We start from the raw sequence: 72,089 nt of genomic DNA on the forward strand, positions 1-72,089 counted from the left end.
TAACACCACATCCTCTCCCCTAAGTGCAACATTTAATCAAGTGGTCAACTGGATAAAAAAACATAAAGATAACAAATAATTTAAAAGTGCTTTGTCGCTATTTGAAAACTCAGAAAATATGTCCTTATTTTAGTCTTTTAGAGCACTAACCATAATTTTGATGCCAATAAGACCCTCTCATATATGTAATTTCTAAAGGAAATGCTCTAGGTATTACAGTTTTGATTACATCAAGATGACGTCAGGCGTTCCACACTTTTGTAATAAATATAGAATGTTAGCAATCTAGTTGTTCATTAGGATTCTGTTGAGAGGCAGAGGCCAGGGGCACGGACTTTGAAAATTGAAGGCAGGTAGGAGGGTGCAAAGGCAACAATTTAAACACACTGAGCAGGCAGGAAGGGCCGTGGCAGCACAACAGACTATGGAGGGCAGTGGAAAGGGGGGCAGGGGCAACAAACCAACAATACAGGACTTGCAAGAGAGGCTGTGGCAATGTAATAGACCATTGTGGGCAGAAGGAAGAGGCAATGGTAGTACAACCATACATGCCAACAGACCCGATTCAGCCAGGAAACGTCCAATGTTTTTAAGCTCAAATGGGCTTTATTTGATCTGTCTCCTGTCTACAATCTCCTCTTTTTCAATGTAACTCAAAGGGGAAAATCAATACCCCAGTTTTTTTTCAAAATCTCCCTCTTACCAAGTTCAAAATGTTCGCAAGTATGGTACATTGGATCATGGAAGGAAATGGGGTAGGGACATGGACTTGGATAACAGAGGACAGGAGGGACATGGAGAGGTGCACCAAACTGACCCTGCAGGGCAGGCATCAGGGTTTGCAGCAGCACAATACACCACACAGGGCATGCGGGACGGGAGTGCAGCACAACAATCCATAGAAAGCAAGAGGGAGGGGACAGGACCATGCACACTGACAACAGAGAACAGAGGAGCAAGAGGCAATGGTAGCTAGCTGACCATAATGGACAGACAGGAGAGAAAGCTGCAGCATAACAGACCATAAAGGGCAGGAGGGATGGATCAGGGGCATTACAATGGAACAGACAAGCCAGGAGGGAGGGAGTAGGGGTCTGCACATGTAAACAGAGGGCTGGGGGCAAGGGGGCAGGGCAGGAGCAGCAAGATAGCCATGGAGGTCAGGCAGGATGGGCACTAGAAGCAAGACACACCATGAAGAGCAACAGTGAGACTGTGATGGCATACACACAGACCATGAAGGGAAGATGGGAGGGGGTCAGGGGCAGCTAACTGACCACTCAGGGAAGGTGGGAGGGGCCATGGCAGCACAGAAGACCATGCATGGCAAGTGGGAGGGTTAGTGGCAGCACAATGGCTATGATGGGCAAGAAGGAGGGTGCAGGGGCATGCACAAAGGACGATGGAGGATAGAAGGGAGGGTCAGGACCTGTGCACAGACAAGAAAGTTCAGGGGAAGGGGCCTTACAACAGACTGCACGGGGCAGGCAGGAGGAGCAGTTGCAGCACAACAGACCAGGGAGGGCAGAAGGGTGTGGCAGTACAATGGACCATGTAGGACAGGAGGAAGAGGATAGGGGCATGGCATGTGGACATGCAGGGTGGAGGTGGCAGGGACAGGTTACAGTCATCTGACAATGCTAGGCAGGTGGGAGGGGAGTGGCAGCTCAACAGAACACTCAGAGTAGATAGGAGTGGCAGGTCCATGGAACATGGTGGGCAAAAAGGATGGAGCAGGGGCATGCATAAAGACATCTGAGGGCAGGGGGAAGGAGAATAGGGGAAGCAAGCTAAGCACAGAGTTTAAGCAGGAGGTCAATGATGGAGCATAGAATTGGGCAATGGAGGGCAGGAGGAGGGGACTGGTACATCATACTAAATTGAGGGCAGTGGCAGCACATCAGACCATGCATGGCAGGAGGGAGGAGGCTAGTCCATGGATTCACACAACAGAGGATAGGGAGGAGGGGGATGGGGCAGCAGGCTAACTGTTCAGAGAAGGCGGGTATTAGGAACTTTATTGTTTTTAAAACGTGTGTCTGTGCGAACTACTTAAAATATGAACAAGTATGCTGCATCATCTCACTTTTATTCAGGAAGAAGAGGACGTTTGTGACTGTGACTCCGGGCTCACTTGGCAGAAACACCCCCTGACCCTCCACCCCCTATCGCAAAATGTAATGCCCGTGAAAAGGGTAGGTGAACACAGTGTTATATAGAAAATAGTCCTGAGAGCACGATTGAAAATGAAAACTAGATATAGTGTATGGTATAAACTATGCACAAAAAAGTGTGATATAAGATGAACCGGGCGTGAAATATAATATGCAATACATTGTGCGAAATGACAGATTCATTGGAGAGCGCGAGATAGCACAGGCACTAGCGCGTGCTATGCAATGTGCGCCTTGGAGTGTAATATGCACAGGGCAGTGTTGTGTAATCTAACTAGTCTCTAAAGTTGTAATATAAAATATGTGCTGGGGAGTGTAACTTTGCCTATGCACTGTGACAAAGATATGGATCCCAGATTGTAATATGTATGGCATAGCACTGTGCGTTATAACATAGGCATCGAGGAAGGCACGTTAGATGGGGCAATATAACCCGTGCGAAGACAAGTGTGGCATGACATATTCACGGGGTGGTGTTACAGTGCACATGGGCTAGAGAGTGTCATAGCATATGCACTAGCTGGTGGAATACAACACAGAGGTGTGTGGCACTTGGCAGGCAATGGTGGGTGTAACACAGAATTGGGCTCTGCCAGGAGCGCGCTGTGACTCTCAAGTGATGTTCGTCCCCTTTCCAGAGAGTAAAATAGAAAGTATTACACATCCGGCAGTGGATGTGTGTTTTACTAACCGTGAGGGGGGTTTCTTACATAGTTTTGGTCGAATTTTTGTCGAATCCCCTTTGAATGGCTTGGTGTGCATGTGTATTAAATGTGCCCGTCAATAGCTACCAATGTTTGTATAAATAAACGACAAGGGTGTCTACCGGGATTAGGCACGGTAGGGCATCAGACATGTCAGAGCTTCACTAGTGGTGTAAATACATTCCACGTGGATTCATTGTATGCATAGTCACCTTTTAATGAATATCACTCAAATCGTCATGGTGATAGGTACGTATGGTTTGTCCAGCATGTCCTAGGTGTGTCTATAAATATATATTTTTTAAAAATAATAAAAAACAGTGGCCGGCTCTGGGGATTGGGGTCAAAAAAATATAATTAGGAGACAGGCCCTGGGGGATGGGGTCATGAGGGCCAATAAATTAGAATAAGAAGGGGAACCACACAGCCCCCCTTCTTAAAAAATTAAAACAAATAAAAGACTGGCATCGTGCTGGAGGCCACGCCCCCTCCTTGCAGCACTCTGCAAACGCGCCCCCTGGCGAGTTGTAAGTTGGGGAATTAATTCCTCTTCAATACTGAGGGTCCCTGAGGGCCAACTAGCCCAACAGGCATCTCCAGTATGCGCCAGGGAGCTGCGCTGCAGACAGGTGTTCTGAGGCCAAGCCCCTTTTTACACCTCTCTGCAACGCAGCTCTGTGGCGCTTACTGGAGGTACCTAGTGGACTAGTTTGACCCTAGGGACCCTTAGGATTCAAGGGGACTTAATCTCTCAACTTAGAACAGCCACAGGGCGCGTTTACAAAGTGGTGAAGGGAGGGGACGGGGCCTGAGGTGACGTGTGCAAACACGCACTATGGCACGTTTTAAATTGGGGATATAATTTCCCTTCAATACTGAGGGCCCCTGGGGGCTAACTAGCCCACCAAGTGCTTCCAGTAAGCGCCACTGAGCTGCATTGCGGAGAGGTGGTCCAGGCTGTGCCACTTTTTACACCTCTCTGCAACGCAGCTCTGTGGCACTTACTGGAGGTACCTAGTGGGCTAGTTGGACCTTAGGGACCCTCATGATTCAAATGAACTTAATCTCCCAACTAAAAACAGACACAGGGCGTGTTTACACAGTGGTGAAGGGAGGGGACGGGGCCTGAGTTAACGTGTGCAAAAACGCTGTGTGGCCTGTTTTAAGAGGTAGTTTTAATCCCCCTGCCCTATTATATACTAGGGGCTTACAGAGGAGGTCATGCTAATCACAGGGGGACCCCAACGCATAATGTTCCCTAGTGTATGTAGGTGTTTTCACTGTATTCTAAGTGTCTTTTAACATAGCACTGGCTCTAGGACTGGTTAGTCAGACTCAGTTACCACCAGTATCCGTCTGAAAAAGTTGAGGGTACAGGATGATTTTGCAACAAGGATTCTTTCTGCTCTTCTTTTTGTTCTTTCTGCACGTTATCCTTCTTCCTGCACTTTTCTTCGTCTTTGTGGACTTCTGTTGCTTCTTTCTGCACTTCTTTTTTTTATTTCTGTGCATTTATTCTTCTTTCTTCACATGTCCTATCTCTGTAGGCATAGTTAGAAATTAGCATTTAAAAAACCTCAGAAATTCACTGAAAAAAACAAAGGTTTCAGGGGTGTTATAGTTAGCTGGACTTTTCACTTGTACAAAACCATTGAAATTCCCACGTTATAGTTAGTTCAGCTAACTATAACTCGCGCGCCCGCAATGCACTGCTGATGACGTCACATACTACATCACTCATGACATGGTCAGTGACATCACTCATGACATCACTGATGACATCTCAAATGACATCACTGATGACATCACTGATGACATCATCCTTGTGATAGAGTGGCAGACCTCCTCTCACCCTAATATAACCTTTGATACACACATTCAAAAATAGAGACTAAAATTTTAAAAACAATGGACCAATGCCAGTTACAACAACCTCTTCAGTAATTCTAAGCTCCACATACACATCCACTCATTCACCAACAGTCCTATACAGTCACTCATACATGTACTCCCTCATCATATGTACTCATACACCTATACATCCTGTTACACAATGCCACTTATCCATAGAGTTACTCACACACATAGTCACTCATGCTAATAAAGAATCAAACATACATTTACTTGCATATACAGTTATACACACACCACCACACTTACTTCTACGGAAACTTACACATACTTAGTCTTTTAAACAATCACTTATAGAAACACATACTTATTCATACAGGAACTTTTTCAATCTCTCACTCTCACATATACTCACTTATATACACCAATAGTTACATATACTAGTTTAAAACATATGTAGTTACTCATAAAGACACTATTGAGACAGTCATTCACTCACTAACACACCCATACACACACTCATCCACCCATACAGTCCTGCACACATGCTGTCTTCAACACATACAAACAGTGAGTCACTCATTCATGCACCTATGCACTACATAATACCCCCCACCGAACCATGCAGACACTCAGACTGATACTCAAAAAACCAACTAATAACCTATATAGACACCCATGTAGCTACTCACCAACCCATGCAGCCACTTATACACAAAGTGAGAGACTGATACAGATATTTACATATTTAAACATTACTCACTAAACCATGTATTCACTATGATACACTTAGTCAGTTACACAATCAATTTTTCAAAAACAAATCATCCATTTAGACACTTATATACCCATTTAGTCTTCCATCGACCTTGAGATATACATATATAAAACATATTTAATTTTCAGAAAAACAGACATTCACTGGATGATGTCATCAGTGATGTCATCAGTGATGTCATTTGAGATGTCATCAGTGATGTCATGAGTGATGTCACTGACCATGTCATGAGTGACGTAATATGTGACGTCATCAGCAGTGCATTGCGGGCGCGCGAGTTATAGTTAGCTGAACTAACTATAACGGGGGAATTTCAATGGTTTTGTACAAGTGAAAAGTCCAGCTAACTATAACACCCCTAAAACCTATGGTTTTTTCAGTGAATATATATATATATATATATATATATTCACTTAAAAAACCATAGGTTTCACACATGTTATAGTTAGGTGGACATTTCACTCGTAAAAAACCAATGAAATTCCACCGTTATAGTTAGTTCAGATAACTATAACTTGCGCGCCCGCAGTAAATGTTGCAAAAGAAGGAAAATGAACTATCAAACCCAACCTGTTTCAACGAACTGTTACATTTAGGACCACGAACATTCATTCCCATACATTCGCTTTGAGACTTTTACTTCATGGGAAGATCTACAAATGTTTCCTGATGTGCCGAGATGTAATTTGAATTCAGCCAATCATAGTACTGTGAAATGAGAAAATGTAACTTTAATATGTAAATTTTAGTATAAATATTGGTAGACTAGAGAGGTTAAGAATCTCACTTCTTGCGCCACTACTTGAACGTCATTTCCAGTATCCTGAGGTTATGCTGACGGAGAGGACGGTGACTCTACTTGATAGACCAAGAACTCTGATGAATTTACTGAGGACCGGTTCTGACTTAGAAAACGACAATTAGCCAGAATAGGTAAATATGACAAAAGATGATATTGCATTATTAGGATTTAACCTGCATCTAAATTAGATAAAGAAAATCATTATTTGAATTACTGTGTCGGGTGATTATTTCCATTAAAATGTTCATTGACTAAAATGAGAGTAAAGGGTCATTAAACTACAAAACAACTAAATGATTCAGTCGACCTCTCGATGGAGGATTTGTTGGGGTAATTCAGGAGAAGTGGTTTTTCCTCTATCAAAAGAATAGTTATGGTTCGGAATTGATGTCCGTTTGTAGGCACGGATAGTTTGGAGAATGAATGTTGGTGTTATGGGCCCCACCAGCATGTGATGTGTGTATGTGCGTGTGACTGAGAAATCATTCTGTCCGTGGAAGCAGGGGGAAATTGAATAACCCGAACTGCACCAGTATTTCTGGTAGAAGATGGTGGTTTTTATTGTTTTGGTTTGATGACTTTGCCTGTATATAGCTTATCGATTATTGATTGGTTGATATGTATACTAACACCATATGTCGAAGTCGTATTGAGTTTTATGTAGTCTGTACAGCTTCTGGGATGTAAGAAGTCGGTGACAGTTCCGTAGTAGGGCAGAGGTAAGCACTGCTCTCGGGAAAGACCAGATTGTGGTTGCCCGTACGTACACGGGGAAAAACGTGTGACAATTGAAGTTGCGCGTCGCATTGTCTGGGTTCGATTCGGTGACATCGCTGTGTGTTGCCATTAGAGACAATTTCTGTGTGAGAGAAGTGTGTATGATAGCGAAGGGTACCTGTGAAATTTTGGTCTTTAAGTACCAGGAAACCAATTGGCATACCGATAACGCTTATCACTGAAAAGGTAGCAGGTGTTCTCTGAGCTTGTGTGAAGGACAAAGTAGAGGTAAGCGCTGCTTTGTTAACGTATGTCATAATTCTGTAGTAGGACAGACTGTTCGCTGTTCTCGGAAAAGACAGGATTCTGTGTGAATGTACTACATTTTCTTGTGTGAAAGTGCGTGAATAAAATAGCATTCAGGTTAATTGCGGAACTCTGGTTTTATTTCTCAGGAGCATTGCGTTTCCAACTATGTGTCTTAATTCCGGAGAAAACAGTTAATTGATGCTTGATAGAAGAGTGAAGTAGAGGGATGTGCTACTTTATCAACGAAAGTAATGATGCTGCAGTAGGGCGGAGGTAAGCACTGCTCTCGGGAAAGGCAGAATTCTCGTGAGAAAGGCATATTTGCTATTCTGTGGTTAGCGAAGCAGACAATGGAGATGTTTGTATGTTGTGACTAACAGTATCGTAAAATTGAAACTAAGTCTGCCGAGTAGTTTTGTAAAGGAGGGGTGGACTGGAGACAGTAGACAGGAGCAGAAGCTGCTGCAGCGACTGCTGACGTCAGAAAGACCGCGCTGGGATTGGACAGTGGGTCTGAACAGCAGAAACGCCCTGATTGGTGCGTTAGTGTGTGCCGTGCAAAGATTGGAAGGAGTACAGGGTGACGTAGATGCTCCAGGATTGGTGCGTTAGTGTGAGTCGCGCTGGGATTTGTGGATTGTGACAGTGACGTAGACGCCCAGGATTGGTGCGTAAGTGAGAGTCGCGCTGTTATTGGACTAAAGACCATATAGTTGACGAAAACCCTAGGGGTTCACGAAAGAGAGGAAGATGTATTATCATTCAGCCAAAAAGAAGAAGAAATCCCTATTTAGTCAAATAAAGGGGTGGTTCGTGAAAGACAAAGAGATTGTGACGAGGGAAGGACAGTTAAATCCCCCGACAAAGACACCCGCATCCTTTATGGTTGCGAAATATGGGTACCATACTTGCATTTGGTTAGACAATTGGGCAAAATATACAAGGGATGACGGAGTTTTAGCATTTCCGGAACATGGTTCATTTAATCTGTCAATTTTGAGGAACCTACGTGAAAGGATGATGAGATTAGACCCTCGTCCTAGACCTACACAATTTGAGGCATTGACTGAGTGGGAAGATGAAATGCATGAGCGTGAAAAACAGAGACATGGCAGTAGGTATCGATACATGTTTGGACGGCCAAATGATCGCGAAACTCATTGTGATCGAATGAGAAGGTGGCGAGACGCAAGTATGACTGAAGGACGGTTTCCCGTTAGAACTGCAGGAGAAAATGAAGGCAGGAAATGCGTAGGAAAGAAAAACAATGTAGAAACTAGAAGGTATGGAGCAAACGAATCGGAGGACGATGTCCTAGATGATATGTTTTACAAGAATCCACCTCCGTATAGAAAAGAATTAGAAATATCAACCCCAGATACTCCAGTAAGGGAAACCCTACGAATTATTAAGACAGAGGTTACGACACCAGAGCTGAAGAGGAGAAACTCATTTAGGGAAAGAGAGATGGAAAACAAGGCAGAAAGTGAAAATTCAAAACAATTAGCAAAAACCACGTTAGAATTGACAGAGAAAATAAGAGAACTGACAAAGAATCTAGAAGCAGTTACAGTCCCTGTAACCATAGGTCCAGTAATGCCCATTTTTGAGAAGCAGAAAGACAGTGAGCATGGTCTAACAGTTCCGTATGTAAGCAGTAGACAAGCGGAACAGCCCCAAATAAAAGCAAGGGAGAATCCTTGGAGACACACCATGAGTGAAGGTGGATTAAATATGTCAAATAACCCGTTTTATAGTCCTGATTTTGTAGAAAGAGACAGAATAGTAGGAGGATCAATATTAGAACCACAAAGAGTGACAGAACCAGGCAATGTAGAAAAATCAGTAGGTATAACTACAGATGAATTGAGCGAATGGTTGAAGATTCTGCAGGGAAAAGAGAAAGAATCCCATACCAAACTATTGATGTGGCAAAATTACGCATGGTGTTAGAAGAATTAATATTAGGGACAATCCCCACAGAAAAGCTGAAAAATTACCAGGATGAGGAACTGCTGTTTTTGTGCAAGAGTGTCACTTGGAGAGCGAGGAATTTACATGACAGGCTAGAAGAAATAGCGAGTGAAATGGGAATTGACATGGATAAGGTAAAAGCTTTACAGAAGCCTTACCGAGTGGATTTCACGGAAAAGGATATTGAAAATCTGAACCCTGCAGGACGAATAGTCCAGATTAAGGATATAATCACAGTGTTAAGGAAATGGGGAGATGTGGACAAATGGAAAAGCAGGTGGTATAGAAAGCGGGATGATACATCAGACAGAACTTTCCCAGCATTTCCTGTGAGAGAAAAGGAAAAGGTAGTGACAGAGTTCCCCATGAGAGAGATTCCAGGAGGGGGATATGTGCATGTTCCATGGACCAGACAGGACATTTTGTCATTTACAAATGACTTCCCTCGATTGCAGGAAAAGCCTGTCGAGTGGTACAGGTGGACAGATTTGTCAAGCTGTCAAAAGTACTGTGGATTGATCTAAATAGCCTATTTGATATAATAGTGCCAGCAGATTTATGGGCAGAAAGCAAGATAGTCATAGATTGGCCAACTAAAGAATACCCGAGAGACCCAAAAACAGGAGCACCAGACCCCGAGGTAATGAAGAAATATGAACAGGTTATGGTATTTTTGAAAAACAAAGTGCCTCCCAAAGAAACAGACTGGGTTAAAATAGATCGAACGCATCAGGAAGTGAAAGAATCAGTTCACGCTTATTATGAAAGGCTGATATTGGCTTTCAAACAGTTTAGTGGAGATGAAAATCTAGGAGAAAAGGATCTGAGTCATTTCGTATACAGATTTGTGTATGGCTTACGTCCTGAAATTAGTGAAATGATCAAGCAGCATACGGTGGACTGGCAGAGTAAGAAAATAGACGAAATCTTGAGACATGCCAAATACTTTAGTGATGAGATCGAGGCAAAGCAGCGAAAACTGAAGGAAAAGGCAATGTGGGCACAAGTGAAAGTCGCAGAAAGACAGGAAGCTCAGTTGGTCGAACAAGCCAATAACCCAGGAAACAAACCGAGATTTGGCCCAGGCAAGGGGAAGGGTAATATAGAAGAAGCCAAAAAGAAGTTCCCATGTCATAATTGCGGTAGGTTAGGGCATTGGAAATCCGAGTGTAAATATCCACCAAGTACTAATAATGAAAATCCATCATTGTATTCACAGGTGCAGTGTGAGGTGGGTGGCCAGCCGCAGCAACAGCAGAAGGCTGTTAATCCACAGAATCAGGTGCCCAAGCCGCCACTACCGCAAAGCAGGAATACCCAAATATACAATGAAGAAGTGGGATTCTACAATGAAGAACAGGTAAACAAGCCGCAACGCGCGAGCGCTGTTTCACAATATTGGCTGCGAAATGAAGAGAGTGATTCAGAGGAGAATTATTGACGGTGCCGAAGGGAGGAAGAAGAGTGCGTACTTGGCGCAACTCTAGAAATAGATCAGACAGGACCGTTTGTAGATGGGAAAATTAATGATGAAAACATTACTTTCCTAGTCGACACTGGAGCTACACGATCAACTGTCAGGTCAGCAGATGTAAAGAATCTTCCTCTCTCGGAGGAAACAATCCAAGTAGTTGGTGTGTCAAACACCCAGATTAGGACCTACCTTACTGAACCGGTAAAGGTTAAAATAGGGAAATTCACAGACATGCACTGGTGTGATACCAGTCCCGTAAATTTGTTAGGGAGAGATTTGTTGTGCAAGATGAATTGCACTATATTCTGTACCCCAGATGGAAAAGCCTTTGAGACACCATGTACTGTATAAAATGACAATAGCTAATCAAGAGCATGAAGTTATAGGAACTTATGCAGTATTCAACCCTGATGAGTTACCCAAAGAATTGAGGCAGTCTGTGAAAGCAGGAGTTTGGGATTTTACTGGAGAAGATGTAGGCCTTATGAGAAATGTTTTCTACAAAACGCCCTTGCGCTCGAGTGGGCACTCGACGCTGTCCTGACCTTACGGTTGTCTTTGCCTCATGCAGCTCGCTCTTGTTCAGTCCAGAATTACTGCCATGCTCTGCTCGACGCGTTTCGAGGCACCACGCCTGTTAGTCATGAGCTTGAATGCAGAGACAGAGAAAACATCACCTGTTTATTCCTTAATTTATTAATAGAACCGCCTTTAGTGGGCGTGGCTAACATTTGCTGTCCATTAGCATGCTGGTATTTGTAGTCCACCAGGTGAGTACTAGTAAATACCTATAGTAGGTTCCATGTCTCTGTATTGATTTGAAAGCTTTATTGTCCTTTAGTAGGAAGGGACATCTTCAATGCAAGCCTTATGAGAAATGTAGATCCAGTAAAAATTACATTGAAAGAAGGAATAGTTTATCCAAATATTCCACAATACAGACTGACACCTGAAATAATTGAAGGAGTGACACCTTTAATTGAGAAAATGATTTAACAAGGAGTGTTGAGGGAAATCATGAGCAGTCCATGTAACTCACCTATAATGGGACTGAAAAAGCCTAATGGAAAGTTCAGAATAGTGCAAGATTTGAGAAAAATTAACAAAATTGTTGTGTCATGCTGTCCTATTGTTCCAAATCCATCAGTGATTTTGTATCAGATTCCCCATGATGCAGAATGGTATACAGTAATTGATTTGTGTCATGCTTTCTTTTCCATTCCGTTGCATCATGACAGCCAGCCGATATTTGCATTTCGGTTTGGAGAGCGTATTTAGGCATGGTGCCGAATCCCACAGGGGTATACAGAGAGCCCCTCAATATTTATCAGTTGCTGAAGAAATCTCTGGAGAGTCTTACGATGCCTGAAAATTCAGTTTTAGTCCAGTACATCGATGATTTACTGATGGCATCGAAAACGCGTGAAGCTTGTGAAACAGATACCATAGCTTTGCTGAATCATTTGGCAGACGGAGGACTAAAAGTTTCTCCGACAAAATTGCAATTCTGCAAGAAGGAAGTACAATACCTAGGACACAACATTGAAAAAGGGCTGAGAAAAGTGACAATAGACAAAATTAGAATTATCAGAGGAATGAGAGCCCCAATGACTCAAAGAGAAGTGAGAATGTTCCTGGGGATGGTGGGCTACTGTCGTCAGTGGATACGTAATTTTTCCCTGATTGCCAAACCATTGGTAAAGTTGACAAAAAGTGAGGTTAAAGACCCCCTTGAATTGAACAAAGAAGATTTGGCAGCATTTAAACAATTAAAGGACAGCCTTTGTGAAGCCCCAGCTCTGGGTATGCCAGACTATGAGAAAGAGTTTGAGTAGTACTGCAGTGAGAGAAACGGATGTGCACTCTCAGTGTTAATACAAAAACATGGAAGACTGAGGAGACCAGTTGCATATTTCTCATCAATGCTAGATCCAGTAGCAGTGGGTCTGCCAGGATGTCTGAAAGCAGTAGCTGCAACATGTCGAAGTCTAGAGCAAAGTGAGGGGATTGTGATGGGATATCCAGTAAGAGTGTTTGTACCTCATGATGTGGCGATCCTTTTAACAAGGAGCCGGACACAGTTCATGTCCCATAGTCGGCTGACTAAGTATGAGAAGGTCATTCTAGGTGCAACCAGTGTGAGTCTGGAGAGATGTGTGAATGTGAATCCAGCTACACTATTGCCAGATGCGGAGAGAGTGGAGGTAAGAGATGAAGTTGATCATGATTAGGGCTCCCGGTTTTCCGTATTTACGGATTTATACATATAAATACAGACGGAAATCGATATTTCCTTTGTCTGTATTTATATTTATATACGGTAAAATACGAGTAAATGTTGCCGCACTAGTCTCCCGCCTCCCGATTCCTGCAAGCAAAAACCCGATGCCTCTGGGTTTCAGCTGACAGGGCAGTATTGTGTAATGTGCTAATTCTTCCAGCAATAGTCGGAGTGGCGATGCAGGGGCTCTAGAAGGGGTGAACAACCAACAAAGCCCCATTAACAAGCGAATGGTCTTTTAAAGACCTGTGAAGTGCTCGGGGCGGCTGTGTGTAAGCTGTTTCAGCCCGGGCTGCCACAAACGTGGGGGGGGGAGGTACGCACTGCCAGCAACCTGCCAGGCCAGTGCACAACTCTTGCATTCCCCTGCCACTCAGAAGAGCTGGCGAGCGGTTGGCCCTTGCCGCAGTAAAGCTACAGACAAACGGGCACAGAAAGAAGAAATTGAAATAAATAGAAGGCTTTTTCCGAAGATAAGGCTTTTTGGTTGTTTTGCAAAAAAGCCAGTGATGATGTGAAAAATAAAAGAGAATGAGACATGAAATAAGTATATAACGACTTGCAATTTCCCTTCCATACAAACACAAATGTAAGAGCCTGTTTATTTGTAAGAAGTGTTATAAAGTGCTACAAGTCGCCTACAGCACTTCAGATCATTAGCCAAAAGATAACACTGAGATGAGATCGTAAAGCATCTTCAGTGCCCCAGGCAACCTGCTATAGTGAGATTAAGCAAGACCTAAAAGACTGCTGAACACAAGTGGACATAGTTTTCTGTTTGTTTGATGTCTCCTAAAAGTAGACTAGGCACTGTATTTTGGGCAGAAGTTACAGCGTTTCTTTGATATAACTCAACTTCATTCACGCCTCGGCTCCCAAAAGTATATTGTATTGCATTGGCATTTATGTTTTTTATCGATTAGTACTCCTGGAGGCGCTAAAGCGCTTTCCTATAACCCTTCAGATTCCAAAATGGTTATTTACTCAGTCTCTTTTTAAAAGAAATTCCATATTGGGATAGTATTGGGTTAGCATTCATCTGTGAATGGTGTTCCATCAACAAAATGAAAGTTAGCACCTATTTTAAAACACAATACACTGGGTTTGGTGAAGGCCACATCATGTTGGGGTAAGACATCGTATTGCCGCGCTAGTCTTCCGCCTCCCGATTCCTGCAAGCAAAAACCCGATGCCTCTGGGTTTCAGCTGACAGGGCAGTATTGTGTAATGTGCTAATTCTTCCAGCAATAGTCGGAGTGGCGATACAGGGGCTCTAGAAGGGGTGAACAACCAACAAAGCCCCATTAACAAGCGAATGGTCTTTTAAAGACCTGTGAAGTGCTCGGGGGCGGCTGTGTGTAAGCTGTTTCAGCCCGGGCTGCCACAAACGTGGGGGGGGGGGAGGTACGCACTGCCAGCAACCTGCCAGGCCAGTGCACAACTCTTGCATCACTCTCTCTCTGCCATTGCGCGCCATGCTTCTGAAAGGTAAGAAAACAAAGTGCATTTGCGTTTCAAATGTCCAGTCCTGCCCCTCCCGCCCCCTTTGCATAGGCTCTTCTCCTTTCCTTCTGGGCCCCACAAGTGTGAGAGGGCGCCGGGGTGGAAGTCAAAATGCACAAGAGGCCTGGGTGTTTCTTTCTTAGAACATGACACGCAGAATCGCTCACCTTAGTACATAAGGTGAAGCGATTACACTTGTCATGTTTAAAGAAAGAAATAATAGCCTTTGCATCTTGACAACTCCTGGATGGATTCCTCTGGGAAGCCGGCGTGAACTAGCCAGCACAAGCATCCACGTAGGGGCTGGTCGTGGGTCAAAATGCAAAAAGGGTATTTCTTTCTTTTAACATGCCATGTAGTATAGCTTCGAGTTATGCCCTAAATTGAAGTTATTCTGCGTGCCATGTTTAAAGAAAGAAATGCCTTTTTTTGCATTTCGACGACTGCTCGTTGGAAGCTGTCGGGTTTGATAATATCTGTGTAGCATCCATAGAGGGTCCTCAAAATGCAAAAAGAGCATTCCTTCTGTAGTGCTGTAATCTCCATGAAGCTACATTTCTAGGAAGGGTCTTGCGGAGGCCATGTAGGTGAGAAGAGAATGTTTCAGAATTAAATTACTTCCTTGGTCTTTTTGAAGCCAGTTGAATTTACTTAAAGAAATGCTGCCCGTTTACTTGCATTTCTAATTTTTGTGTCTCAGAGTATCCTCACTGAGGCTTAGGCAGTGACGATAGTTCTTTTAAATGAAGTGTGCCTTAGTTGTCAATGCTTCAACATATTTTCAGAGTGCAGCACATGGGCAGGAGTCGGGTAACGAATTGTACAAATGCTGGCGAATGTTCTTTGCTGAAAGTTGAGGTCAATGAATTTTCCCGTTTGTTTAGACCCCATGAGGCTAAAAATGTTTTCTCAATGTCATGTGGTGAAGACCAATTGACAGCAAACTGTTGGGTTTATATTTTCAAGTTTTCGGATAGTAAAAATGTATTGCCCTCCAAGATCCATGCAATGTGCAGTCAGGGCTGTGACTAAATCCAGGCTTACGTTTCTTTCACTATCCTTACAGTAAAAAGCCACGCACAGGCACAGGGAGATTAAGTGATTTGCCCAGAATCACAGGATGCTGAGCCAACGCCCAGGCTCGATCGAACCCAGTTCCTCAGCTCCAAAGTCACCAGACGTCCCCTCCCCCCTCCATGTTTTCTTTACATGTTTGTGCACAGTACCCAAAGAGTTGAAGCGGAAAATGTTTTATTCGCTTTTTTAATGCCACATTTAAATAGGGGCTCGTCAATGAACCCCAAAATATGTGTGAAGTATCTTCATACTTTTTGTTGTGAATGTTTTGAATCAATACAACACTGTTGTGCGGCAAAATTGATTTGGGAAAGTACGTGGGTAAAAACAGATTACTATCAAGGTATACCTACGTAACCCTCCAGTGCCTTGTTATAAAACCTGACTGCCGGGGCACAATGTCCTGTTACAAAAACATTGTGGACGTATGTGACCTTTTATATTCAGAAGTACTTTGCAGAAGTGCACAAGCGCATGCATTCTCAGACTATAGAAATGTCTCGGAGTTGTGAATTTGGCTTCTGTGCAAGTTCATAGTAAATGTTTCCTGTCTGCCGGCTTCGGAGTGAGGGGTTTATTACATGGTTTTGTTGAGGCCTCTGGGGCAGGTTTCAGAAGGGTGAAGCTCTAACAGAATCTTTTGGTCATTCCAGTACCATCAGCAAATATTGAACGGGTTTTCAGTGGTCTTCACTTCATTAACAAACCAGAAAGAGCCTCAATGCCCTCAAAGTCTCTTGAAATGCACATGTGCTTGTACTACAATGGCAAAGTTTTCAGCTGAATGTATTGTGTTGCCCAATAGCAACCGGGCGCAGGTGTGCCTTGTCAATGTAAATAAATGTGGAAAAATACTAGCTGTAGCGTCGCCTTTTGCTTGTGGCAAAAATAAATATGGATAAATACAGAAAAAAAGCCCAAAAAATAAATATGGATAAATACAGACGGAAATGGCAAAAAAATAAATACCATAAAACCGGGAGCCCTAATCATGATTGCTTGGATGTGCTTGATTTTTGCACAAAACCCAGACCAGATATAAAAGATTTACCATTGCCAGAAAGTGACTATGTGATGTTTGTGGATGGATCTTGTTTAAGAACAGATGAAGGATTGCTGAGTGCAGCATATGCAATATGCACAGTTGCAGCAGTTGTGGAAGCATCACACTTGAAAGGAGTTAAATCCGCTCAAGTAGCAGAACTAGTGGCACTGACAAAGGCATGCAAAATTGGGAAGAATGTGAGAGTGACTGTGATAACTGACAGCCAGTATGGCTTTGGAGTTGTCCACGACTTTGGCCAACTTTGGCTACAGAGGGGTTTCCTGACCTCCAGTGGAACTCCCATAAAGAATGCAGAAGTGGTTGGAAAATTGCTTGAAGCAGTACAGTTGCCTAAAGAACTGGCTGTTGTAAAATGTGCTGCTCATAGTCAAGGTAGTGATTACATCGCTACTGGGAACCGCTATGCAAATGACATGGCTCAACACTGTGCCAGAAACCAGTACTCCATTAACAGGGGTTAGGAAAGGGAAATGTCTTCTTGCTCCTTAATGTTTACTAACGTTGTGGGAACATGGGAAGAGGTGAGGCAATTGCAGGATGCAGCAGGAGATGAAGAAATGAAACAGTGGGTAAAAGCAGGTTGTGCCCCAAGGGAGAAAGACCATGTGTGGGTCTATAGGGATGGAAGACCAGTTATGCCTGATAGCATAATGTCAACCATGGCACGGATGTATCATGGCCAAGGGCATCTAGGGAGGGATGCCATGATAAGGGCCTTTAAGCAGACCTGGTACAATGCAAAATTCAGGTTGGTAGCAGAAAGTCTCTGCCAAAGATGCCTGATATGTCAGCAGTACAATCCTGGAAGAAAAACAGTGGTAAGCCTAGGCACAATAGGTCGAGAGGGAGGACCTTTCACCAGAATGATTTGATTTGATTTGATTTCAGATTTGTAAAGCGCGTAGCTACCCTGGGGCGTCCCAGCGCTGTCGGTCAACCTGTAGCATTCAGAGAGGGGGAGCTATATGGAGGGTTTTATGCGAAGAGCCAGGTCTTTAATTGCCTACGGAAGGCCAGTAGGTTGTGTTCTCTTCGAATGGGAAGTGGGAGGGAATTCCACAGCTTTGGAGCATTATATGAGAACAGTCGCCCCCCTGAGCGAGCCTTTCCTATTCTGGGGACACTGACCAAGGAAAGGGAGTCTGATCTGAGCTGTCTGTTGGAGTGATGTGGTTTGACGAGAGATCTCAGAATGAGAGGGCCTCTGCCTTGAAGTATTTTGTGTGAGATGCAGAGGGTCTTAAAGGTGATCCTTTCCTTGATCGGGAGCCAGTGTAGTGATCTGAGGGCCGGTTTGGCAGAGCATCTAGATTTGGTCCCGGTCAGGAGTCTGGCCGCGGCGTTTTGGGCACATTGCAGTCTGCTGATGACTGATGAGGGAGCACCTAAATATAGGGCATTTCCGTAGTCCAGTCTAGAGTTAACTAGCCCCTGTATTAACAGTTTCCTGGACTGAAAGGGGATTAGGTGGAAGATTTTTCGAGCTATCTGAATGAGGCCAAAGCACGTGCCGGCTGTTTTTCTGGCCTGGACTTTAAAGTTGAGGTCCTGGTCCAACCAGATACCCAGGCTCTTGACTTCGGTCTTAGGGGAGGGGGGTGCTTCCATGCAGGGTGGCCAAGAGAGGGATGGGGGGAGTCTGCGTGGGTCCCCCAGCAGAAGGATCTCAGATTTCTCTCCGTTTAGTTTCAAACGAGAGTCGCACATCCATTGGGATATATTCTGGAGGCAAGATGACAAGTTGTCCAGACATTTGGTCGACTGGTTTAGAGAGACGACCAGCTGGGTATCGTTGGCGTACATAACAGTTTCTATGCTGAATGGGATTACGATGTCTTCGAGGGGAGACATGTATACGTTAAAAAGTGTGGGGCTCAAGGAGGAGCCCTGGGGGACCCCACACTGGAGGGGGAGAGCTCTGGAGTTAACTGAGCCGTCGGTCACCTGGAAGGTTCTGCCATTCTAGGAAGGATTTGATCCAAGACAGGGCGGTGCCGGAGATTCCTGCCATGCTAAGACGGTGGATAAGGATGGCATGATCCACCGTGTCGAAGGCGGCGCTCAAGTCCAGGAGGATCACTGCCACTGATCCTCCCGCATCTAGGATGGATCTTGCCTCTTCGACCACGGCTAGGAGTGCGGTGTCCGTACCCTGTCCTAGTCTGAACCCTGTCTGGGATTGGCGAAGAAGGTTGTTGGATTCTAAGAAGAGGGATAATTGCTGATTGGCAATTTTCTCGGCCACTTTGCTGATGGCCGGGAGGAGTGAGATAGGTCTAAAGTTAGACAGGTCAGCGGGATCGAGGTGGGGCTTTTTGAGAAGCGCGCGGACTGTGGCGTTTTTCCAGTTGGTTGGGACGGTGCCTTGTGCAAAAGATGCATTAATGAGATTGGTGAAGGGGGAGGAAATCGTGGAAGCAACCAATTTCAATTTGCTCATGGGGGCCGGGTCTGGGGGAGCTCCACTCTTCACTGTATGAAGGATGGTCAAGAACGATTCTGCGGACACCTGGGAGAATGCTTCGAAACATGGAGCCTCCGGGCAGGTGAGAGGAGTCGGGGGGTGTAAGGGGATGTTGTGGGTGGGGAGGGTTTTTAAAATGTTGTTGATTTTTGTTGAAAAAAACTCAGCGAGCTGGTTGCATCTAGTGCCAGATGGGTCTGGTATGGGCAGTGGTTCCGGAGTTTTCGTCAGAAGACGGACGATGCGATAGGTTTCTTTGGCGGAGTTAGCTGCAGCTAATATTTTTCCCTCGAAAAAAGTTGCCTGGGTGTTTTTTATGCAAGTTTTGTAATCCTTCACGGCAGACCTGTATTCAATTTTGCTTTCGTTAGCCCAGTCCTTTCTCCAGAGGCGCTCGAGCTTTTTACACCTTTTTCTGAGTTCGTGTAGTTCCGGGGTGAACCAGGGAGATTTGAAGGTTCCCTTTTTACTGGGGAGAGGTTTGACGGGGAGGACTACTTCGAGGGATTGTTCAATCCAGGAGCAGAGTTGGACATCTGCTAGGGAGGGATCTGGGTCGAGCTCAGGTGTAGTGGAGGCTAATTTGTGGATCCATACTGCCGTGTCCAGTTTTTGCCAAGGGCGGGCTGATGCTTGGGGGGGGGGATCTATCCGGCGCTTCGCTAGAAAATTGAAGTTTAAAAGAGATCAACTGATGGTCTGACCAAGGAATAGGGAGGGGTTCATTCACTACTAGGCTGGGGAGATTAGTGAATATGGGGTCCAGCAAGTGGCCCTTAGAGTGGGTGGGCTGACTGTCTTTTAAATGAATATTAAGGGCAGCTAGGTCTTCCTTAAGGTCTTCCGTTATTTTGTTTGAAGAGTCGTCAAAGTGGAGATTTAAATCTCCTAAGACCGTAAAATTGGGTGACACACAGGCGAGAGAGGAGATGGTTTCCATCAGGGATTTGCAAAAAAGGCTATGCTGGCCTGGAGGGCGATAGACGAGGATTCCCAAGAGGGTTTTTGATGGTGATAAATGGATGGAGAACCGAACGTTTTCACAGTCCTGAATTGGGCTGTCCTTGAAGTGACAGGACAAGTTGCTTCTGTAGATAATTGCAATTCCGCCCCCTGTCCCGGAGAGTCTATCCTGATGTTTGATTAGGTAACCGGGGGGAAGTGTTTGAACTATGTCAGGGTCTGAAGTGGGGTTGATCCATGTGTCAGTGAGGAAGAGAACCTCAAGTTCGGATTCCAGCAGAAGCATATTGATTTCTGCTCGGTGTTTCGGGAGGGACCTGCAATTGAGTAGAGCCATCTTAATCCATCGTGTTTTCGGGAGGAGATTGCAAATAGATTTCATTGAGATGCCTCCTTATAACAGGCTGAGGTATGTTCTGGTGGTAGTTTGTCTATTCTCCAGGTGGGTGGAGGCGTACCCAACAAGAAGAAATGATGGACTCACAGTGGCCAAACTATTATTAAGGGAATTCATCCCAAGATTCGGGTTCCCAGTGACCATTGAGTCAGACAGAGGAGGACATTTTTACAATGAGATTATGGTATTGATTTGTGAAGCATTAGGCATACAGCAAAAGCTACATTGTGCCTATCGACCAGAGGCTTCTGGTGTGGTTGAACAAATGAATGGTACAATCAAAAATAGAATAGGGAAAATGTGTTTAGCCACAGGGATGAAATGGCCTGATGTCTTGCCTCTAGTCTTGATGACCATCAGGTCTACTCCAGACAGAACTACAGGTTTGAGTCCCCACAAAATTATCATGGGACGCGCCATGAGACACGCGTTTGTTCCAGTCAACAAATTGATGACAATAACTGATGACATGATTTTGGATTACTGTAAAGGCCTGGCTGATGCAGTCCATTCTGTGTTTCACCAGGTTGGAGCGGATGCCACCACCCTTGAGAGGAAACCAGCCCATGATCTGAGCCCAGGTGACTGGGTGAGAATAAAAGTCCACAGAAGAAGAAATTGCTTGGTTCCAAGGTGGGGAAGGCCGAGGCAAGTTATCTTGATTACAACGACCGCTGTGAAGTGTGCTGGACTGAAAAATTGGATACATGCAAGTCACACTTTGAGAGTCCCAAATCCAGCAGACAGCATTGGAAAAGAATATTTTGATGCTTCGGAATCAAGTGCTGACTCAGATGATGAGAATTCAAAGACAAAATAAAATCCTGAAAGGGGGGAGAAGGAGCCAAGATTAGTTCCAACCCCAAGAAAGGAAAATCCTGAGAGGGGGGAGAAGGAGCCAAGATTAGTTCCAACCCCAAGAGAAGAAATCCTGAGGAAAAGATTGCAGATTTCAGACGGTTCAGATTCTGGAGGCGAGCAAAATGCCAGTGGTGAGCACAGAAAGAGGAAAAGAAAAGAAAAGAATGTATCAGCAGAAGTGACATTCACACCAGACGAAAGAGTAGGAGAAGTTCCACCGGAGAAAATTCTTGAAGGAGAAGAAGGGACAGGTACAGAAAGAGAGGGACAGATTCCGGAGGATCCCCGAGGAGGTGTAGGGAACGGCAACATCCAGTTAGGTGAAGGGACAAGTAGTCAGCAGGAAGATTGCGTGTCGGAGACCCGAGGAGGGACAGAAGTAGGGCAAACACAAGATGTGGAAAAAGAAACTGCTGAAAAGGAAAAGCCAAACGAGACAGAATCTGAAGACAGTGAAACTGAAATACCAGAGGGTCGAGTTCTGAGAAAGAGAACTTGGATCGAGGAAAGAAATGGTAAAGAAGGTAAACTAAGAAGAAATGCTAAAGGAGACCTTTGGCCAAACAAAATAAAGAGACTGAGATACCGATTGACACGAGTCAAACCCACAAAAGCTGAACAAGTGAATGAAGTGACAAGTCAGCTCAAAGAAAAGGAGGGTGAGACAGAGGTGTCTGAAGAAACAAAAAGATCAAGAAAACCCAACCAGAAGTATAAGTCACCTGAATGGACATACGTGGCACTACCTGAACAAGGAGAAGAGGTAGATAGTCAAGGAAATCCAGAGGAGACTTTACTGAAAGTGGTGGAGGAAGAAGAAACAGCGGAAAACCTGAGAGTTATCCTATCCGATATTGGAGAAGAAGCGGAAATTCAGGAATTTCTGTATGTGGATGACAAAAAGGAAGTGAAAAACGATGAGATGCCAAACTGAGTGATTTCTGAAAATCATTGGTGAAAATATAAAGGATTGAATAAGAAATTTATGAACTGGGTTAACCTGATAAGTGCTTTGCTCTTTCAGGTGAAGGAGTAAGGAGTGGAGTAAAAAGAGGCCAAGTCAAAAGACACGGTCAATTTATAAAAATGGCTAACATAGATAATAACAAGAGTAGATGTACTTTCATGAGAAGATGGTGCAAAATGTGATGCTGTTGTACAGGATTATTAATGCTTCTATGGAGCGTACTCGCTCTTTTGATCTCTTTCAAAGTAACTTTAGATACACTAGAAGGGCATACAGAAAATATGACTAACATAGTGAAGAGTTCACCAAAGGTAGTTCCATTTAGAACAAGCACTGAACATATACACAAGGATAGGTCTATAACTGATTTTTCTAGCAATGTATTTTCAAAATTATTGCATGAATATGTAAAAACTATGGATGTAAGGGACTGCTACGTCTGTATGCAGTTACCTGCCTCTGTTTCAGAAGGGGTGACTTATCATCACCTCCCAACAACTTATGGAATAACATGTAGCGTTTTAGCAAGTATATTTTATCAATTAGGGAAATTAGAATATAATCTGTCTAATATAGATAACATTCTTGGACAATTGCCCATGAATAATGAATTGAATCCAGCTAAAACTGCTAATGTACTAGGTGAAATTTTTATAGAGACTAAGGAGCTAACATTAGAATACATTTTTAGAAACAATTTAACTTGTAGTTTGAAGAAAGAAGAGAAAACATTTCTAGATATGGTTGAAGAAAAGAGATTGAAGATGCATGAAAAGGCAGAAGGACATGAAGTAGGAGAAAATATTTGGACCATGGATGGGAAAAGGGAGACAAAGGGTGAAGTTAGACCAACAATAGCTATAGACTCACCCCAGAAAGGCAAATTATGCATTATGAGGGAAAGATCCCAATATGATTATTATTATATAGGGACAAGTGAGTGTCATGATACATATTTTATTGCATCTGGATGGGGATTTAGAGGCGGAGAAGATCCAGTTTTCCCTGGACTGTATTATATTTGTGGGAACAAGGCTTATTACAGGTTGCCCGACCATTGGTATGGCACATGTTATGTTGGCCTGGTCTTTCCAAAGATCTTACACATGGATAGAGTAGAAAATAGTAGATCACATAACCTACTAATGCGTAGCAGAAGAGAAACTTGGTTAGAAATTGTAGGTGATATTTTTGGAGCCTTGATACCAGCAGTGGGTATATCTTTGAATGCAAATAATATTCGGAAATTGTCAACCATAGTGGATCGCTTGTCAACAAGCACCGCTGCAGGTTTTCTTTTGGTAAATACTGAAATGGTTGCCATGCGCGCTATGATTATGCAAAATCGACTTGCCCATGACATCTTACTGGAAAAAGAGGGTGGAGTCTGTGGAATGCTGAAAGTTCAACATTGTTGCACTTACATTCCAGATGAAAGCAAAAATATAAAAGTCTGTATCAAAAATATTACAGAATTGCATGATGAAATAAAACCACTGGGGGTTGAAAGTATCTGGACTAAAATTAGTAATAAAATGGCTGCTATTAAGACTTTCTTAGGGAAATTAGGTAGTACTATATTAGGAAAAATATTATTTCCATTAACGTGTGTGATTTTCATATTATTAATACTTAGATTAGGATGTATGTGTTGCAAACACAAAAGGAATAAAAAGAAAATTAGAGGAGAAATTATCAAAAAGAAGGAAAAGAAACAAGAAAGAGATTTTGAAGAAATAGAATTAGAAGAATGGAAGGAGAGTATGTATGACAAAACAAAAAGAGAAGAGGAAGGGGAAACCGAATTATAATTGAAACATTTCGAATTTCCATAAAAGGGGAAAATAAATTGATTTCTGTGGGTTTTTGATTTTTTGTGGTGATAAAATCACCAAAGGGGGGATTGATGGAGCGGGTAAAATGTTTTTTTTTATTTATACCCAATCCATTTCTATATGTTTATATTAAAATAACTAATGAATAATTATAATGATTAATAGTGTGATGTGAAGTACTAAACCAACCTTATTAACAAGGAGAATATACGTGGGAATGCATTTGCATGGCTAAAATAATAAGTGAACTAAGTTTGTATGCATATTAAAACGATAAATGTCGCTTGAGTAATGTTATTGTGATTTGCGCTTAAATAAACCAGCATTAACTGCTTTGAATGTTGCATATGGCTAGATAAATGCACACACATATGGGTATTAGCAAGGGAATAACACTGTTTAATCATTTTCTGTGTATTAATTACGATTTTGACTTTGCTTAAGTTGACTATTCTGGCCTACCAAAAGATGGCCGCCGACTGAAGCCTAACTAAAGTACATTACTACACCATTTGAACAATGGAGAAAGGCGCCTGCACTGACTTCATTCGTGTCCTTTGGGTGACCTGTCAGACCATGCCCATGAAGACTACTCTGGGCGAGGTGCCAATGCCCCTGAATGTGAAGTAAATGTTGCAAAAGAAGGAAAATGAACTATCGAACCCAACCTGTTTCAACGAACTGTTACATTTAGGACCACGAACATTTGTTCCCATACATTCGCTTTGAGACTTTTACCGCATGGGAAGATCTACAAATGTTTCCTGATGTGCCGAGATGTAATTTGAATTCAGCCAATCATAGTACTGTGAAATGAGAAAATGTAACTTTAATATGTAAATTTTAGTATAAATATTGGTAGACTAGAGAGGTTAAGAATCTCACTTCTTGCGCCACTACTTGAACGTCATTTCCAGTATCCTGAGGTTATGCTGACGGAGAGGACGGTGACTCTACTTGATAGACCAAGAACTCTGATGAATTTACTGAGGACCGGTTCTGACTTAGAAAACGACAATTAGCCAGAATAGGTAAATATGACAAAAGATGATATTGAATTATTGGGATTTAACCTGCATATAAATTAGATAAAGAAAATCATTATTTGAATTACTGTGTCGGGTGATTATTTCCATTAAAATGTTCATTGATTAAAATGACTACAAAACAACTAAATGATTCAGTCGACCTCTCGATGGAGGATTTGTTAGGGTAATTCAGGAGAAGTGGTTTTTCCTCTATCAAAAGAATAGTTGTGGTTCGGAATTGATGTCCCTTTGTAGGCAAGGATAGTTTGGAGAATGAATGTTATGGGTGTTATGGGCCCCACCAGCGTGCGATGTGTGTATGTGCGTGTGACTGAGAAATCATTCTGTCCGTGGAAGCAGGGGAAAATTGAATAACCCGAACTGCACCAATGGCACCTCATTAAAACATTGCAGTGAATAGAAGGTTTTAAGACTTTAGTTACATTATAAATCATCATAAATCATTTGTTGATGGTACCATACTCATTTTAGGAATTGTGGTGTGTTCTAAGGTGATTTTACCATGTGAAAAAGCCTTCTGCTGTGAAATCATGAATCATGTTTGAGAGAAAACTATTTTCTCATGCTTTTCCCACAGAGGTTTGGAAGGTGATCTATAGGCTAAACTGAGAGCATATTTTGAGAATGAAGTCAGACATTCTCAGTAAAACATGTACATCCAACAAGGGCAGAGACTGTCAGTTGATTCCTTTGTGTTCTACTGCAGCTTCCTAGAGTGTTCTAAAGAACAACTAGAGCGCTAACAGTCCTACTTATGACAAACGTATGGCACACCTGAAGCCATCTTGGTTGGAATAAAGTGGTAACTCTTAAAACATTTAATTTAAAAAGGAACAAAATGAGGGGGTAAATTTTGCCATAGAAAGTATGATTAGTGCTGCAGAAAGAAAAATTAGGGCACATTTTGAGTGACTTCTCAAATCCTCTTCTATTTCATTAAAAAGTTCTGACATGCAGACTGAAACATGCACTTTCAATACCAGCAGCAGACTTCCCTGGTGAGCAGTAGCTTTACTACAGTGATCTAATGAGCAACTAGAGTGCTAACATTCAGAATTTATGGCAAATATGTGACACATCTGAATGCCTTCTTGATGGAACCAAAATAAAAAAACTGAAAGTATTCCCACTGAGGAGACTGCAGTAAATGAGGAAATTAGGAAACTTCATAACAAATAAATCTCCCAAGATGGCCACCAGAGACAAAACAGCCCAAATGTAGCCCAAATATCACCCAGATGTAGCCCAAGTATAGCCCAATGACAGAATGTCCCAGAGTGTTCTTAAGAACAACTAGAGCGCTTACTGTCTTACTTATGACAAAAGTATGGCATACCTGAAGACATCTTGATTGGAATAAACTGGTAACACTTTAAACATTTAATTTAAAAAGGAACACAATGAGGGGGTTCATTTTGCCATGATAATTATGATTAGTGCTGAAGAAAGAAAAATTAGGGCACATTTTGAGTGACTTCTCAAATCCTCTTCTATTTCATTAAAAAATTCTGATATGAAGACTGAAACATGCACTTTTAATACCAGCAGCAGACTTCCGTGGTGAGCAGTAGCTTTACTACAGTGATCTAATGAGCAACTAGAGTGCTAACATTCAGAATTTAGGGCAAATGTGTGACATATCTGAATACCTTCTTGATGGAATCAAAGTAAAAAACTGAAAGCATTTCCTACTGAGGAGACTGCAGTAAATGAGGAAATTAGGAAACTTCATAACAAATAAATCTCCCAAGATGGCCACCAGAGACAAAAGAGCCCAAATGCAGCACAAATATCACCCAGATGTAGCCCAATGACAGAAGTGTGCAAAACACTTATTTTTTGTGTATTTTCAGTTTTATATAGTGGAGACTTGTCAGGTATTGGAGTGCTTTACATGAGCATTGGTTACATCACACAAGATCAAATTCATTTTGGTTGTAGACATGGGGAGATTAAGTGATTTGACCAGAATCACAGACTGTTGAGCTGAAGCAGAAACTCCAACCTGGTTCCCCAGTTGCAAAGTCTGCAGCTCTGGAAGTAACACCACATCCTCTCCCCTAGGTACAACATTTAATCAAGTGGTCAACTGGATAAAAAACATAAAGATTACAAATAATTTAAAAGTTGTTTGTCACTATTTGAAAACTCAGAAAATATGTCCTCATTTTAGTTTTTTAGAGCACTAACCATAATTTTGATGCAAATAAGTCCCTCTCATATATGTAATTTCTAAAGGAAATACTCTAGGTATTACAGTTTTGATAACATCAAGATGACGTCAGGCGTTCCACACTTTTGTAATAAATATAGAATGTTAGCAATCTAGTTGTTCATTGGGATACTGTTGAGAGGCAGAGGCCAGGGGCACGGACTCTGAAAATTGAAGGCAGGTAGGAGAGTGCAGAGGCAACAATTTGACCACACTGGGCAGGCAGGAAGGGCAGTGGCAGCACAACAGACTATGGAGGGCAGTGGACAGGGGGCAGGGGCAACACACCAACTATTACAGGACTGGCAAGAGAGGCTGTGGAAATATAATAGACCATTGGGGGCAGAAGGAAGAGGCAGTGGTAGTACAACCATACATGCCAACAGACCCGTTTCAGCCAGGAAACGTCCAATGTTTTTAAGCTCAAATGGGCTTTATTTGATCCGTCTCCTGTCTACAATCTCCTCTTTTTCAATGTAACTCAAAGGGGAAAATCAATACCCCAGTTTTTTTTCAAAATCTCCCTCTTACCAAGTTCGAAATGTTCACAAGTATGGTACATTGGATCATGGTAGGCAGGAGGAATTGGGGTAGGGACATGGACTCGGATAACAGAGGACAGGAGGGACATGGAGAGGTGCACCAAACTGACCCTACAGGGCAGGCATCAGGATTTGCAGCAGCACAATACACCACACAGCGCAAGCCGGACGGGAGTGCAGCACAACAATCCATAGAAAGCAATAGGGAGGGGACAGGACCATGCACATGGACAACAGAGAACAGAGGGGAAAGAGGCAATGGTAGCTAGCTGACCATAATGGACAGACAGGAGAGAAAGCTGCAGCATAACAGACCATAAAGGGCAGGAGGGACGGATCAGGGGCATTACAATGGAACAGACAAGCCAGGAGGGAGGGAATAGGGGTCTGCACATGGAAACAGAGGGCTGGGGACAAGGGGGCAGGGCAGGAGCAGCAAGATGACCATGGAGGTCAGGCAGGATGGGCACTAGAAACAAGACACACCATAGAGAGCAACAATGAGACTATGATGGCATACACACAGACCATGGAGGGAAGGTGGGAGGGGGTCAGGGGCAGCTAGCTGACCACACAGGGAAGGTGGGAGGGGCCATGGCAGCACAGAAGACCATGCATGGCAAGCGGAAGGGTTAGTGGCAGCACAACGGCTATGATGGGCAAGAAGGGGGGTGCAGGGGCATGCACAAAGGACCATGGAGGATAGAAGGGAGGGTCAGGACCTGAGCACAGACAAGAGAGTTCAGGGAAAGGGGCCTCGCAACAGACCGCGCGGGGCAGGCAGGTGGGGCAGTTGCAGCACAACAGACCAGGGAGGGCAGAAGGGTGTGGCAGCAAAATGGACCATGGAGGACAGGAGGAAGGGGATAGGGCATGGCATGTGGACAGGCAGGGTGGAGGTGGCAGGGACAGGTTACAGTCATCTGACAATGCTAGGCAGGTGGGAGAGGAGTGGCAGCTCAACAGAACACTCAGAGTAGATAGGAGTGGCAGGTCCATGGAACATGGTGGGCAAAAAGGATGGAGGAGGGGCATGCACAAAGACATCGGAGGGCAGGGGGAAGGAGAATAGGGGCAGCAAGCTAAGCACAGAGGCTAAGCAAGAGGTCAATGATGGGCCATAGAATTGGGCAATGGAGGGCAGGAGGAGCGGACTGGTACATCATGCTAAATGGAGGGCAGTGGCAGCACATCAGACCATGCATGGCAGGAGGGAGGAGGCTAGTCCATGGATTCAGACAACAGAGGATAGGGAGGAGGTGGATGGGGCAGCAAGCTAACTGTTCAGAGAAGGTGGGTATTAGGAACTTTATTGTTTTTAAAATGTGTGTCTGTGCGAACTACTTAAACTATGAACAAGTATGCAGCATAATCTCAATTTTATTCAGGAAGAAGAGGACGTTTGTGACTGTGACTCCGGGCTCACTTGGCAGAAACACCCCCTGACCCTCCACCCCCCATCGCAAAATGTAATGCCCGTGAAAAGGGTAGGTGGACGCAGTGTTATATAGAACATAGTACTGAGAGCACGATTGAAAATGAAAACTAGATATAGTATATGGTATAAACTATGCACCAAAAAGTGTGATATAAGATGAACCGGGGCGTGAAATATAATATGCAATACATTGTGCGCAATGACAGATTCATTGGAGAGCGTGAGATAGCACAGGCACCAGCGCGTGCTATGCGATATGCGCCTTGGAGTGTAATATGCCCAGGGCAGTGTTGTGTAACATAACTAGTCTCTAAAGTTGTAATATAAAATATGTGCTGGGGGGGTGTAACGCTGTATATGCACTGTAACAAAGATATGGATCCCAGATTGTAATATGTATGGCATAGCACTGTGCGTTATAACATAGGCATCGAGGAAGACACGTTAGATGGGGCAATATAACCTGTGCGAAGGCAAGTGTGGCATGACATATTCACGGGGTGGTGTTACAGTGCACATGGGCTAGAGAGTGTCATAGCATATGCACTAGCTGGTGGAATACAACACAGAGGTGTGAGGCACTCGGCAGGCACTGGTGGGTGTAACACAGCATTGGGCTCAGCCAGGAGCACGCTGTGACTCTCAAGTGAGGTTCATCTCCTTTCCAGAGAGTAAAATAAAAAGTATTACACATCCGGCAGTGGATGTGTATTTTATTAACCGTGAGGGGGGTTTCTTGCATGTTTGTACAAATAAACGACAAGGGTGTCTACTTGGAGAGTACCCACCGGCGGGGGCGCCGGGATTAGGCACAGAAGGGCATCAGACACGTCAGAGCTTCACTAGCGGTGTAAATACATTCCATGTGGATTCATTCTATGCATAGTCGCCTTTTAATGAATATCACGCAAATCGTCATGGTGATAGGTACGCACAGTTTGTCCAGCATGTCCTAGGTGTTTCTATAAATATATATGTTTTTTAAATAATAAAAAACAAAGGCCGGCCCCGGGGGATGGGGTTCCCGGGGCCATAAGTGGCCTGAGGAGGGGGGCAACGCAGCCCCCTCCTAAAGAATTAAAAAAAAAAAAAGGCCATGACCCGGGGGTTGGGGTCCCCAGGGCCGATTAAGGCCTTGGGAGGGCCAAATTTATTTTTTTCAACAAAAAAAATTAGGGTGCAGGCCCTGGGGGATGGGGTCCCCAGGGCAAGTAAATTAGAAAAAGAAGGGTGGCCACAAAGCCCTCCTTCTTAAAAAAATAAAATAAATAAAAGACCGGCATCGCGCCGTAGGCCACGCCCCCTCCTTGCAGCACTCTGCAAACGCGCCCCCTGGCCAGTTGTAAGTTGGGGAATTAATTCCCCTTCAATACTGAGGGTCCCTGAGGGCCAACTAGCCCAACAGGTATCTCCAGAATGCGCCAGGGAGCTGCGTTGCAGACAGGTGTTCTGAGGCCAAGCCCCTTTTTACACCTCTATGCAACACAGCTCTGTGGCGCTTACTGGACATACCTAGAGGGCTATTTTGCCCCTAGGGATCCTCAGGATTCAAGGGGACTTAATCTCCCAACTTAGAAAACGGCCACAGGGCGTGTTTACACAGTGGGGAACGGAGGGGACGGGGCCTGAGGTGACGTGTGCAAACACGCCCTATGGCGCGTTTTAAGTTGGGGAAATATTTCCCCTTCAATCCTGAGGGACCCTGGGGCCCAACTAGCCCACCAGGTGCTTCCAGTAAGCGCCACTGCGCTGCGTGGCAGAGAGGTGGTCTAGGCCGTGCCCCTTTTTACATCTCTCTGCAACGCAGCTCTGTGGCGCTTACTGGAGGTACCTAGTGGTCTAGTTGGACCCTAGGGACCCTCAGGATTCAAGGGGACTTAATCTCCCAACTTAAAACGGCCACAGGGTGTGTTTACACAGTGGGGAAGTGAGGGGATGGGGCCTGAAGTGACGTGTGCAAACACGCCCTGTGGCGCGTTTTAAGAGGTAGTTTTAATCCCCTGCCCTATTATATACTAGGGGCTTACAGAGGAGGTCATGCTGATCACAGGGGGACCCCAGTGTATGTAGATGTTTTCACTGTATTCTGAGTGTCTTTTAACATAGCACTGGCTCTAGGACTGGTTAGTCAGACTCAGTTACCACCAGTATCCGTCTGAAAAAGTTGAGGGTACAGGATGATTTTGCAACAAGGCTTCTTTCTGCTCTTCTGTTTGTTTTTTCTGCACGTTATCCTTCTTCCTGCACTTTTCTTCGTCTTTGAGGACTTCTGTTGCTTCTTTCTGCATTTCTTTTTTTTCTTTCTCTGCGTTTTTTCTTCTTTCTTCACATGTCCTATCTCTGTAGGCATAGTTAGAAATTAGCATTTAAAAAACCTTTGAAATTCACTGAAAAAACCATAGGTTTCAGGCACGTTATAGTTAGGAATTAGCATTTAAAAAACCATAGAAATTCACTGAAAAAACCATAGGTTTCAGGGGCGTTATAGTTAGCTGGACTTTTCACTCGTACAAAACCATTGAAATTCCCCCGTTATAGTTAGTTCAACTAACTATAACTCGCGCGCCCGCAATGCACTGTTGATGACGTCACATATTACATCAGTCATGACATGGTCAGTGATATCACTCATGACATCACTGATGACATCTCAAATGACATCACTGATGACATCTAAATTTCTTAGGCAGTTTCCACTACTGTCGTTAGAAGGACTTAACCTTCTTCTTGACAAGATAAAATCTTCCTCCCCTATGGATCCGCTTCCGCTAAAATCATTGAAGGAATGCAGAAACAGCATTGTTCCGCTTATGCTGGGAGTTATGAACAGGGCCATTACTCAGGGTTTATTTCCTTCAATCTGGAAGAAGGCTATTGTAAAGCCTCTTCTAAAGAAACCCTCTTTAGATCCCGGCCTCCTTAAAAACTTTAGGCCCATCTCTTTGCTTCCTGCCTCTGCAAAAATACTGGAAGCTCATCTTAATTTCCATCTTTCCACTTTCCTTCAGACCAGTGAATATCTCGACTACACACAGCACGGATTTAGAAAACATCACAGCACTGAATCCGCACTTACTGTAGTAGTCGATACTATCCGTCGTAAAGTGGATGGCGGCCAAACTACGATCTTGGTCCTCTTGGACCTTACAGCTGCATTTGATACCCTGTCTCCTGCCATTTTAACATCTCGGCTAAGGGAGGCTGGGATTACTGGGCAGGCTTTGGATCTTCTCAACTCCTTCCTTCTTGGGAGAGAACAGAGAGTGAAGCTCGGAGACTTTCTCTCCCCTGCAAAGTCATTGCAATGTGGGGTGCCACAGGGGTCGGCTCTTAGCCCGACCTTGTTTAATATCTATGTGGCCCCCCTTGCCCGACTAGTAAAATCTCAGGGGATGGAGGTGGTCTCCTATGCAGACGACACCCAGATTATGGTGTCTCTGTCTCATTCCTCCGCTCATACATCTGCCATCGGCTTTAGGTCTTGCATGCAACTTGTTGCAGACTGGATGATCATCAACTCACTAAAGCTAAATGGCGATAAAACGGAGGTTTTGATCTTTGGGAAAGACCATGATGTTTGGTCGAGTGATTGGTGGCCTACATCTCTTGGTGTTTGCCCCACCCCCTCCCAATCAGCCAGGAATCTGGGTGTGATCTTTGACACCTCACTCTCTATGATCCCTCAAGTGAATAGGACAATAGCTACATGTTGGGGGGTTATCAGGATCCTGAATAGGATCCGTGACTATCTCTCTCCCCAGGCACGCATGCAGGTTGCAGTTGCCCTTGTTGGCTCCAGGCTTGACTATTGTAACTCCCTGTATGTGGAGTCCAACAAGGGCCTTATACAGCGACTGCAAATCGTGCAGAATGCCGCTGCACGCTTTGTCCTAGCCCTTCCCTTGGCGTCCTCAACTACGACGGCTAGAAAAAAGCTTCACTGGCTCCCTGTTCAGTACAGAATTTCCTTCAAGGTTCTTTGCCTTGCTTACAGAGCTCTTATGGCTGGCTCTAACGATGCATTGGGATCTCTGCTGATTCGTTATATCCCTTCCAGATCACTTCGGTCGGCAGGGCTATCTCAATTGGTAGTGCCTCGCACAAGACTAGCCAGATGGGGAGCGAGAGCTTTTTCTGTAGTCGCCCCCAAGCTTTGGAACTCTCTTCCAATTGAGGTTAAAAACCTTCCCTCAATTGACTTGTTTAAAAAGGCTCTGAAGACGTGGTTTTTTACTATGGCTTATCAATGAGATACTGCTGGTTTTTGATCTGCGAGTTGTTGTATTTTGATTTAGGCGCCTTGACGCCCATTGGGCTAAGTTGCGCGTGATAAAATCTATTTCATTCATTCATTCATTCATCATCCTTGTGATAGAGTGGCAGACCTCCTCTCCCCCTAATATAACCTTTAATACACACATTTAAAAATAGAAACTAAAATTTTCAAAACAATGGACATACCAATATCAGTTACAACAACCTATTCAGTAATTCTAAGATCCACATACACATCCACTCATTCACCAACAGTCCTATACAGTCACTCACACATGTACTCACCCATCATATGTACTCATACACCTATACATCTTGTTACACAACGCCATTCATCCATAGAGTTACTCATACACATAGTCACTCATGCTAATAAAGAATCAAACATCCATTTACTTGCATATACAGTTATACACACACCACCACACTTACTTCAAAAGAAACTTACACATACTTAGTCTTTTAAACAATCACTTATAGAAACACATACTTATTCATACAGGAACTCTTTCAATCTCTCACTCTCACATATACTCACTTATATACACCAATAGTCACATATACTAGTTTAAAACATATGTAGTTACTCATGAAGACACTATTGAGACAGTCATTCACTCACTAACACACCCATGCACACACTCATCCACCCATACAGTCCTGCACACATGCTGTCTTCAACACATACAAACAGTGAGTCACTCATTCATGCACCGATGCACTACGTAATACCCCCACCAAACCATACAGACACTCAGACACTCATACTGATACTCAAAAAACCAACTAATAACCTATATAGACACTCATGTAGCTACTCACCAACCCATGCAGCCACTTATACACAAAGTGAGAGACTGATACAGATATTTACATATTTAAACATTACTCACTAAGTCATGTATTCACTAAGATACACTTAATCAGTCAGTTATACAATCAATTTTTCAAAAACAAATCATCCATTTAGACACTTATATACCCATTTATTCTTCCATCAACCTTGAGATATACATATATAAAACATATGTAATTTTCAGAAAAACACACATTCACTGGATGATGTCATCAGTGATGTCATCAGTGATGTCATTTGAGATGTCATCAGTGATGTCATGAGTGATGTCACTGACCATGTCATGAGTGATGTAATATGTGATGTCATCAGCAGTGCATTGCGGGCGCGCGAGTTATAGTTAGCTGAACTAACTATAACGGGGGAATTTCAATGGTTTTGTACGAGTGAAAAGTCCAGCTAACCATAACGCCCCTGAAACCTATGGTTTTTTCAGTGAATTTCTAAGGTTTTTTAAATGCTAATTCCTAACTATAACGTGCCTGAAACCTATGGTTTTTTCAGTGAATATATATATATATATATATTTTTAGGTCCAGAGAAATGACGTAATTTGCCTAGAATCACAAAATGTTAAGATGACGCCGGTGTTATGTAATATCTGGTATGCCCTTGGGATCGGGTATCCCCTGGCCGTCGGCAGGCTCCTGAGGTCCTGTCTATTGGACACCTCGGACGAGCCCACGGAAGCCCCACCCACCGCTGGGGAGGCGAGCATCAGGCTTTAGCAGGCAGCTAAGCTGCTGTTGGAACTGCACCTTTCTGCTCTAAAGCCGAGGAGCCATCTCATTCATACAGGGATAAGACGCCATATGTTGATTCTCTAATGGCAATTGTTAAAGGAAATCACCAGTTTACAAATGATAAGAAATCGTATGATTGGAAGTGGCAGTCCGTAAACAGGATGATTAAAACAGTGCACATGACCTGAAAGGCTTGGTGGCACATCTTCTATGTTCGTATTATTTTACTAGGAGCCCTTGTTGTACGAGTTGTTTTCCCTCTAACTTGTATTTAGGACACGCTTTTACTCATTTAAAAAGCAACAGAGGAAATGCCACATTAGTACTGCGAAATGCGTGTACCTTGCTCCAATTTTGAAACTCTCTGGCAGACATTAGTTTTTTTATTAATTGAGGGGTTTACATCTGTGTAAGCACAGCGCTATGTTGTATATTGTCATATGTAGAATGATAATTTTTTAGTTTATTTCAATAATAAGGGCTTTGGTAAAGCGCTACTAGACACAAGATCCCTGCCTCAGTGCGCTTTGGGTGTGGACATGTACCAGGGGCACAACAAGACCTGAACTTTGGGGGGCGGGGAGGGGGCTAACACTCGGCACACAGTGTAACAGTCTTTTTTGGGGCCCCATTTCCTTCTTCTTCATCCATTCCCTCACTACCACTCGCCAACAATGCACCTCATCTCGCTGTAGCACCTTTCTGACAAACATTTCTTTTTTTATAACGCTACTCATAGTTTACTTACACTCAGTTCTGTGATCTGCATGGTACACTTTCTTGGTAGCAGACACATTAACCCTCTGCGCTGTGTGGGTGGCAGGAGTGCCCATGTGAGTGCACGGTGAGCGATGCGACAGTGTGAGAGTAAGGTGAGTGAGGTGACCATATGAATTTAGGCGCGCATGTTAGTGCAGAGTGGGACTAATGAATGCATGGTTAGTGATGGACTTGTTTGAGTGAGATTGCAGAGTGAGCATTGAGGGGGACAGGTGAGTGAAGTGTCACATAAGTGCAGGGCGAGTAGTGTGCTCGTGTGACTGCAGGGTGAGGTCCAGAGTGAACAGTGCAAGTGCATTGTGAGTGCAGAGTGATCACTGTGAGTGCAGGGCGAGTGGGTGAATGGCGTGAGTGCATGGTGATCAGTGTGAGTGCATTGTGATCGCTCTGAGTGCGGGGTGAGCATGAAAGTGAAGGGGCGCGAATGAGTGAGTTGTCTGAATGAAGGGTGCATTCCCAGACACTTGGAGCAACTCAGCATGTTATTGACGGTGGCGTAGGGTTTGAGATAAAAGTTAAACTATTGCTAATATGCAGGGCTTTGAGTGGGATAACAAAACGGGGGGGGGTGTCTCTCAAAGGGGCGTGGCTGATATAATTAAAACATTTATGCTAAAAATCTGTGCTCAGCATAATGTGCCGCCCGACTGGTATTTCGCTGCTTTTGTTATTGCCTCCAAATAAGTAACATTACACCTACAACAAGCCAGGACTATTGGCTTTGTCAAAGGTTGTTAGTTGCATAAGATAAATGTACTACATGCATACATACAACTATAGCTTTGTCGTATAATATAATAGAAAATGCTTTAGTTCTTGCGCAAGCGGTTGTGGCGTAATGGCTAGAGCTGCCAACTTTGGTGCTGAGTAAGCTGGTTTGAGTCTCAGCGTCGGCTCAACATCCTGTGTTATAAGGGCAAATCACTTAATCATCCGTGCCTACCAAAAACAAAATGAAGACATCCTTGTTGGTGTTGTTGTAAAGCACTTTGAGTTTGGCAATACAGAACAGCAAAAAAATAAAAGTTACATCAAAACAGTTAAGATTTTTTTCCATTCTGAGAATCAAGGTGAAAATGTAGAGCCCGATAGGGACCCGTCTAGGCACCTGCTTTTAAGAACTGCATTGCTGAGCACCCGCAAGACCCGGCCCACTTGAAGCCCTGCTATTATGGCATTAATCAGGGATCCAGGGAGGGGGAAATAAAGAATGTGCTGATCCTCCAACAAACTTCCAGTCTTATGATTAGGGTTGCCAGCTCTTTGTTTTGATGTCCCAGATGGTACAAAAATGAACAGTCACATAAAGCCGTATTTTCAGCATTTATCTGTGCATTCAAACAGCAAATATATATAGAAAGCACTTCTAATTGTGTTCTAGGGCTGCCTGAATGAGCCATGACTGATAATTAAAGGGAACAAAGACAAAGAAGTCACATTACAAATGAATACATACTTTTTTATTTATAACCCTATTTAGGGTCAAGACAAGGTCTTTGTAGGCTCTTTAAACAACACATGCCTGGCATTTTTCTTTCGGCAACCCTACATTGCATTCCTTTTCGTGAAATGCATTCTTACACTACGACAGTAAATGTAAAATACAAATGTAAGGGGGCCCAAGGGTACTGGAACCAGAAAACAAACTAAGCCTCGGTGACCAGTTTACAAAGGTATGTAAATATGCAAATGGTCTTTAAAGACCTGTGAAAAACTCAGGCGTGCCGGACACTCCAGACACTGCCTAGCCTAGCCCACAGCAGCTCGAGCTGCTGCAGCACGGGCTGGGACACACGACGGGAGGCGCTGAAGCCCTTTCAGCCCACTGGGCGATGCGCACTTGGCATGTACAAAATAAGCGGTCCTAAGGCCGAGCACTTTCATGAGACGCAGGTAGACTATGGGGTAAGGGATTCTCAAGGAAGATAACATTCCAAAGTCATGAAGAACCGAGTCCCTGATGTTTATTTGAAGAAAGCAAGTCAAAATGCTGCCAGTACTTTAGAACCATTTTTCCTTTACAAAGTTATGAAGATTTAAAAAAACTGGGGTGGTGTGTCTAAGGTGCGCAGTGTGTATCTATCTATCTATCTATCTATCTATCTATCTATCTATCTATCTATCTATCTATCTATCTATCTATCTATCTATCTATCTATCTATCTATCTATCTATCTATCTATCTATCTATCTATCTATCTATCTATCTATCTATCTATCTATCTATCTATCTATCTATCTATCTATCTATCTATCTATCTATCTATCTATCTATCTATCTATCTATCTATCTATCTATCTCTCTGTCTGTCTGTCTGTCTGTCTGTCTGTCTGTCTGTCCATCTAGTCATCACGGCACAGAACACTGTATCGACTTCGGAAGGATGGGAGGCTCACCAGGCCCATCGTGCCGGTACTTTGAGGCACAATGTATCAAGCTCGGAAGGGTGTGAGGCGAGCTAGTCCTGTCATCGCTTCTGCAGATAATCTGGCTGTTGTAAGCATGCAGAAGATTTCCAGAACACCCATAAATTGCTGACTAGGCCCCTCGCGCCAGCACTCTGATGCAAACTGTGTCAACCTTAGAAGGACGACGGGCTGACTAGGCCCATCGTGCCAGCACTCTGATGCACACACTATTGAGCTCAAAAGGATAAGTTGCTGAGTAGGTCCCTCTTGCCTGCACTCTGATGCACACTCTATCCAGCTTGGAAGTGTAAGATGCTGATTACACACCTCATGCCAGCACTCTGATACAGACTATTTCAAGCTTGTAAGGATAAGATGTTGACTAGGCCCCTCGTACCAGCACTCTGATGCGTACTATATCCAGCTCGGAAGGATAAAATGCTGACCAAGCCCCTCGTGCCACCACTCTAATGCACACCCTATTGAGCTCAGAAGGATAAGATGCTGACTAGGCCCCTCATGTCACCACTCTGATGCAAACTGTATCAACCTTAGAAGGGAGGAAGGCTGACTAGGCCCCTCGTACCAGCACTCTGATGCGTACTATATCCAGCTTGGAAGGATAAAATCCTGACCAAGCCCCTCGTGCCACCACTCTAATGCACACCCTATTGAGCTCAGAAGGATAAGATGCTGACTAGGCCCCTCATGTCACCACTCTGATGCAAACTGTATCAACCTTAGAAAGGAGGAAGGCTGACTAGGCCCATCGTGCCTGCACTCTGATGCATACTATATCCAGCTCGGAAGGGTAAGATGCTGACTAGTCCCCTCATGCCAGCACTCTGGTGCATGCTATATTCAGCTTGGAAGGATAAGATCCTGATTAGGCCCCTTGTGTCAGCACTCTGATGCATACTATATCCAGCACGGAAGGATAAGATGCTGATCAGGCACCTCGTGCCAACATTCTGATGCATACTATAACCATAGCAGCAGGATAAGATGCTGACTAGGCCCTTCATGCCAGCACTCTGATGTGTACTATATCCAGCTTGGGAAGAGAAGATGCTGACTAGGCCCCTCGTGCCAGCACTCTGATGCCAACTGTATCAACCTTGGAAGGACGAAGGGCTGACTAGGCCCATCGTGACAGCACTCTGATGCGTACTATATCCAGCTCAGAAGGATAAGATGCTGTCTAGGCCTCTCGTGCCAGCACTCTGATGCACATTCTATTGAGCTCAGAAGGATAAGATGCTGACTAGGCACCTTGTGCCAGCACTCTGATGTATACTATATCCAGCTCGGAACGAAAAGATGCTAACAAAGCCCCTCGTGCCAGCACTCTGATGTATATGATATCCAGCTCGGAAAGATGAGATGCTAACAAAGCCCCTCGTGCCAGCACTCTGATGCATACTATATCCAGCTCCAAAGGATAAGATGCTGATTAGGCCTCTTGTGTCAGCACTCTCATCCATATTCTGTCCAGCTCGGAAGGATAAGATGCTGACTAGGCCCCTCGTGCCACCACTCTGATGCAAACTGTATCGACCTGGGAAGGGCAGAAGGTTGACTAAGCCCATCGTGCCAGCACTCTGATGCATACTATATCCAGCTCGGAAGGGTAAGTTGCTGACTAGTCCCCTCGTGCCAGCATTCTGGTGCATGCGATATTCAGCTTGGAAAGATAAGATCCTGATTAGGCCCCTTGTGTCAGCACGGAAGGATAAGATACTGATCAGGCACTTCGTGCCAGCACTCTGATGCATACTATAACCATCTCAGAAGGATCAGATGCTGACTAGGCCCTTCATGCCAGCACTCTGATGTGTACTATATCCAGCTTGGTAAGAGAAGATGCTGACTACGCCCCTCGTGCCAGCACTCTGATGCAAACTGTATCAACCTTGGAAGGATGAAGGGCTGACTAGGCCCATCGTGACAGCACTCTGATGCGTACTATATCCAGCTCAGACGGATAAGATGCTGACTAGGACTCTCGCGCCAGCACTCTGATGCACACTCTATTGAGCTCAGAAGGATAAGATGCTGACTAGGCACCTCGTGCCAGCACTCTGATGTATATGATATCCAGCTCGGAAGGATGAGATGCTAACCAAGCCCCTCATACCAGCACTCTGATGCATACTATATCCAGCTTGGAAGGATAAGATGCTGATCAGGCCCCTCTTGCGGGCACTCTGATGCGTACTATATCTAGCTCCAAAGGATAAGATGCTGATTAGGCCCCTCGTGCCAGCACTCTGATCCATATTCTGTCCAGCTTGGAAGGATAAGATGCTGACTATGCCCCTTGTGTCAGCACTCTGATGCATACTGCATCCAGCTCAGAAGGATAAGATGCTAATCAAGCCCCTCGTATCAGCACTCTGATGCACACTCTATTGATCTTGGACAGATAAAATGCTGACTAGGCCCCTCGTCCCAGCAATCTGAAGCACATTGTATCGACCTTGGAAGGATGAAGGGCTTACTAGGCCCATCGTACCAGCACTCTGCTGTATACTAAATCCAGCTCCGAAGGATAAGATGCTGACTAGGCACTCGTGCCAGCACTCTGATGTGTAGTATATCCAGCTCGGAAGGTCAATATGATGACTAGATCCCTCATACCAGCACTCTGATGCATACTACATTAAGCTCAAAAGGATAATATGCTGACTAGGCCCCTCGTCCCAGCAATCTGAAGCACACTATCGACCTTGGAAGCACAGAGGGCTGACTAGGCCTGTCGTGCCAGCACTCTGATGTATACTATATCCAGCTCCAAAGGATAAGATGCAGACTAGGCCCCTCATGCCGGCACTCTGATGCATGCTATATTGAGCTCGGAAGGATAAGATGCTGACTAGGCCCCTTGTGCCAGCACTCTGATGCACACTCTACAGAGCTCAGAAGGATAAGATGCTGACTAGGCCCTTCATGTCAGCAGTCTGATCTATGCTCTATTGAACTTGGAAGGATAAGATGCTGACTAGGCCCCTCATCCTAGCACTCTGATGTGTACTACATTCAGCTCAGAGGGATAAGATGCTGACTAGGCTCCTCATGCCTGCACTCTGATCTACACTCTATCGAACTCAGAAGGATAAGATGCTGACTTGGCCCCTCAACCTAGCACTCTGATACGTACTACATTCAGCTCAGAAGGATAAGATGCTGACTAGGCCACTCATACCAGCACTCTGATGCACACTCTATCGAGCTCAGAAGGATAAGATGCTGACTAGGCTCCTCATGCCAGCACTCTGATCTACACTCCATCAAACTCAGAAGGATAAGATGCTGACTAGGCCCCTCATCCTAGCAACACACTGTATCAACTTTGGAAGGACGGAGGGCTGACTAGGCCCTTCGGGCCAGCACTCTGATGCACACTAAATTCAGCTCAGAAGGATAAAATGCTGATTAGGCCCCTCATGCCAGCACTCTGATGCGTTCTATATTCAGCTCGGAAGGATAAGATGCCGATTAGGCCCCTCGAGCCAGAACTCTGATGTGTACTATATCCCGCTCAGAAGGATAAGATTTTGACTAGGCCCCTCATGCCAGCACTCTGATGCACACTGCATTGAGCTTAGAAAGATAAGATGCTGAAAATTCCCCTTGTGTCAGCTCTTCTATGCATACTATATCCAGCTGGGAAGGATAATATGCTGACTAGGCCCCCCTTGCCAGCACTCTGATGTGTACTAAATTCAACTTGGAAGGATAAGATGCTGACTAGGCCCCTTGTGCCAGCACTCTGATGCGTACTACATTCAGCTCTGAAGGATAAGATGCTGACTATGACCGTCGTCTCAGCATTCTGAAGTGCACTGGAAAGACGGAAACCTGACTAGGCCCTTTGTGTCAGCACTCTGATGCAAACTATATCCAGCTCAGAAGGATAAGATGCTGACTTGGCCCCCTCGTCCCGGCAATCTGAAGCACACTGTATCGACCTTGGGAAGACAAAGGGTTGACTAGGCCTGTCGTACCAGCACTCTAATATATACTATATCGAGGTCCAAAGGATTAGATGCTGACTAGGCCACTCGTGCCAGCATGCTGATGCATACTATATCGAGTTCAGAGGGATAAGATGCTAATTAGGCCCCTCGTGCCAGCACTCGGTTGCACACTCTGTCGAGCTTGGAAGGATAAGATGCTGATTAAGTCCCTCGTGCCATCACTCCCATGCATACTATATCAAGGTTGGAAGGATAAGATGCTGACTAGGCCTGCCATGCCAGCCCTCTTTTGCGTACCATATCCAGCTTTGAAGGATAAGATTTCAATTAGGCCCCTCGTGCCAGCACTCTGATGCGTTCTACATCCTGCTTGGAAGGAAAGCATGCTGACTTGGCCCGTCACCTCTTCTGCAGATAGTCTGGCAGTTGTAAGCACACTGATGATTCCTAGTGCACTGCATGCGTTGCAAGTGTATCTGGTGACTCTGTGATCACCTCAGCCGCAGTCTGTGTTTGAGGCGTGCACACTGGCTACTGTGATCTGGAAACAACTCAATGGCAGCTCTTTTAGGAATGGTGGAGGGGTTCGATGGCCCAGGCATCTTTTGGTGATTGAACTGCTGCAGGATCGCAGTCACCCTGATACATGACACTGGAAACTCAATGTACTGACAGCAAACACGTCTCAGAGATACCGGTGCACCAGCAGAAACAAACAGGTGCTGTGTAATATTTGGTATCCTCTTGGGATCGTGTATCCCCTGCTCTTCGGGAGACTTCGAGGTCCTGCCTATTGGACATCTCGGACTGGCAGACAGCAGCCCCGCCCACCGCAGGAGAGGCGAACCTAGGCTTTAGAAGGCACAAGCAGCAGCGCTCCAAGTAAAGCTGTTGCCCCAGTCGCTCTGTTTACGGGGACACTAAGAAAGGGTCCCATTAAAGTGCTTAACTGTTTGTTTATCTTGCCTTGACCTCTGACTGTTTGAACTAAAATGCACTACATGTAAAAGAAAGGAGAAAATAAATGTAGATCTCGAATGCTAAACGAAAAGATTAGTTTAAGGAAGTGAAACGAAATTAGCATGAGGAAAAGATAATAATAAGGGAGGGGAACCATCATAGTAATAGAAAAAGCAAAGAAAAATTGCAAAAACAAGAAGGAAACAACGGATATTTACAGCATTGAAAAAGACTGAGAGAGAAAGCACGAGAGGAAAATGGATAAAGAAAACCTTTTGTCTTTTTATTAATAAAACGTATTCAAATCTTTAAAGATGCTACAGGGACAGATCCGCAAAGACCTTCCATTATTGCATGTAGACGTGCCTTGAGATGATATCTCATATGACTCAGGATCCCTATTGAACTCAGAGCTAATGAAAATCATCCAACAAACCTTGTGTAAAATATGATAAAGTCTGATCAAAATTCAAAGAAGTGTATTTCTTTATCTTCTTAATTCAACCTGCTACAAGTTGCATTGTGGCACTTGAAGACTTTTCTTTTACCCGGTGCTGGATGTGGTAAAAATGGCTAAAGGATCCCATAAATTGGGGCTGATGTGGTAGATGAACAGACTGGAGGAGCCCTGCCAAGTTTCCCATGTCCCAAGTCCAGATTTGTTTTTAAAATTCTGGGACTTGTAGTCCCGTTTATTCCATTACAAAACTGAACTACAAATCTGAGAATTCAAAGAAAAACCTGGATAGAACAGCACATCATGTATTGGTCAGGGAAACTTGGCAGTAATGCTAGAGTCCTAAAACACAAACAGGGTAGGGGAGGGTCCAAGGGAACACATTTAAAGACCGGCGAGGAGCATATCCCCGAATTATAATCAATAATAACACGAGACAACCTCGGGTCTATATTGGCACACAAATATGCATCAACAGGCGTGCATGAGATATTGGAAGGACTGGAGTATCACCAAATCTCCCATGTAAACAGGGGGATGATCCCTTTTAGGACGAAAACCCTCACCCACCATAGGTGGCATGCTTCAGCATATGGGTTTCTCCTCCCAGTAGGAAACCTAGTCCCACTGAGGGCTACAGCTCCCTCACTGTGAGGTAGGAGCTCTGGGATGTTTTCACAAGATGGTAACAAGTAGGATGCTAAAATCCCATACGTGAAAGATAGGTGTGGTGAGAGGGCAGCACAATGGCGCCTGATAAAGTGTGTGTGTGCAGTGGTGAAGTTAAAACTACCTAGTGAATGCAAAAGCGACTCTTTATTGACTTGCTCGCACTGGTAAGATTAAAAAAGTAGTACAAAGAGTAGTATTGATTTAAAACTACTCGAAAAAAGGTCGACAGGAATATCCATATAATTTGGATGTGCTTTATTTTGCTTTTGCTCTCCTAGATGCTTTGGTAACTGTGCTCCCTGTATAAATTGCTATTGCAATTGGATATCCCTGATTGGTATATTTGATTTACTGGTAGGCTGGTAGGTCCCTAGTACAGTGCACTATGTGAGCCCAGGGCCTTTAAATCAAATGCTACTAGTGGGCCTGCAGCACTGATTGTGCCACCCACAGGAGTAGCCCTGAAAAGGTATCTCGGACCTTCCACTGCAGTGTGCGTGTGCAGTTTGAACCTGCCATGTCGACCAGGCCCTTACCTCCCCTTTTCTTACATGTAGGATCACCCCTCAGGTAGGCCCAAGGTACCCCCATGGGCAGGGTGCAGTGTATGTCAACTGTAGGCCATGTACTGGTGTTTTTACATGTCCTTATAGTGAAATACTGCCAATTTAATTTTTCACTAAAGAAAAGGCTATCTGTCTCATAGACTAACATGAGAGTTGCTTTATAACATCTTAGAAGCATAACTTCCATTGGGACAAGATATAGAAATGGAGTTTAGGTTCTCTGAACTCAGAATTTAATAACACATCTTTTAGTTAGGATGGTTTTTAAATCATGTGTTTGAAAATGCTATTTTTAGAAAGTAGCGCAAACACAAAAAAAAGATGGACAGAGCGCTGAAAATTTTCAGATGCTGACCCCAGTCGCAGATCTGAGTTGAATCCATCATCATTCTTTAACTCACTACAGCAACACAGTTTTGGCACTTTTAGAAAGTAGGCACTTTATTGTTTAACCATTCTGTGTGCCTTTGCTGGTTTGTGCATTGACTGTCTGGTTTTGGAGTTACAGGGGCTAGGGATGTGCATTCACTGTAGACAGCCACCAGGGAGAGGGTGTTGAGGTATGTCCTGCCTTTCCTGGGAGACGCATTGCTTGGCTGAATAGACCTTGGCTGCCTTTAGAGTGGTGGGAAGAGTTTCCCTTGCACCTGAATAGGCTGTGTCTCCTTTGCACAATGCTGTCTCCACCTCCTGCGGCCCTGCTGCACCAGAGAGGACAGAACTGATTAGACTGGGCTCAGAGACCCTTGTCACAAAGACAAAATGGAGTACAAGTAGAGAACCTCAAACCCCAGAGAATTAGATCACTTCTGGATTCAGGAGGAGCCTTTGCCTAGAAGATGAGCTGGAGAGCTGTGAGGACGAGTACTGCCCCTTTGCTGTTTGCTTTGCTGGGTTGGCCTGCAGTTGTTGCTTCTGCCAAGAAAAGAACAAAAGCTGGACTTGTGTGTTCTAGCCTCCTGTTCTGAAGTCTCAGGGACACCAAGACTTCACCTACAACTGACTGACCAGCACCTGGACTCCTGTGTGGACACCTGCATTCAAAAGAGCACCAATTCCAAGTCCTGGGCCCTGAGAATTGTTTGGTGGTCCTGCAACACAAAGAAAACAAATTCCAATGAAGCCTGGGGCACCACCCATGAAGTGGAAGATGCACCACCTTATCTACACTGCAGTTCCGATGCCCTTCGACGCCTGCAGTTATCGGTCTTTCCGAAGCTCACACCAACGCCGTCACCACCAGCACCTGCGTCCCATTATCGCGGAGCTAATACCTGACAAGGGTGAGTTCATGAGTCTTTGACTTTGCATCGCTTGACTGGAACAGAAACCTCACCACTGACTCAACTGACTTCTCCTGTCCTGGACTCGACGCATCGCCTCCTCATGAACATGACGCCTCACCTCCCCCATGGCAACCAGGGAATGGACCTCAAAGCATCATCCAAAGACTTCGTTCTAAGGTACTGCTGCTTGGGGGTCTGTGTGACTCCGTGCCCGACGCCACGCATCTTGCATTTTGCCTGTCACAACGTCATAATAGACCCAGGTGGAGCTATTTGTTTTCTGCAAGTTCTATTTTTGAGATAATTGTTTTAAAGTCGTATTTTAATACATGTAGTTTGGATTTTTGTTGTTTTGGTCTTGTTTGGTTTAGATAAAGTTACTTTATTTTTCTAAATAGGTGTGGTGTCCATTTCCGGTGTTTTCACTGTGTTACTGTGAGTGTGGGTACAAATACCTTACAAATTGCCTTTGTGCTAAGCCAGTCTGCTCATACCAAGCTACCAAGGGGGTGAGCAGGCATTATCTAAAGTGTGTATCCCCCTTACCCTGACTAGAAGCAAGGATCCCTACTTGGACAAAGGTGCATACCTCTGCCAACTATAGACTCCAAGTTCAAACAGTGCTCTTATGTTTAGACCTGAGAGACTGGTCACCTGAAGCAAAAAAAGATGGATAGAAGTGTTACTCAAGAGCTTTAGACTGAGGGTGCTCTGTGCCTCGTTTGCTTGTGAGTATAGATTGGTTCTGGAGAACTGATATTGTACGTTGTTTCAGAGATGTAACTATTAATGCACATGATCCCTTGTTTCTCCCAGATATAGTCTGAAGTATTGGGAAAATTTGTGTTCTGTTATGAAATCACACCCCACCATGTAAGATGCGTTGTGTAGTTCACCTTAAAGGGCTTTGTAGTGCACTCTTCCCTACAAAAATTCTCCAAGGCAAACTGCGGGTAGCAAAAAAAATTACTTTTTGTGCCTCTTCATTCCCTATACTCTTTGCTAATTTTACGATAATGCAGATGGTCTTCAGCTCCTCTAGACTTAAGGCAGCGACCTGCTCTTGCCTTGTTCTTGGCACTGAATCTGGAAGACAAGACCTTTTTCACACTGAACCCCCACTCCATAGCGTGCCCTCCCCTGCGGCTAGAATCTGTCCACAGTAGTGACGATGTGGCTCTTGGCTCAGCCCATTGTCAGGCAGGCTTCCCTCTCCTCCCAACTCTTCCTGAATGCGCTTTCTGTTACCCTTCTGATTCGCCATCTGTTTTCTGCACCATTGCCCAATGTCCATAGGAGCAAATTAAACCCACACATTTCTTCTGTTTGATTTTGCAAATAGAAGAGCACAGGTGATATCTCAAGCGGATTATCTACTAGGTGCACGTGTTGGTCTTACCGTCCAATCAGAAGCTAGTTATTTTTACAGTGCTTGCACGTGCTTACGGTTCATAGCGCTGTGAATAACAAGTGGTCATCATTACCCAACTCACTTAGCGGATTTTAGAACTACGACATGGTCAGTTGGCCGCACCACTATCAAACCTGTGACTAGGAAGTTTATAATAATGATGATGATAAACAGTTTTATATAGTGCCTAATGACAGAGGTTTGCAGCTGTGGGCGCTGTTCTAACAAGTGTTACACAATTGAATGCTCCTCATTTTATCTATGAAGGATGGATGCAAGGCTGAGCTGGTCCTGATAGAATTCAACCTGGCAGGTCACACAGTCATATCAGCAGGGAACACATGACCTACTGAGCAGACCAGTGACTCGGATTCATTGTGCAGAAAAACTAGAATTCCACTTGAATAGGACCATTTCTGAGGAAGTACAGTATAATAAAATCACAAGTCTTCCAAGCCCTCTGGAAGAAAGAGTAATTTATTGTTTTTGGCAGTTGATCTCAGTCACTAGTGGCGAATGACCTTCCCAAACACACCAGCCGCAAACACACAAAGCAATCACAGTGGCGTTGAGGCGGGTCAGCAAAATTATAAAAGAAACAAGACTGCCGCCGGTGAGATCTAACACCCATCTCACGTCTCAAAAGGTAAACAAGGCAATTACAGATTGAGAATGCAGCGAGGAGCGGCCAGAAGCAACGATGCTCTTTAATGTGACATAAATGTTCATGCTTGTTCTTTTACCTCACTCAATAGCAATCTAAGGCTGAGGCCTTTAATATGTTTACAGTTTCACAAGCAACCCACCAGCTGCCTGCTGAGTAGTGAATTAATTAAAAATGCCATGAATCACATACACATCTATGGGTGATTTGTTTGGTCCCCCGGAATCAGAATTCCAGTCACAAATGTGCCAGGATGAGTTTAGATGAACATTCCGTCCGCCACAGATGTGCAGAGCCCTAGCACCATTAGCAACCCAAACAGCACCCTACATTGTTCAAGCCCTCCCTAAAATTCACCAACACAAATGTCACTTGGTATTCAATATGCATGTTTTATTTGAGATATTTGGACAAGTCTTTACATAACTAAGTTTTTGTAAATTTGTGCAGAATTAAAGGCCGCCTTTCTTTCTAATTATGTTTCATCATTTTAAAACTTGGTAACACAATCCACACAAATACACACCATGCCATGCAAAATAATTTCAATCAGCATAATTTCACTCAACACCACACACTTCCACGTCACACAATTCAACTCTACACATTTTCATTCAACACCACATAATTCGACAACAAACCACATATTTCAACTCAACAACACAATTACACAACACATCACATACATCCAAACCACTTCACAGAATTCCACATCATGCAAAAAAAACAACAGAACACCACATAATTAAAATCCACAACATTCAGCTCCACAACACAAAATGCCATTTCACAGAGCTGCACTCGATGACACACAATTACACTCCACATAATTCTAGTACACTCAATAACACATATTTACTATGCACATGTTGCAACTGAACACCATTCCACTTAATTACACTACACAAATCCACTCTAGACCACACTATTCCACATCTAACATTCCAATCTAACCCACATATTCCACTCCACACCACATATATCCACTCCACGCCAATCCAAAACACAAGGGAAAAAGACATTGACAATTACATCTCCAATACCTCTAACTCTCACAAATGAGAGACCAATTTCCATTGCAAATGCTTGTTTTACTTTCTTTCATGCTGCTCTACAGCCATTCTGCTACACGACATTACTTAAAAACATACACAAATAACCCTCTCATAGGCAAACCATATTGGCGTTGCCAATGCTTGTTTTATTGGGCACAGGCACAGAAATATAATGCAGGCTGGTGATATGTCAGTAAGGTGGCAGCCTTATTATTGTATGCATAAAATGAAAGAATCTCTGTTATGCACTTACAGTGCGAGTGACGTTTTGAAAACAGATTTGTTAATTGTTCATTTTACAAAATCTGCAATGTTTTATTTCTCCATTTTACTCTCCTGCTTTCTCTCATTGCCTTTTTCTATCCGTCACACTTTAATATTTTGTGCGTATTGATGTGTTTTACCCTTTAAGGTTTTTTGATCTCTGCCATTGTTATCCCTTCTCTGTCATTCTCTCTCCTCATGTTTTAGTTTATTATCTAATTCCATCTCTTGCAATTGTAATTTTATTTATATCTAAATAGCGCTTACTACCCCTGATGAGGAGTCAAAATACTTTGCGGTGAGTAGCACGCTACTCCGGAACCCAAAGGATTAGTGGTGGATTAGTATAAGGAGATATGCGCTTAGTATTATTGTTAGCACTAGTATTAGTATTAGTACTCGAATGTAAGAGCTAATTTGAGCGAAGGACATGTAAATCGGTTAGTTGGATTGAATGGTGTAATGGGGGGATAGAGACGGTAAGAAATTCATAGGTGTTAATTGGGAGATCATAGTAGTTCGTTGAGGTCTGGGATGAGTAAAGGAGAGATGGAGGAGGGAAGAGCCTGTAGTAAGGGATTAAGGAGTAAGAATCAAGAGTAAAACAATTAGGTTTGGAATGGCCAAAGGAGAGATAACATCAGGGAGAATTTTGTAGAGTTGTTTGGGAGATCCTAGTAGTAAACTGATGTTTGGGGTGAGTCAGGAGGTGTAGAGGAGGGACGAGTGGCAGGTCCTCCTGACTGCCTGCAGCTCAGCATAATGTCTTTAGGGGCAGGAATGCCGTGCCCCAGGAGGTGAATGAGACTTGTAGGGCTATGTAGCTGCATCTTTGTCCTTGCACTCAATACATGTGTATCCAAAACAACCCAATATGTGAGGCTTAAGAGAGAACTGTTTGTGGCGCATTGGGCTCATTTCACACACTTACTACTTGTTTACAATGCTCCCAATATCCTCACCTTGGATGAACGGTGGACTAGCGAGAAAGGACTGCTTACAACATTTTTTAATAACACACAAAGTACTTAATAAGTCCAGGTGGCAACTTCTAAATATAAATTAATGAACTCTAATCGTGTTTCTTGATTTCTCAGCACAAGGTGGGAGTCCACTACAGAGACTATCATCCTCCGCCATGCTTTAAACATGTATGTCGATGTACTTTGTTAACATCACCATCAAAATAACCTTTATAGTACAAGTTAACTTCTGTGCATGTTACTATGAAAAAATGGCTGGAAATGTAGGCTTGGATCTGACAACTAATACAGTTTTTGAGTGGCCGATTAAATGTTTTTGTAGTCTTTGACCATATGAGATGAGTCATGTAGCATGTTTCATAATAAAAACTAAAAACAACATAACTGTGAAACTGTAGAATGACGTGGGAAGTTGTGGATAAACAGTGTGTGATATTTCCACAAATTATTACATTTGGCTGGGTGGTTCCTTTCAGCATCATACGGCTGGAATTTTTTTGGGTCCAACACTACTGTTTAATTGCATTTAATGCATTTTTTTCAAACTAGAAAATGCAGGCATTTGCGGTATCAGATCCACTTACCAATTGCACTAGTCTGTTAATTAACTTAAATCACAAAAGACAAACAGTAAATATGAACCCTGAACAAAATATACAAACATGAAACAATGCATAAGATTTTTCTTGAGTTGCATTCCAATCCTTATGAACACACAAAAAGGCACAAGGTCCTGCGACAGGACGATATATCTTTTTTAAAGTAAGAAGCTGATCTATTTGAAAATCTCAAGAGTAATGTGCTGTTGTGCTTTAGTTCTGCCAGCATTCAGGTCGTGGCTAGACACAGCCTCTCGTCCACCTGGGCATTATCTCTATTGACCAAGAATCTGGCCGGTTGCAAATTTCAAAATGGCACAGTTTCATAGATCGCACTCTCATAATCCAATTGTACCGATAGAAAGGATTCATGGAGGGAAATCAAAAGAGTTTGCTGTTCATTTCATCCAAACAGCAGCAAAGACAAGAAATCTATCCCTGATTAAGGTGGTGGATATGTTGAAAAGGGTGTTAATCTTGCACCACAAAACACTACATATTCAGTTTAGTGCTTTAGCAGCGCTACAGAGGAGCACAGCTGAGTATTCCGTGTCTTTTTATGTCGAGCCTACGCAGCGTATGCGCTGCATGCCATGCTGTATTGGAGTATGTACTTGAAGCCCCGCCCACTCTCCGCTGATATTTCTCATTGGCTTGTGTTATTGACCTTCGTAAAGGCTGGCTTCTGATTCGCTATTTGGCTTGTAGTCCCTCCTTAGTACCGCCTTGTCTTTATTTGTAACCTCCCATGATGGCTGGCCCTTTTGCTTCGGTTGTTACATGGTACGTCTTCTTTAGTCTGTGAGCACTATTTTCTTTAAAGAGTTTCACTTACTGCAAGAGTGGCCTCTGGCTTGTTTATTGAACTTGTACCAAACAGGGAAATCTTCAGGGGCCATGGGAGACAGAAGGGGGTAACTCAGCGATGCGTTCAAGCATTTGGAATGCAATAGGTCTTGCATTAGCGAGAGTTGAAGCTATTGGAATTGTAAATGACAATGCCCTTATTATGTATTAACTTGCATAAATGTGAGACCTATTGCATTGCAGATGCTTGTTAAAACAGGAACAGAGCGGCACTTAAATCATGAAAAATAACTTGTATTGTCATCTATTGGTCTGCTGCAGAACGTTTTCATGAAGTACGTGCAGATGCATGATGTTCTTATTAACCGGGTGTGCATACGACCAATTGTGCCTGCTTCGGTATTAGGTAGGAAAGCAGAGTGCAAATATGCTTACTTCTACCCATCACAGGAACTTTGACCATATGCACAACCGATAACTGCAAAGTATTAATGGCTATTGCCAACTGATACAAGACTCAAATATGGAATATCCAGTCTATAAAGCCTCCTCCAGACTCATGTGCAAGACGGGATTCACGTGACTGCGCCATATAAATTCCAGCAACCCTCACCGCTTTCTACACAAGGAATGGGATGCATTATGCCAACAAGGATGCAGAGGTACTAAATCATGCCAGCAGTCAATTTAATGCCTTGCACAATGCCCTGCAAGCACAATGGTCTAGTGTCATCATCCATAGCAAAATCAGACCTGTCGATCACTTCCCCAGCCTAATCACGAAAGCTCCAACACATGTTATAATCACACTCTTCAAGCTCAAAAACATCTTGCTATTTATAAACCCTTATCTTACAGGACTGCAAGATAACTTTAAACTGCCCATGCTTCACATCAGTGGTGAATGGAAGTCAATGAATGCACACTGACCCACATTGCCAACCGTTCATGTAAAAGACAAGCATGATTTGCAAAATACCAGCTCTGCCAAGTACCACGCATCAGGCATTAGACTAATGCATTTAATCAGTGTGGTGATCCGCATCACCGCACTGAAATGCAAAGTCACGCATTAAAGTGCTCCCTCAGCTGTCAAACCGGAGCGCTGCTATATAATAATGTACAGTTATATGAGCTTAAGTGGCAGCGCGCAGTGCGCGCTGTTCCTGGCAGGCCTGTGGGCTCTGACGCAGCTGCAAGAGCTGCTAAGTCTTACAATGTAACTCTTAGGACACGCGTGCAGCATTAGGGTTCACTGACATCAGGATGTCGAAGTCAGTGCCTGCCCAGCCCAATGGCTACCAAGACGTTGTGTTGTTTGAGGCATGCAGCTTGAGCAGGCAGCCTTTCACAAAGCTTTCATGGGCAGCTGCCTGCACTAAGGGCTGCTGGGGCAATGGCAGCGTAGATGGCCCCTTGCACCACATGGCAGGTTCCCAGTGACGGACCCGACCCAAGCGGCGACTCATGTTCCTGCTGGCACACTGACACACTGCTGCAGCTGGCACTATGGGAAAGAGCTCGCAGGGAACACACGCAGTATGACGCAACCGGACCTGACCCCACCGGCCTCGCCTGAGACGTGTGTGTGTGCTCAGGTCCCAGCTGAGCCAGAATCAAGCAGCATGAGGAATCCTTGCCACCCTTGAAAGAAGTAAGTGTGCCTACGTTCATTATAGTAGTTGCTAATGGCACGAAGGCCAGGCTCCATCCAGTGGGGCATCTATAAGGTGATCTGCCCTCAGCAGCATTTCATCCATAGCTAAAGAACTGGCAGTTCCTCCTTGGGGCTGCAGAGCAATGCGTACCATAGTAAGCCCCCGGTGGACCTCAGCTCCCGGACGAGCTGTGCGTGGGGTCTGCTGTCGTTGTCAACAACTTCCACACTCCCCGGTCAAAGGCGCTCTGCAGAGGCAGAAACACGCCATAGAATGATTTGTATACACTCCCAAGCAGACATTCCACTTGACATCATGTTCAAAAAGAAGGATTTTATCTTAACAAGAACTGTTGCCCTTTAGGAGTGAAATTTCTATGTGACAAAATTCCCCCTGTGTGTCCGGAGCCATACTTTGTACAAATCTCGTTTTACACACAGTTACCATAGACCATGTGTTAGAAAGGGTAGACGGACCGGGAGGGTCGGCCGGGGTCAGGAGGAGAGGTCTCCGGGGAGAGCCGTCTCCAGCGATCGTACAGACAAGTAACTTCCCCCCCACAGACAGATACCACACACGGATAAGGTTCAGTGTTCTTTATAAGCACTTCTTAAGGTACGGTTGAATGGTACAAGGAGGTCTGGACTCAGGGGTCCCCTCGATTCAAGTCTCTCAAAGCAGGGTAAGGGGTAGCGGGACAGTCTGGTTACCAGTCAGGTAGGTCGGATGAGATGATGACTAGCTCACAATCCTCGAGCTTGGTGGTTTAGTTGGTACGGGCCGCGGCAGCGCCAGCAGGTCCCGGTTGAGATGGTCGGTACACGGTCCGCGGCAGCGCCAGCAGGTCCCGGAAAGATGGTCGATGTACGGTCCGCGGCAGCGCCAGCAGGTCCCGGTGAGGATGGTCGTTACAACGGGCCGCGGCAGCGCCAGCAGGTCCCGACGAGGATGGTCGTTACAACGGGCCGCGGCAGCGCCAGCAGGTCCCGACGAGGATGGATGTTGCAGAAGGCCGCGGCAGCGCCAGCAGGCAGGACGATGGTTCACAAGAGCGGGCTACGGCAGCGCCAGTAGTCCGTCAAGGCTGAGTTCTCTCGGTGTCTCTCGACTCCAGGATACAACTGCCTTCCTGCTCCGGAGTTGCCCCAGTTATAGGGCAGGCGCCCTTTGATGTCCGGACCCTCGCACTTGGAGGTCGGAGGGCCCGGGATGAAGGTGTCCAGACACTCAGCAGGGGGTGGAGCCAGCGCCTGGGGGAGCTGGAGGCGATCGGCACCTGGCGGGGAAAGAGCTCTTGACACTTCGTTCTCCCATTGACCTGCCAAGTGGTCCGCTCACCTCCTGGGTGGAGGGTGGTGCCGGGATGTCGGGGCCGGCCAGGCCCGGGGTTAGGGTCGGGCCGAGGCCACGCGGCCTCGTGGTGCAGGGCCCAAGATGGCGGCTTGAACCGGCCGGGGGAGCCGGTGGGGCTGGGCCCCGTGATGAGTAGAGGTCCGAGGGCAGAAGATCCGTCGGGAGACGGGGTACAGGTGCTTTTCGTGGGTTATGCCTGGTGGGCCGGAGCTCGGGCCCTGTCGTGCGGGGAGGGAGCAAGCCCTTCGTGTGGCCTGTCCAACATGCGTCCCCCCCAGCTGAAGGCGGGGAGAGTCACCCATCTCCTTGGGGACTCTCTTCGTCGAGGCGGAAAAAGCGGGACAGGCCATCCGCGTTGGCGTGGTCTTGGCCTGGTCGGTGCTCCACAGTGAAGTCCATTCCCTGCAGGGAAATGGACCAGCGCAAGAGTTTTGGGTTCTCCCCCCGCATCTGCATCAGCCACTGCAGGGGTCGATGGTCGGTTTGTACCCGGAAGTGGGTACCGAAGAGATAGGGCCGGAGCTTTTTGAGGGCCCACACCACTGCGAAGGCCTCCCTCTCGATGGTGCTCCAGCGCTGTTCTCGGGCCAGGAGACGTCGACTGATGAAGGCCACCGGCTGGTCCTGACCTTCGGGGTTTAACTGAGAAAGGACGGCTCCGATGCCGTGGTCGGAGGCGTCGGTCTGTACCACGAATTCCCGACTGTAATCGGGGGCCTGGAGCACAGGGGCGGTGCACAGGGCGGCCTTCAGCTTCTCGAAGGCCGCTTGACAATCGGGGGTCCAGTTAATCCGCTTCGGCTGGTTCTTGGACGTGAGACCCGTGAGGGGCCCCACGATGCTGCCGTAGTCCTTCACGAACCGCCGGTAGTAGCCGGTGAGCCCCAAGAAGGCTCGGACCTCGGTCTGGGTGACGGGGGGCTGCCAGGACTGGATGGCAGCAATCTTAAGTTGTAGCGGGGCCACCAGCCCGCTTCCCACTTGGTGCCCAAGGTAGGTCACAGACCCTTGGCCAATTTGGCACTTGCCGGCCTTAATTGTGAGGCCGGCCCGCTGGAGGGCCTGTAGGACCTCTTGGAGGTGACGGAGGTGGTCGGGCCAGTGGCGGCTGTATACAGCGATATCGTCCAGGTAGGCAGCGCTGAACTCTTCGAGCCCCGCCAAGACCTGGTTCACGAGGCGTTGAAACGTGGCGGGGGCATTCTTCATGCCGAAGGGCATGACCTTGAATTGGTAGTGGCCATCGGGGGTAGAGAAGGCTGACCGTTCCTGAGCCCTGGGTGTGAGGCCGATCTGCCAGTAGCCCGCTGTTAGGTCGAAGATACTAAGGTAGCGGGCGGCCCCCAGCCGGTCGATCAGCTCGTCTGCTCGGGGAATCGGATGAGCGTCGGTCCGGGTGACAGCGTTCAAGCCCCGGTAGTCGACGCAGAATCTCAGTTCAGGTGCGGTGCCGGGGGCAGCGGCTTTGGGAACCAATACAACCGGACTGGCCCAGGGACTGTCCGAGGGCTCGATGACCCCGATTCTGAGCATCTTGGCCACTTCCTCCTGTATGCAGGCCCGTACCCGATCTGGTACGCGGTAGGCCCGGTGTCGGACAGGGGGACTGTCCCCGGTGTCCACGTCGTGCAAACACCAAGGGGTGACCCCGGGGGTGAGGGAGAACAGGGTAGCGAACTGCAGCAGGAGGTTCCGGCAGCCCTGGCGTTGCTCCGCAGTGAGGGCGTCAGAGAGCCGGACCCCGTCCATGGAGCCGTCATTCTCCTGAGTCTTCAGAAGATCCGGGAGGGGTTCGGAGTCTTCCTCTGCCCCACTGTCCGTAGCCATCAGGAGGCTGAGTTCTGAGCGCACAAAGTGTGGTTTGAGTCGGTTGGTGTGGAGGACCCGAAGGGGGTTCCGGGAGGTCCCCAGGTCGATGAGGTAAGTGACGGGGCTTTTGCGCTCGACCACTTTGAAGGGCCCCGTCCACTTATCTTGCAAGGCACATGGTTCGGTGGGGGACATCACCCATACTTGTTGTCCAGGCTCGAACTCAACGGAGGAGGCATTGTGATCATACCACCTCTTCATGTCCTCCTGGCTGGCCTCGAGGTTCGCCTTGGCCATCTCTCTGAAGCGCCGGGTCTGATTGCGTAGGGCCAGGATGTAATTGAAGACGTCTGGAGGGGTCTTTAGGGGGGCCATCTCCCAACCTTCTTTTACTAGGCTGAGGGGCCCTCGCACAGGGTGCCCGTACAGGAGTTCGAAAGGGCTAAACCCGAGGGACTTCTGGGGAACTTCTCGGTAGGCGAAGAGGAGGCACGGGAGTAGTACATCCCACTGGCGACGGAGGGGCTCTTCCAATCCCCCAATCATCCCCTTGAGAGTGCGGTTAAAACGCTCCACTAGTCCGTTCCCTTGGGGGTGATAGGGGGTTGTGAATCTGTAGGTGACCCCGCATTGTTGCCAGAGGGACTTCATGTATTTGGATATAAAGTTCGTGCCTCGGTCGCTGACGACTTCTCGGGGGAAGCCTACCCGGGAGAAGATCCCCATTAGGGCCCGGCCAACCACCGGCGCTGTCACGGTCCGTAGGGGCACCGCCTCGGGGTAGCGGGTGGCATGGTCCACCAGTACTAAGATGAACCTGTGTCCTTGTGCCGTGCGGGGGTCCAGAGGCCCCACAATGTCTATCCCCACCCTCTCGAACGGGGTGGTGACCACAGGGAAGGGTTGCAGAGGGGCTTTCAGCTTCCGACCACTCTTCCCGCTGGCTTGGCATGTGGGGCAAGATCGGCAGTGGTTCAGGACGTCGTTCCTCATTTTCGGCCAGAAAAAGTGGGTCACTAGGCGGCTGTACGTTTTGTCCTGGCCCAGGTGTCCAGCCAGGGGGACATCGTGGGCCAGGTTGAGCAGAAAGTCTCTGAAGCGGAGAGGTACCACCAGTACTCGACCGGCCCCCAGCTTGGCGATTCTTTGCTCGCTGTATAGCAGGTCGTTATCCCAGTAGACCCAGTGAGTTCCGGTGGAGTCCCCTGTGTTCTGGGCGCTGGCTTGTTGGCGGAGTCCCTCGAGGGAGGGACAGGTCTTTTGTTCCTGGCGGAACTGTTCTTGGGTGGGCCCCCCTTCTTGACGCCACTGAGCCAGGTCAGGAAGGTCCTGGGGTTGCGCGTCCCCTTCGGTCGTCGGGTCTGGGAGGCTGGCCTCGTCGTTGTCTTCTACTGGGGCGACCGGGGGCGGAGGTGCTGGCCATTCCGGTTCTTCTGATCGGGGGACGGCACGGGCGGCCATGGACCGGGTGGTTATGCAGGCCCAGTCCGGGAGGCCCAGCATCCCCAGGTGCTCTCTCCTCTCAACGGTGGCCCACGGGGAACTCTCGAGGTCATTCCCCAGGAGGCAGTCCACGGGGGCATCGTCCCGGACCGTCACCTTCAACAGGCCGGAGACCCCTCCCCATTTGAATGGGACGCAGGCCATTTGACACATACTCTCAGAGTTGTCTGCCGAGCGGACGGGGCAGAGAATGTTCGGCAGGATCTGCTCGGGCTTCACCAGGTGACAGCGGACGGCCGTCACACTGGCGCCTGTGTCACGCAAGGCCTCGGCTCGCTGTCCATTAATGGTCACCCACTGACCGTATTTCCTGGTGTTAGCGGGTAGGGGAGCCCGCGGGACCATGTCTCCTCCCCCTAAGCACGCCAGGAGCATGGCGGCCGGTTCCCACTCTTGCTGGGCCGGCTCATACTCTTCTGGTTCCTCCGATAATCGCTCTTCCCCCAGGGCGGCGGCAGCTACCTGGCGGGGCTTGGGTGTTTGGTTCTGCGGGCAGCTCGGGTCATTGGCGTAGTGGCCGACTCGCTGGCATCGGTGGCACGTGACGTTGGCTCGGACCCCAGGACGCCACGGGGGGTTGCCCCGGCCGGCCGGAGGCGGGGTGCTGGCCACGGGTGTTGCTGGCAAGGCGTCTCTCCCTCGCCCCTGGCCCCCTCCTCCTCCCCGAGGACGGTGCTGGCCTTGGTTGCTTCTGTTCTGTTCGTGTGGCCCCCTCCGGCCCACTCGGGTGCTTTCCCATCGGTCAGCTTCGGCTGCGAGCTGCCGGGGGTCAGTCAGCTTACTGTCGAGGAGGTGCTGCCTGAGCTCGACGAAACAGTTGTTCGACAGGTGCTCCCATACCATAAGGTTAAAGAGTTGTTCGTAGGTGGTGACATGGCTCCCCTTGATCCAACCCTCGAAGGCACGGCTGAAATAGTTCACGTATTCTACCCAAGTTGTACCTGGGATCCGGGTGCAATCTCTGAACCTCTGGCGGTACATCTCGGGTGTGAGGCCGTAGCGGGTGAGGAGGGCAGCCTTCATGTGGTCGTAGGACGACATTTGGTGATCGGGGAGCTGCAATAGGGCATCGCGGCCTTCGTTGACGAACCTCCCCCATAGTCCGGCTCCCCAGTCACTCCGGTCGATCCGGTGGGAGGTCATGGCGATCTCGTAGGCTTTAAACCACTGTTGTATGTCGTCTTCTCGGACATACTCGCGAACAACATCCTTGGGGATGTGGACTTTTTTCTCGATTGGCCCCGGGGTGTGTGGTCGCTCAGGCACCCCCAGTTCTTTATTCTGTTTCCGAAGTTCTATCTCCGCTAGTTGGCGCTCGTGCTCGAGCGTTATTTTTTTCTCCTCCAGCTCTCTCTGTCTCTGCTTCTCTTCTCGTTCTTCTCGGAGCCGCATATGCTCGAGGTTGAGTTTCTGTTCAGCTAACTTGAGTTCCCCATCCATCTTGAGTCGTGCCATTTCCAACTCGTGCAATCGGGTTCTTTCTCTTTCTCGGATCTCCTCCTGCGAGAGGCCCGTTCCCCGCTCCTCGGGAGCCGTGGCGTTCCCCTCTGGTGTGATGCTGCTTTGGTCGGAGGGTCCGGCGACCCCAGTTTCTGTCCACGACTCTAGGGCGTGCTTTAGATCATCCTTGGTACTCAGGCCGGTGGTAGCAATGCCACGTTCTATGCAGAATTGTCTCAGTTCGCGGTGGTTGTATTCTTCTAATTTATCCATTTGGAATTTCTCGGTGGAGCTGCTATCTTTGGCTGACATCGTGTTTTTGTCGTGGGGTGAGCTACTCTCTGTACGATTACGCGTTGATTCGGATCCCACCGCTGCCACCAATGTTAGAAAGGGTAGACGGACCGGGAGGGTCGGCCGGGGTCAGGAGGAGAGGTCTCCGGGGAGAGCCGTCTCCAGCAATCGTACAGACAAGTAACTTCCCCCCCACAGACAGATACCACACACGGATAAGGTTCAGTGTTCTTTATAAGCACTTCTTAAGGTACGGTTGAATGGTACAAGGAGGTCTGGACTCAGGGGTCCCCTCGATTCAAGTCTCTCAAAGCAGGGTAAGGGGTAGCGGGACAGTCTGGTTACCAGTCAGGTAGGTCGGATGAGATGATGACTAGCTCACAATCCTCGAGCTTGGTGGTTTAGTTGGTACGGGCCGCGGCAGCGCCAGCAGGTCCCGGTTGAGATGGTCGGTACACGGTCCGCGGCAGCGCCAGCAGGTCCCGGAAAGATGGTCGATGTACGGTCCGCGGCAGCGCCAGCAGGTCCCGGTGAGGATGGTCGTTACAACGGGCCGCGGCAGCGCCAGCAGGTCCCGACGAGGATGGTCGTTACAACGGGCCGCGGCAGCGCCAGCAGGTCCCGACGAGGATGGATGTTGCAGAAGGCCGCGGCAGCGCCAGCAGGCAGGACGATGGTTCACAAGAGCGGGCTACGGCAGCGCCAGTAGTCCGTCAAGGCTGAGTTCTCTCGGTGTCTCTCGACTCCAGGATACAACTGCCTTCCTGCTCCGGAGTTGCCCCAGTTATAGGGCAGGCGCCCTTTGATGTCCGGACCCTCGCACTTGGAGGTCGGAGGGCCCGGGATGAAGGTGTCCAGACACTCAGCAGGGGGTGGAGCCAGCGCCTGGGGGAGCTGGAGGCGATCGGCACCTGGCGGGGGAAGAGCTCTTGACACTTCGTTCTCCCATTGACCTGCCAAGTGGTCCGCTCACCTCCTGGGTGGAGGGTGGTGCCGGGATGTCGGGGCCGGCCAGGCCCGGGGTTAGGGTCGGGCCGAGGCCACGCGGCCTCGTGGTGCAGGGCCCAAGATGGCGGCTTGAACCGGCCGGGGGAGCCGGTGGGGCTGGGCCCCGTGATGAGTAGAGGTCCGAGGGCAGAAGATCCGTCGGGAGACGGGGTACAGGTGCTTTTCGTGGGTTATGCCTGGTGGGCCGGAGCTCGGGCCCTGTCGTGCGGGGAGGGAGCAAGCCCTTCGTGTGGCCTGTCCAACATGCGTCCCCCCCAGCTGAAGGCGGGGAGAGTCACCCATCTCCTTGGGGACTCTCTTCGTCGAGGCGGAAAAAGCGGGACAGGCCATCCGCGTTGGCGTGGTCTTGGCCTGGTCGGTGCTCCACAGTGAAGTCCATTCCCTGCAGGGAAATGGACCAGCGCAAGAGTTTTGGGTTCTCCCCCCGCATCTGCATCAGCCACTGCAGGGGTCGATGGTCGGTTTGTACCCGGAAGTGGGTACCGAAGAGATAGGGCCGGAGCTTTTTGAGGGCCCACACCACTGCGAAGGCCTCCCTCTCGATGGTGCTCCAGCGCTGTTCTCGGGCCAGGAGACGTCGACTGATGAAGGCCACCGGCTGGTCCTGACCTTCGGGGTTTAACTGAGAAAGGACGGCTCCGATGCCGTGGTCGGAGGCGTCGGTCTGTACCACGAATTCCCGACTGTAATCGGGGGCCTGGAGCACAGGGGCGGTGCACAGGGCGGCCTTCAGCTTCTCGAAGGCCGCTTGACAATCGGGGGTCCAGTTAATCCGCTTCGGCTGGTTCTTGGACGTGAGACCCGTGAGGGGCCCCACGATGCTGCCGTAGTCCTTCACGAACCGCCGGTAGTAGCCGGTGAGCCCCAAGAAGGCTCGGACCTCGGTCTGGGTGACGGGGGGCTGCCAGGACTGGATGGCAGCAATCTTAAGTTGTAGCGGGGCCACCAGCCCGCTTCCCACTTGGTGCCCAAGGTAGGTCACAGACCCTTGGCCAATTTGGCACTTGCCGGCCTTAATTGTGAGGCCGGCCCGCTGGAGGGCCTGTAGGACCTCTTGGAGGTGACGGAGGTGGTCGGGCCAGTGGCGGCTGTATACAGCGATATCGTCCAGGTAGGCAGCGCTGAACTCTTCGAGCCCCGCCAAGACCTGGTTCACGAGGCGTTGAAACGTGGCGGGGGCATTCTTCATGCCGAAGGGCATGACCTTGAATTGGTAGTGGCCATCGGGGGTAGAGAAGGCTGACCGTTCCTGAGCCCTGGGTGTGAGGCCGATCTGCCAGTAGCCCGCTGTTAGGTCGAAGATACTAAGGTAGCGGGCGGCCCCCAGCCGGTCGATCAGCTCGTCTGCTCGGGGAATCGGATGAGCGTCGGTCCGGGTGACAGCGTTCAAGCCCCGGTAGTCGACGCAGAATCTCAGTTCAGGTGCGGTGCCGGGGGCAGCGGCTTTGGGAACCAATACAACCGGACTGGCCCAGGGACTGTCCGAGGGCTCGATGACCCCGATTCTGAGCATCTTGGCCACTTCCTCCTGTATGCAGGCCCGTACCCGATCTGGTACGCGGTAGGCCCGGTGTCGGACAGGGGGACTGTCCCCGGTGTCCACGTCGTGCAAACACCAAGGGGTGACCCCGGGGGTGAGGGAGAACAGGGTAGCGAACTGCAGCAGGAGGTTCCGGCAGCCCTGGCGTTGCTCCGCAGTGAGGGCGTCAGAGAGCCGGACCCCGTCCATGGAGCCGTCATTCTCCTGAGTCTTCAGAAGATCCGGGAGGGGTTCGGAGTCTTCCTCTGCCCCACTGTCCGTAGCCATCAGGAGGCTGAGTTCTGAGCGCACAAAGTGTGGTTTGAGTCGGTTGGTGTGGAGGACCCGAAGGGGGTTCCGGGAGGTCCCCAGGTCGATGAGGTAAGTGACGGGGCTTTTGCGCTCGACCACTTTGAAGGGCCCCGTCCACTTATCTTGCAAGGCACATGGTTCGGTGGGGGACATCACCCATACTTGTTGTCCAGGCTCGAACTCAACGGAGGAGGCATTGTGATCATACCACCTCTTCATGTCCTCCTGGCTGGCCTCGAGGTTCGCCTTGGCCATCTCTCTGAAGCGCCGGGTCTGATTGCGTAGGGCCAGGATGTAATTGAAGACGTCTGGAGGGGTCTTTAGGGGGGCCATCTCCCAACCTTCTTTTACTAGGCTGAGGGGCCCTCGCACAGGGTGCCCGTACAGGAGTTCGAAAGGGCTAAACCCGAGGGACTTCTGGGGAACTTCTCGGTAGGCGAAGAGGAGGCACGGGAGTAGTACATCCCACTGGCGACGGAGGGGCTCTTCCAATCCCCCAATCATCCCCTTGAGAGTGCGGTTAAAACGCTCCACTAGTCCGTTCCCTTGGGGGTGATAGGGGGTCGTGAATCTGTAGGTGACCCCGCATTGTTGCCAGAGGGACTTCATGTATTTGGATATAAAGTTCGTGCCTCGGTCGCTGACGACTTCTCGGGGGAAGCCTACCCGGGAGAAGATCCCCATTAGGGCCCGGCCAACCACCGGCGCTGTCACGGTCCGTAGGGGCACCGCCTCGGGGTAGCGGGTGGCATGGTCCACCAGTACTAAGATGAACCTGTGTCCTTGTGCCGTGCGGGGGTCCAGAGGCCCCACAATGTCTATCCCCACCCTCTCGAACGGGGTGGTGACCACAGGGAAGGGTTGCAGAGGGGCTTTCAGCTTCCGACCACTCTTCCCGCTGGCTTGGCATGTGGGGCAAGATCGGCAGTGGTTCAGGACGTCGTTCCTCATTTTCGGCCAGAAAAAGTGGGTCACTAGGCGGCTGTACGTTTTGTCCTGGCCCAGGTGTCCAGCCAGGGGGACATCGTGGGCCAGGTTGAGCAGAAAGTCTCTGAAGCGGAGAGGTACCACCAGTACTCGACCGGCCCCCAGCTCGGCGATTCTTTGCTCGCTGTATAGCAGGTCGTTATCCCAGTAGACCCAGTGAGTTCCGGTGGAGTCCCCTGTGTTCTGGGCGCTGGCTTGTTGGCGGAGTCCCTCGAGGGAGGGACAGGTCTTTTGTTCCTGGCGGAACTGTTCTTGGGTGGGCCCCCCTTCTTGACGCCACTGAGCCAGGTCAGGAAGGTCCTGGGGTTGCGCGTCCCCTTCGGTCGTCGGGTCTGGGAGGCTGGCCTCGTCGTTGTCTTCTACTGGGGCGACCGGGGGCGGAGGTGCTGGCCATTCCGGTTCTTCTGATCGGGGGACGGCACGGGCGGCCATGGACCGGGTGGTTATGCAGGCCCAGTCCGGGAGGCCCAGCATCCCCAGGTGCTCTCTCCTCTCAACGGTGGCCCACGGGGAACTCTCGAGGTCATTCCCCAGGAGGCAGTCCACGGGGGCATCGTCCCGGACCGTCACCTTCAACAGGCCGGAGACCCCTCCCCATTTGAATGGGACGCAGGCCATTTGACACATACTCTCAGAGTTGTCTGCCGAGCGGACGGGGCAGAGAATGTTCGGCAGGATCTGCTCGGGCTTCACCAGGTGACAGCGGACGGCCGTCACACTGGCGCCTGTGTCACGCAAGGCCTCGGCTCGCTGTCCATTAATGGTCACCCACTGACCGTATTTCCTGGTGTTAGCGGGTAGGGGAGCCCGCGGGACCATGTCTCCTCCCCCTAAGCACGCCAGGAGCATGGCGGCCGGTTCCCACTCTTGCTGGGCCGGCTCATACTCTTCTGGTTCCTCCGATAATCGCTCTTCCCCCAGGGCGGCGGCAGCTACCTGGCGGGGCTTGGGTGTTTGGTTCTGCGGGCAGCTCGGGTCATTGGCGTAGTGGCCGACTCGCTGGCATCGGTGGCACGTGACGTTGGCTCGAACCCCAGGACGCCACGGGGGGTTGCCCCGGCCGGCCGGAGGCGGGGTGCTGGCCACGGGTGTTGCTGGCAAGGCGTCTCTCCCTCGCCCCTGGCCCCCTCCTCCTCCCCGAGGACGGTGCTGGCCTTGGTTGCTTCTGTTCTGTTCGTGTGGCCCCCTCCGGCCCACTCGGGTGCTTTCCCATCGGTCAGCTTCGGCTGCGAGCTGCCGGGGGTCAGTCAGCTTACTGTCGAGGAGGTGCTGCCTGAGCTCGACGAAACAGTTGTTCGACAGGTGCTCCCATACCATAAGGTTAAAGAGTTGTTCGTAGGTGGTGACATGGCTCCCCTTGATCCAACCCTCGAAGGCACGGCTGAAATAGTTCACGTATTCTACCCAAGTTGTACCTGGGATCCGGGTGCAATCTCTGAACCTCTGGCGGTACATCTCGGGTGTGAGGCCGTAGCGGGTGAGGAGGGCAGCCTTCATGTGGTCGTAGGACGACATTTGGTGATCGGGGAGCTGCAATAGGGCATCGCGGCCTTCGTTGACGAACCTCCCCCATAGTCCGGCTCCCCAGTCACTCCGGTCGATCCGGTGGGAGGTCATGGCGATCTCGTAGGCTTTAAACCACTGTTGTATGTCGTCTTCTCGGACATACTCGCGAACAACATCCTTGGGGATGTGGACTTTTTTCTCGATTGGCCCCGGGGTGTGTGGTCGCTCAGGCACCCCCAGTTCTTTATTCTGTTTCCGAAGTTCTATCTCCGCTAGTTGGCGCTCGTGCTCGAGCGTTATTTTTTTCTCCTCCAGCTCTCTCTGTCTCTGCTTCTCTTCTCGTTCTTCTCGGAGCCGCATATGCTCGAGGTTGAGTTTCTGTTCAGCTAACTTGAGTTCCCCATCCATCTTGAGTCGTGCCATTTCCAACTCGTGCAATCGGGTTCTTTCTCTTTCTCGGATCTCCTCCTGCGAGAGGCCCGTTCCCCGCTCCTCGGGAGCCGTGGCGTTCCCCTCTGGTGTGATGCTGCTTTGGTCGGAGGGTCCGGCGACCCCAGTTTCTGTCCTCGACTCTAGGGCGTGCTTTAGATCATCCTTGGTACTCAGGCCGGTGGTAGCAATGCCACGTTCTATGCAGAATTGTCTCAGTTCGCGGTGGTTGTATTCTTCTAATTTATCCATTTGGAATTTCTCGGTGGAGCTGCTATCTTTGGCTGACATCGTGTTTTTGTCGTGGGGTGAGCTACTCTCTGTACGATTACGCGTTGATTCGGATCCCACCGCTGCCACCAATGTTAGAAAGGGTAGACGGACCGGGAGGGTCGGCCGGGGTCAGGAGGAGAGGTCTCCGGGGAGAGCCGTCTCCAGCAATCGTACAGACAAGTAACTTCCCCCCCACAGACAGATACCACACACGGATAAGGTTCAGTGTTCTTTATAAGCACTTCTTAAGGTACGGTTGAATGGTACAAGGAGGTCTGGACTCAGGGGTCCCCTCGATTCAAGTCTCTCAAAGCAGGGTAAGGGGTAGCGGGACAGTCTGGTTACCAGTCAGGTAGGTCGGATGAGATGATGACTAGCTCACAATCCTCGAGCTTGGTGGTTTAGTTGGTACGGGCCGCGGCAGCGCCAGCAGGTCCCGGTTGAGATGGTCGGTACACGGTCCGCGGCAGCGCCAGCAGGTCCCGGAAAGATGGTCGATGTACGGTCCGCGGCAGCGCCAGCAGGTCCCGGTGAGGATGGTCGTTACAACGGGCCGCGGCAGCGCCAGCAGGTCCCGACGAGGATGGTCGTTACAACGGGCCGCGGCAGCGCCAGCAGGTCCCGACGAGGATGGATGTTGCAGAAGGCCGCGGCAGCGCCAGCAGGCAGGACGATGGTTCACAAGAGCGGGCTACGGCAGCGCCAGTAGTCCGTCAAGGCTGAGTTCTCTCGGTGTCTCTCGACTCCAGGATACAACTGCCTTCCTGCTCCGGAGTTGCCCCAGTTATAGGGCAGGCGCCCTTTGATGTCCGGACCCTCGCACTTGGAGGTCGGAGGGCCCGGGATGAAGGTGTCCAGACACTCAGCAGGGGGTGGAGCCAGCGCCTGGGGGAGCTGGAGGCGATCGGCACCTGGCGGGGGAAGAGCTCTTGACACTTCGTTCTCCCATTGACCTGCCAAGTGGTCCGCTCACCTCCTGGGTGGAGGGTGGTGCCGGGATGTCGGGGCCGGCCAGGCCCGGGGTTAGGGTCGGGCCGAGGCCACGCGGCCTCGTGGTGCAGGGCCCAAGATGGCGGCTTGAACCGGCCGGGGGAGCCGGTGGGGCTGGGCCCCGTGATGAGTAGAGGTCCGAGGGCAGAAGATCCGTCGGGAGACGGGGTACAGGTGCTTTTCGTGGGTTATGCCTGGTGGGCCGGAGCTCGGGCACTGTCGTGCGGGGAGGGAGCAAGCCCTTCGTGTGGCCTGTCCAACACCATGCTTGTAAGAAATAAGTAAAAACAGGGACAAGATCCACACATAAAGAAATGTAACTCATGCCTTCAAGTCCACTTGAAATACAATGACACAGATTCATGGTATCAGTAGCAATAAAATGTGTTTTTCTACAGTGCTCGAGGTGTCACCATCACTGGAGCTTCGCAGCACTATAAGTAACAGCACACCATCCCACACAATCAACATGACATAAAAATGAAGAATGGAGACCATATCATAAATGGGCCTTGCAGATTTCACACCGATCCTTGCAGCAGGGACTTGAATCTTCTTAGCCATACTACCCAGTGCCTATTTCAGTTTAACACCCCTTGCCCCAAGCACTGGAGGTCAAGTTAAAGGCATCATTTACTTTTATAAAAAACAGTAGTAGTAATAAATAACAATAAAAGAAAATAACATAATTTAACAAAATGTAGGACTGATAAAGGTGAAAACCAATAGTTTTACATCGTAATTATTTAATGTCAAACTAGTGGCGCCAACTGCTCGCACTAGTATATAATATAAGTGAAGTACACCCAGTATGGTTTTTTACAGGTGAGCGACAATTATATTGGCAACAATAATGATAAATGAATCGGGGAGAATGGATGATCTATAGAATAAATTAATCAGAAAGGAATGGAATTTGAGAAGAAGAAACAGGTCCACGTAGATGGGATTAGGCAATAAAGTGCACAGCATAATGCTTTGCAAGAAATATGAAATATCGACGAAGACAGACTGTGTCATAGGACAGAAATACTGATCTGTCTTCCTAGACAACGATTCCTGCCTAGTACGATTCACCAGGCGTAACGCATTTGAGTGTGGTGGTCCCTCCTCTGCATTGCTTGATTCTGCTGGGAGACAGTGTCACCCATAGTCGTTCAAATGTCTCTCATAATTACTCTGACATTATGAAAATGTCACTCATAGCAATCTAAAACCTTGGCTCTATGAAATACTTGTTAAAAATTAGAATGTAAAATCCATGTAATAAGAGTTTATTTATGTAATTTAGCCATTAACTGCACTTCCATACAGTGTCACATCTCCTCCTTTTCTCCTTGAAACTGTATTCCATTCTTTCACTCCGTGCATGCCTTGTTCCATTATTTCACTCCGTGCTTGCCTCGTTCCATTCTTTCACTCCGTGCGTGCCTCGTTCCATTCTTTCACTCCGTGCGTGCCTCGTTCCGTTCTTTCACTCCGTGCATGCCTCGTTCCATTCTTTCACTCCGTGCATGCCTCGTTCCATTCTTTCACTCCGTGCATGCCTCGTTCCATTCTTTCACTCCGTGCAAGCCTCGTTCCATTCTTTCACTCCGTGCATGCCTCGTTCCATTCTTTCACTCCGTGCATGCCTCGTTCCATTCTTTCGCCTCGTTCCATTCTTTCACTCCGTGCGTGCCTCATTCCATTCTTTCACTCCATGCGTGTCTCGTTCCATTCTTTCACTCCGTGCATGCCTCGTTCCATTCTTTCACTCCGTGCATGCTTCGTTCCATTCTTTCACTCCGTGCATGCCTCGTTCCATTCTTTCACTCCGTGCATGCCTCGCTCCATTCTTTCACCCCGTGCATGCTTCGTTCCATTCTTTCACCCCGTGCATGCTTCGTTCCATTCTTTCACTCCGTGCATGCTTCGTTCCATTCTTTCACTCCGTGCGTGCCTCGTTCCATTCTTTCACTCCGTGCGTGCCTCGCTCCATTCTTTCACCCCGTGCATGCCTCGTTCCATTCTTTCACTCCGTGCGTGCCTCGTTCCATTCTTTCACTTTGTGCGTGCCTCGTTCCATTCTTTCACTCCGTGCGTGCCTCGTTCCATTCTTTCACTCTGTGCGTGCCTCGTTCCATTCTTTCACCCCGTGTGTGCCTCGTTCCATTCTTTCACTCCGTGTGTGCCTCGTTCAAATCTTTCACTTTGTGCATGCTTCATTCCAGTCTTTCACTCCGTGCATGCCTCGTTCCATTCTTTCACTCCGTGCATGCCTCGTTCCATTCTTTCACTTCGTGCGTGCCTCATTCCATTCTTTCACTTTGTGCATGCCTCGTTCCATTCTTTCACTCCGTGCCTGCCTCGTTCCATTCTTTCACTCCGTGCCTGCCTCGTTCCATTCTTTCACTCCGTGCCTGCCTCGTTCCATTCTTTCACTCCGTGCATGCCTCGTTCCATTCTTTCACTCCGTGCATGCCTCGTTCCATTCTTTCACTCCGTGCCTGCCTCATTCCATTCTTTCACTCCGTGCATGCCTCGTTCCATTATTTCACTCTGTGCATGCCTCGTTCCATTCTTTCACTCTGTGCATGCTTCGTTCCATTCTTTCACTCTGTGCATGCCTCGTTCCATTCTTTCACTCTGTGCATGCCTTGAAAACGTATTCCATTCTTTCACTCTATGCATGCCTCGAAAATGTATTCCATTCTTTCACTCCGTGCCTGCCTCGTTCCATTCTTTCACTCCGTGCCTGCCTCGTTCCATTCTTTCACTCCGTGCCTGCCTCGTTCCATTCTTTCACTCCGTGCATGCCTCGTTCCATTCTTTCACTCCGTGCCTGCCTCGTTCCATTCTTTCACTCCGTGCATCCCTCGTTCCATTCTTTCACTCCGTGCCTGCCTCGTTCCATTCTTTCACTCCGTGCCTGCCTTGTTCCATTCTTTCACTCCGTGCATGCCTCGTTCCATTCTTTCACTCCGTGCATGCCTCGTTCCATTCTTTCACCCCGTGCATGCCTCGTTCCATTCTTTTACTCCGTGCATGCCTCGTTCCATTCTTTCACTCCGTGCATGCCTCGTTCCATTCTTTCACTCCATGCATGCCTCGTTCCATTATTTCACTCCATGCATGTCTAGTTCCGTTCCATTCTTTCACTCCGTGCATGCCTCGTTCCATTATTTCACCCCGTGCATGTCTCGTTCCATTCTTTCACTCCGTGCATGCCTCGTTCCATTCTTTCACCCCATGCATGCCTCGTTCCATTCTTTAATTCCGTGCATGCCTCGTTCCATTCTTTCACTCCGTGCATTCTTTCACTCCGTGCATGCCTCGTTCCATTCTTTCACTCCGTGCATGCCTCGTTCCATTATTTCACCCCGTGCATGCCTCGTTCCATTCTGTCACTCCGTGCATGCCTCGTTCCATTCTTTCACCCCATGCATGCCTCGTTCCATTCTTTCACTCCGTGCATGCCTCGTTCCATTCTTTCACTCCATGCATGCCTCGTTCCATTCTTTCACTCCATGCATGTCTAGTTCCATTATTTCACCCCGTGCATGCCTCGTTCCATTCTTTCACCCCGTGCATGCCTCGTTCCATTCTTTCACCCCGTGCATGCCTCGTTCCATTCTTTCACTCTGTGCATGCCTCGTTCCATTCTTTCACTCCGTGCATGTCTAGTTCCATTATTTCACTCCGTGCCTGCCTCGTTCCATTCTTTCACTCTGTGCATGCCTCGTTCCATTCTTTCACCCCGTGCATGCCTCGTTCCATTCTTTCACTCCGTGCATGCCTCGTTCCATTCTTTCACTCCGTGCCTTCCTCGTTCCATTCTTTCACTCCGTGCATGCCTCGTTCCATTATTTCACTCCGTGCATGCCTCGTTCCATTATTTCACCCCGTGCATGCCTCGTTCCATTCTGTCACTCCGTGCATGCCTCGTTCCATTCTTTCACCCCATGCATGCCTCGTTCCATTCTTTCACCCCGTGCATGCCTCGTTCCATTCTTTCACTCTGTGCATGCCTCGTTCCATTCTTTCACTCCGTGCATGTCTAGTTCCATTATTTCACTCCGTGCCTGCCTCGTTCCATTCTTTCACTCTGTGCATGCCTCGTTCCATTCTTTCACCCCGTGCATGCCTCGTTCCATTCTTTCACTCCGTGCATGCCTCGTTCCATTCTTTCACTCCGTGCCTGCCTCGTTCCATTCTTTCACTCCGTGCATGCCTCGTTCCATTATTTCACTCTGTGCATGCCTCGTTCCATTCTTTCATTCCGTGCATGCCTCTTTCCATTCTTTCACCCCGTGCCTGCCTCGTTCCATTCTTTCACTCCGTGCCTGACTCGTTCCATTCTTTCACTCCGTGCCTGCCTCGTTCCATTCTTTCACTCCGTGCCTGCCTCGTTCCATTCTTTCACCCCGTGCCTGCCTCGTTCCATTCTTTCACTCCGTGCCTGCCTCGTTCCATTCTTTCACTCCGTGCCTTCCTCGTTCCATTCTTTCACTCCGTGCATGCCTCGTTCCATTATTTCACTCCGTGCATGCCTCGTTCCATTCTTTCACTGCGTGCATGCCTCGTTCCATTCTTTCATCCGTGCCTGCCTCGTTCCATTCTTTCACCCCGTGCATGCCTCATTCCATTCTTTCACCCCGTGCGTGCCTCGTTCCATTCTTTCACCCCGTGCGTGCCTCGCTCCATTTTCACACTCGGTGCGTGCCTCGCTCCATTCTTTCACTGCGTGCCTGCCTCGTTCCATTCTTTCACTTTGTGCATGCCTCGTTCCATTCTTTCACTCCGTGCCTGCCTCGTTCCATT

This window comes from Triturus cristatus, chromosome 4_1, assembly GCF_964204655.1.
Source record: "Triturus cristatus chromosome 4_1, aTriCri1.1, whole genome shotgun sequence".
Classification (NCBI taxonomy): Eukaryota; Metazoa; Chordata; class Amphibia; order Caudata; family Salamandridae; genus Triturus; species Triturus cristatus.